Source organism: Notamacropus eugenii, chromosome 4 (assembly GCF_028372415.1).
Source record: "Notamacropus eugenii isolate mMacEug1 chromosome 4, mMacEug1.pri_v2, whole genome shotgun sequence".
Lineage (NCBI taxonomy): Eukaryota > Metazoa > Chordata > Mammalia > Diprotodontia > Macropodidae > Notamacropus > Notamacropus eugenii.
The window spans coordinates 336882705-336954793 of record NC_092875.1 but is presented as its reverse complement, the minus strand read 5'-3'; positions in this window follow the sequence as shown (position 1 = coordinate 336954793).

Here is a 72089-nt window from a genome sequence, read left to right as displayed (position 1 = left end):
CTTTTGGACATGAAGGGTTGACAGGGGATGGATCTTTATTAATTTTAGTTATTCCTGCTGTTTTTCACCTTATTGCTTGTCTCTTCTCTCCTCCTCCATCCCCCTCTTCTCTTGGAAAGCAAAAAAAGAACACCACCCAAAGCAATTTTTCACACTTAAAAGGAAGCCAATGCTATGTCCTGGGCATGTTGTCGAGAAAAATAAACTATGTCTCTTTGAGTAACTGTGAAATTCCTTGGCCCCTAGAGAGGGATGTTTCTTGCATCTTGGCCAAGCCATGGCTCTCTTTCTTTATAAATGCAGCCAGTGTGTGATCTCTGAAGAGATAAATGATGAATAGGGTTGGGGCTATTTATAGCTAGGCTAGAAAAAACAATTTCACTTAACAGGGATGTTGGTTAAAATAATTAATGTAGATCAACTGGACATATGAATAGAGGGGCTGTTGGAAAGAGATTAAATGGAGAGTGTGATCCAGGTGGAAACATACCACACAGTGTTGGGGGAATTGTTTACCAGCAGCACTGAGGAACTTTAGTTGCAGTTTATATGCTCATCATGGATCCCTGCCACCCAGGCCAATGTTGTGCCAATTTCTAGCAAAGTATGAACTTATCCTCCACAAAACAAACAAAGTCATGGAATAGGCTTTTGTGTTGTTCAGATCTGTTGAAACTCTGAGGTTTGTTTCAATTAAGTATGTGGCATTCTGCCCCCAAATAATTAAAATATTGAAAAGTACATTAGGAGTACTCATTTGACAAATATTTATCAAATACTTACTATAAGTTCAACAATTTGCTAGGCACTATGGGCAGGGTTACAGGAGAAGTAGAAAACACCTAGAATTTCTGAACACCTAGTAGTAGTAGTGGTAGTAGTAGTAGTAGTAGTAGTAGTAGTACTGATAGTAGTAGTAGTAGAAGTAGTAGTAGTGGTAGTAGTAGTAGTAGTAGTAGTAGTAGTAGTAGTAGTAGTAGTAGTAGTGATAGTAGTAGTAGTAGTAGTAGTAGTAGTAGTAGTAGTAGTAGTGGTAGTAGTAGTACAAAAGTACAAAGTAGTAGTAGTGCAAAGGAATGTACTAATGTTGAATGAGTGGTGTGGCAAATGATGTCATTGTAGGCTCAAGGGGCTACAAAACTCATGAGGAAATTAGCTACTTTTTGAGCCTGAGAGAACTGACAGGTTTTGATCACAATTTTTACACTTGGGGTCTTAATCACCCCTCTTGGTGATCTGTGGATAGATTTCAAGGAGGCTGTAAATTTGGAAGGGAAACATATACATATATATGTAAACATATGTGTGTGATAGATATGTGTACACACATGTATGCACACACAGAGAGACACACACATATAGAGATAGACAGACATAATCCTCTTTGGAAATTCTATGTATTTTATTGCATGCACTTATAAATATTTTTCTGAGAAGAGGGCCTAGACTTCCCTGGAATGCCAAAAGATCCATGAGGGAGAGCTTTTTTTACATACAAAATATAAAGAAAGCATTTGCAGGAGAGAGTTGACCTTCACTCCCCACACAGAGCATCCAAATCTGAATGTCTGTGCAGGTATTAATTAAAGGGAAGCAGGAATGATGTTGATAGTACCCATCAAAAGGAAGTTAATCTCACAGTGTCATTTATATTACTGGACAGATAGTTGACTTGTCACATGACATCTATAACTGGGCAACATTGGGCAAGCCACTTTACTTCATAGTGTGAAGAATTGGCAACTAAGGAAGTAGATGGTAACATAATATTCCCATTTGGAAAATAAGGTGATCCTCAAGACCTCTTCTGGTTCAGTCCAACATGCTACCTCCTCTATGATCAAGACTATTAGTGGCTACCACATGATAGTAAGACCCAAAACTGGAGTAAGTAGATCTCACTGTCATCAAAGTTGGACATATGATACAGGGTAGAATAAAACTATATTTACAAGGAAGCATAAACCCCTCCTCAAAGATCCAGCTATTGGAACCTCTCCCATTTCTGATCCTACTCATCACTCATTGCCAAGAAAAACAAATTTTTCCCTTTTGATTTTCTCAAACCTTGAGGTTCTCAATTCAGTGTGGAGAAAGGACACAGATTTTTTTCTTCTCCTCTCCAATCTATCCTGAATAGTCTCCAAAGCAGGAACCCCAGAATAAAACAGGAAGCCACATGATAATGTGTACTAACTGAAACTTTCAAAATGAAATTGAAACAGTCAAGCACAGTGCTCAACAGAGGTTCTGTACCTGTATAAGCAAGCGTAGAGAACAACCTACATATACATCACAGAACAGAGGAAACACAAAATGACAATTTCCTCCTGATCTCTCAGAATACTTAGAGATCTTTTGAAATTGTGTTAGGGAAAGGAGGTAGTGACCCTTGTTCTAGCAGTTAGGCAACAGAAGCAATTAAGGTCAATGCAGGTGAAGTTTTTCAGGTCTTCTTGCTGCTTCAGTCAGCTGATAGTCTCTCCAAGTGACCTTACCATCTTATCTCAAGGAAAGGTACAAAATACATGCATGCATGTATGTTATATGTGTATAGACATTTCTCATTTCCCATAAATTTACATTATGCCAACTGGCAGATTCAACTCCCCTGAAGGCAAGTAGGAGGACCTCCCACCAGTCTGGGCTTTAGCTCTGCTCTCAGCAAGGGCAGCAATGGCAACCAGTGGTCCTCTAATCCAGGAATGGGAGCTGCATAGGCTATTGGAATGGCTCACTTACGGAAAGTGAGAATTATTTGTACATACACACATACATGATTATATGTAAATAGATATAAGTAAATGCAAAGGATAGAAAATCAGGCTCAGAGTCAGGAAGACCTGAGTTCAAATATAGCCTCAGTCATTTAGTAACTGTGTGACCCTGGGCAAGTCAGTTTACCTTTGTTTCTGCCAGTTTCCTTGTTTGTAAAATGAGTACAATACCACCTACCTCCGAAGGTTCTTGTGAGAAACAAATGTGATAATAATTATAAAATGCTTAGTACAGTTCCTGGTTCATAATAAGTACTCTATGAATGTTAACTGTTAACTATTATCATTATTAACTATTATTATATTTCTTTTTGGGTGTCACTGTATAGAAAGGATGGGAGGAGACAGAAGGAATGATCTTACTGCTAAAGATGAATGAACTTTGCCTACATTAGAATTCCTCCAGAGCACAATACCAGTTCAGAGAGAAAATGTTTTCATGACTGAGCAAGATATTTTAGACAGAGGAAAGCCTAGAAGATGCAAAATTAGTAGCTAAGCAGGGATCTTGAAGGACAAAGTCTTTTCCATATTAGACATTGTGCTGGTACCAAAATAGCACTGCTCATTTCAACAAAGAAAAACATGACTTTCAAATAAACTTCTGAATGCAGATATAGGTATTTGAAACACATCACCCTATGAAGTTACCTTCCAGAAGCATTTCCACTTTCACCATTTACATCCCTTGTCTCACCACTCTGGTTTTTTATCAAGAATTGTCCTAGGAGGATGGTGGTGAGTCAATGTGTCTAGACTGTGGGAATATTGATCCCCATTTGCATTCATATGATTATGTAGAATAATCTTTCAGTGAAATGGCATAAGTCACTGGGATGGGTTGTAGGACTTTATGCCTTTTTGTATTGTCCAAATGAAGACACGTGGATACAATTCACTCTGGCCACCACTAAAATTTCTCCACAGCTGGAACAGAAAACAACAGCTGCTTACCAGCACCCAGCAACATGGCACAACAGTTTAGGATCATAAATGAAGAAGATAGCCTCTGATAGACACTGCAGGGGGAATTTAAATCGAGAGGAAGTAATTAGATGAACTGGAATAGGGCCAGGAAAGCAATCCTAGACTATCCCCAACTTTGGGAAGGAAAATGCACAACCAGTGTATAAGTCATGTGCCCACTCCAATCTTGTCTTGGCTTAGGTTAAGATGCTAGGAGATTAACAGCACTGATCTGATGGTGCTTCAGGTCTGACTGGGAAGGAGGAGCACCTCCACAGGCTCTCCATAAAACACTGTAATTCCCATGTAATCGCTCTCTCATCCAAGGATGGACTTGGCCCCAACCTGATTTGGCTTATAAGATCTGACAAGATCACAGCTTGTGGGGGAAAGTTTGTAATGCTCCCTGACAGTGGTTGACTTGGCTTTTAATGGAAATGGGCAGGGACGTGGAGACCTCGTACATCTGAACATACAACATCATCTGGGCTTTCATCAATGAGGCTCACAAGCTTTGTGAAGCAGCTGGAGCAGAGACCTATGAGCTGAACTGGAAAATAAGTCCTTTCTTTCAAATGGGAGCCCCCACGTTGTGCTCCTTTAATTATACCATGTCATGTTGTGTTCCTGTGTAAAATGACACAGTGGAACACTTCATGACATGGGATAACGATGATGAATTGCATCCTGAACAAAGGCTCACTTTGAAAGATATCTGATCTAGGGAAAGCAGGTATTTTCAGTACTCCATGGATATTTGGGATTAATGGATAATTCTCAAACTTAATATCATAAATGTTTAATAATAAGATTATGCACATGTCCACAGAGAACTTTTCCCTATTTATTGTGAAATGAACCATTTATTTCTATTTACTGTAGCAAATTAATGACTGCTTTTATGCTTAAGGTATGACAGCAACAATTAAAGAACACATTCAAAGAGATGAACTTGTTATTGTATTTCTTAAATGAAGGAATTAACTGTGTGAAGTGGTAACAGTTACAGCACTGTGTTTCCTGAATGCAAAAATAAGGTAAATAAAATAAAACAAATAACTCAATGAACCATTAGTGTAGCTTGAACTGAAAATTATATGGAAGTTCAAATTAAAACTTACACTGGCTACACTGTGGTAAGAATAGAGATGAGTACTACATAATCAAGTTAGTCATTTGAAGGCTTTATAGATTCAAAATCTGGGTGACATATAGTTACCAACATGTAGATAACTGAATGCATTTTTCATTTATTAAATTCAATACACATGTATGTATACACACTATACCCACATTCAATTTAACACACACATATATACATGTTGATAGATAAATATATTTAATGTTTCCAACAGTAGCTCTTAAGAAATTTTGGGTCAATAAACTATGTTCTGGAGGTACAGCAATGAAGAAAAGAAAACAATAGTCCCTACCCTCAAAGAGTTTGTTTCTTGTCTAATAGGAGGGACATGACATGAACACAGGTAGGTATGATATAAAATAGAATGTGATAAAGTCATAGAAAACATCCATACAAAAAGCTCTAGGAAAACTGAGGAGGGAGTAAAAACTTTTAGGTAGGGAGATTTAGAGAAGAATTCAAGCAGGAAAAATCAGAACTTGGTATCCAAGCAAGAGAGTAATTTTAACAGTTGAAGATGAGCCTGGTATTGTAGGCAATGGTGGGTGGGAGGGTGCTGAAAGCTAGAAGTTTTTGGAGGTAGGAGAATGTAGGATGAGATTGGAAAAAATAATAGTAGTCTGATTTGTACAAAAGTCAAAATCCCTGAAAGTGAATAATGGGAAATAAGACCCCAAGGCTAATTTGTAACAAAAGGGACATGTCATATTATGTAATTTCTTATTTTCAAAGAATCTATGAGTTGGTCAAGACTGTAACAGCAAGCACCTGTGCACCCAGAATAACCTGCTGCTGCAGGTTCTTAGATCTGCTTTTCTAAAAGGAAAGCAACTTTTTTAAGGGGTCAGCAATCTCTTCTATCAAACACGTATATCATTCACATAGTTCAAGGGGAAAGTTAGTACCCTGAACTTCAGGGAAAATACAAACAGAAGTTAAAAACAGAAATTACACACAGAAAGACCAACATGCAGGGCTTCTAACTGTCTGACCATAGGCAATGCATAGATAATTACCAGAGAGAGAAGCCCCAACATCTATGATTTTAAAGCAGAGGGGAGGAGGGTTAAAATGATCAACCAGGTTTTTCTTGAATTGAGGAAGGACTTTTTTTTTTTTGTTTGCATTGATATACTATGTTTTTATTTCATCATTGTTCTAGATATATCCCTCCCCTACCCTGTATTGAGAAGAGTATCCCCATAAACAAACAAACAAAAAAATAATGGAGGAGGGCAGCAGTAACTCCGCAAAATTAACCAATATATCAACCAAGTCTGATAATATATGCAGTATTCTATTCCCATAATATCTCTACTTCTGAAAATAAGGGGAGGAAGATGGCAATTCTAGGAATTCTGGTTCTATGTCCCTTCATAACCTTGTTACAAATTAGCCTAGGGGCCTTATTTTATATTATTCAGCTTTGTGGATTTTGATTTTTATACAAACTAGACTGCTATTTTTCCACCCCAATCTCATCCTGCCTTCATCTACCTCTTTATACTTTTAGCTGCTACTCCTACCCCATGTCTGGAATACGAGGCTCATCTTCAACTGCTACAGTTTTTCCTTTGCTTGGATACCAAGTTCTCATTTCTATCACTTGAATCCTTCTCTAAATCTCCCCAACTAAAAGTTTTTATTCCCTCCTCAATTTTCCTAGAGCCTTTTGTCTATATGTTTCCTATTTCTGACAGACTTTTATTTTCCTTTCAGGGAGTATGAGTTTTATCTTTGATTTTTCCTTTGCATCTGCATCTCTACAATTTTGCCCATGGCTTATAATTCTGATCTCCAAGACCTAATAGAACAAGGATAATTATCCCCATACATACAAGTTGTTCCTTTAAATATTTTATGGCTGTGGCAATCTTCCCATTCTTTTTCTAATATGTCTTCCCATCTATAGAGTGAATTTCCTTCAAGTGTCATTTTTAACATATTCTTTAATCCTGTCATCATGGTTTTTACTATTTTTTTTGCCATGATGTAACTTATTCATGTATGTGAGCATATGCATATATATATATATATAAGTACATGTGTGTGTTTAACCAACCTGCAATTTTATCAATATAGAAATTTCCAAGTAAGAAATTGTTTTTAACCCTGTTGATTGATCTTTGTCTCCAAATTTATAATCTTTGAAATGTGCCTGAGGCAATTTACCCAGGATTCCATGGACAATATGCCATAGAAACAGGACTTGAATTCAGTTCATCCTGAATCTCAAGTCATCTCTCTATCCTGTATTCATGCTGCTTTTATTTTTCATCCACAGTTTTCTTAAAATAAAATAAGAAGAGTATTTCAGATGTGATTTAACTAGAGCACAGAAGAACAACTGCCCCCTATATTCTGGACACTAGATCCTTTAATGTAGCCTAGGATAGTATGAGCTTTATTTGCTCCCATTTCACACTCTTGAATTTACAATTCACTCTGTTATACAGATTTTTTTTCATTTTCATTACACAAATTAGTGCACAGCCTTGCCTCCTCCACCTTGTATTTTGAAATAGATTTTTGGAACTTAAATATAAAGTGCCACTTAATATTTATGTACTTTAAATTTCATCTCAAACAGCTTGCTCCATTTTTCTAGGATGTTGAAAACTTTTTGGATGCAAATTCTGCCTTCCAATATGTCAGCTTCACTCCCAACTGAAAGTCAACTACAGATTTGACAAGCAGGCCATTTATGCTCTTATCCAAATGATTCATTAAAAAAAAAAAAAAAGTTTTGAGCAACATTTGAATTTCTGGGCTTAAAAAAAACCTTATAGGTATTAAGGAGACATGGAAGACTTTTGAGCAGAAGAGTGATATGGTCAGACCTGCAACTTAGAAAAGATATTTTGACAGCTGTGTGAAAGATATATTGGAGAGACAATAGGAGACAGAGATTATCCATTAGTAAAGGTGAGAAGTGATAAAAGTCTTCCTTGGAGTAATAACAGTAATATTAAGAACAGGACAAAGTAAAGATATATTGTTTGGGTAGAATTAATAGGACTTGCCAATAACCTGAATGTAAGAAATGAAAGAGAGGGCATTAGTCAGCAACAGCAAGTTTTATACCTAGATGACAATCTCTTCAACAGAAACAGAAAATGAAGGAAGAAGAGGTTTACATAGGAAGAGATACTAGCTTCATGAATAGAAACATGACAGGGCCATGTTGTTTTGAAGTTTCAATTGGATATCTAGGTATAGAAACAGAACTGAAAGCATAAGGGATAGAGATAATGATTTGGAAATTCTTCCTTTAAAGGTGGCCCCTGAAGTAGGGAAAATGTTGGATATCGCTAGGGGCTACTGTAGACAGGAGAAAGAGAGGAATCCAAGCAACTTCTTTCCCTGGAAAATTTCTGGATGCAAATACAAATTTCTCTCTTTCCTGTCAAATTTCCATTTTCTCAAGCTTTCTCTTATTGCTTTGTTAAAATTATTTCTATTTTATATCAGATTATCATTATTTGTAAGTGGATGTTCCTCCTCTCCCTATCTAAATATCAAGAATGAATGGAGTATTTCTTCCTCATACAAAAGTAAAGACTTGTTTCCTCCAAAATAACAAGTATCACCATTGGTAAAGGATTCCAGAATTGGAATTTAGCTCCTTATGTTTATATCCAAACAAGACAGACACCTACTTTCTGATTTAAAATGTAGCTCTTCTTCAAAGCATGAGAAAAATGCCAGAGAGATAGACTGTGAATTTGACAGCCTCATAATTTTGCAACATTAGAGTGACAATGGCTTCCTCTTTATTCACTTTTCTCCACTATGATTGGGGTCTTGTGGAAGTTACTCTGAATTGCCAAAGGTTATACCACTGCCTCACAAACTCAATAGATCTTTCAAAGATATTAAAGAGCTGAAAGGGCCTATACCATCCAACAAATAGCCTAGCAAAGCTTTTAAATGTTCATCAGAGGGAGAGCCATTAGTTGCTAAATTTTAAAGCAGAGAGAGTTCACCCACTATGTTAATGAAAGGAGAGAGAGCTCATCAACTGTATCAGCGAAAAGAGTCTCCACAAAGACCAATTCACAGATCCTTAAAATATTAAAGTAATCATATTTTACTAAGTGGTTTGTAAGAATCAATCAATGGGAAATAAATATTTTTTTTCAGAGAGCAAATAAAATTCAATTCAGCTCTAAAAACATTTACAAAACTTTTCTGAAGGATAAGGCATCATGCTTTTTCTGTGGGAATATGAAGTCAAAAAGTGAATTTTGCCTTCAAAATCTTCACTTTCTGCAAACAGAAACATATCTAAACCTATTAAAAAAGACAATAATTTTGGAGCTACAGCATTAGACACTGTTCCCTCTTTTTGGAGAACAAACAATATTCATATTGTCAGGAAATTATCAAGGTCTTCCAGGCCTTTTCACCTGCCCTACAATTGCATTGTAAAGTTCTTTGGACCTTAGCATTTGCCCAGATGGGCATTGCCATTTGACCTCTTGATATATCCTAAGGACTGCTGGGCCTTGCCATCCAACTTGTACTTGAGCTTTCTTACATGCAATATATTTTAACCCTAGTTAAAATGTGAGTACCCTGAGAAAAGTTATTGTTGATATTTTTACTTACTTTACTACTTGCATCTCAAGTGTTTAACACATACTAAACATTTAAACAATTTTTCATTCTGGAGCTGATGGAGGCAGGACACTTTGTGAGGTGCATTGTAAAGATGATCTGATATGGAGACAGAAATCTTGGTCTTAAATTCTAGCCCTGATACTAAATACTTATATGGTTTTAAGTAACAATAAATAAAAAATTCTTTGGCTCCCCAAATCATGGAGTTGTTTTGAAGAAAGATCTTTCCAAAGCCTAGAGTCCCATATAAATATGTTATTGTTCATTTGTTGGTACATTTGTTGGTACATTTGCTGTTCAGTGGAACATAGCATGTCTTTACTATCCATGGGGATTTCTTAGAAAAGATACTAAAGTGGTTTGCCATTCCCTTCTCCACTGGATTTAGGCAAACTCTGGTTAATTGACTTGATCAGGGTCACACAGCTAGTAAGTGTTAAACTGGATTTAAGCTCAGGTCTTCCTAACTCCAGACCCAATGCTCTATCAACTGAACCACCTAGCTACCCTATACATATCATATGATTAATATGTGTTTGTTGATTCACTGATTCTTACATGTAATGAAGGGTTGCAATAAATGATCTCTAAATATCCCTTCCCAAAATTCAGTCCAATGTGGTCTAGGAACTAGAACACCATGGCAGTGATGCTAGGAGGTGGGGCAGGTAAGGGTAGGTGTGGTTAGGGTAGATCTCTGAATCCAAGAGTCAAACCATTTCATTCCCCAGAAAGCTAAATGCCAAGGAGAGACTTAGTAATCACAGTAATAGTTTTTCAAGTTGTGAAAGCCTTAAGGATGCAAACAGTAAGAATTCATCATATTGTCTCTGAATTAAAGAGTATTGTTGCACCAAAGGCTGACATAAAGTTTCTGAGCATTGTGTCCTTCTCGTTCCATAAAGAAAAGATGAGGAATTGCAAGACCATAATTGTTGTGAGTTAGGTAGTGACAGAACTATTGTAGAAGCCTGGTGAATCTAATGTAATTCTTTCCCGCTAGATTACCTAAACTCTTTTTTAAGTCAGTAATACAGAGCAAAATATGGACAAATCCTGAAGAAACAGAATACTGAGTCATTATGTGGTAAATAAATGTCAGCTTAACTATGAAATCAGCCCATTTTGGGAGGGAAAAATGAAAAGGTCCAGGCAAGCAAGTGACAGTATTCTCTTCTAGAAACTCCTTCCTGTCAATAATGTAATTTTATTAATGAACTTCTGCCAGCTTTATATATATATATATATGTAAATTCTCAACAATCATGAGAAAGGATGTGACTCACTGTCCCTTTAACATTTCATAATTATAAGCTAGAGAGAAACTGCTGGAATGAGGTGGATGAGGGTGAAGCATTGTGCTATAGCTGGAAAAATCAATACATTCTCCAGATAGGGTACTTGACCAGAAATGATAATGCAAGATACAAAAGGGTAGATATGAAATACTATTCCTCTGAAGTTCATTTCTTGATTTTATTACATCAGCTCAATACAACACAGTACACTGGCAACTCTAGGGCCCCTCACTGTATTGTTGATTTTCCAATATTATGGTCCATTTGAATGGGATCTAAGCAGAAAGTTGATTTCATTTCTTCCTCCCCACCTCCTCCCCAATTAGGCTGTAATCCAAATAAACCATTTTAAAGTGCCATCTAAACTTTATTTTCACTGAGATATATGACAAATGTGAGTGAATCATCATGAACATTTATTTAACACTATTTAAAACTTCTTTGATGGATATTAATTTATTTTATTTACTAATAAATAGTAGCTTTGTAAGTAATTTTGGCTTTTGGGACCTCAGTTTATAGCCCATATATAAAAGAGAAATATTGAACTATGTGACCTTCAAAGTGTATCCCATGCTATAAAAATCTATCATTCCACAAATTTTTTTTGTTAGCTTCAGAATTCATCATTCTCATTTGACAGATGAGGATGGTTAGAAAACTGGATGCCCAAAGTATCGTACACACACACATACACACACAAACAGAAACATACACATACATGCACATGTACTTGCACATGTACATGTACATGCACATGCACATGCACACACAGAGAGTCAGAGGTCAGGAGGACATATTTTCTACGTCTTGTTCCAAGGAAGCTTCTGAGAAACCCCAATTCTGAGATCCCAGAAGACTTTACTTTCATTCTCTTGAATAATACTGTTTATGGGCTTTGGATGTCAAAAAACATGATGCCTTCCCCTTCCCCCAAAAAAACCCACAAAAATTAAGAACATTCAATGGTTCCAAATCCAGGCACAGATTATGGATACATACGCCTCTACATATGCCAAGAAACTGGGAGCAAATGCCTTTTAAACTTTGAAAGAAAAAGTTTTTTGTTTTACTCAGACCCATGGAATCATTAGGTTAGCTGAACTCACTCAGTCTATGACTATTCACCCTGACTCAGCCAAGTGACTGGCTATTAGGCAATCCATTGTGGAATCAATCTATCAGTCAATCAGTCATGTTCCAGGAACTGTGCCAAAGATATAAAGTCAATAAATGAAAAGTTCCTAACCTAAAGGAGCTTATATATTAGGGGGCAGATATTAGGGTATATATGGCATAGGGAACTATCTATAAGAAATGCAGACAAAATAAAAGCAAAGGAGAAAGGTAGAGAGAAAGACACTAACAGCTGGAAGGATCAGGAGTTGCCATGCATAGAAGGTGAATTCTTTAATTGAATTTTGAAGGAAATGTGGGGTTCTGAGAGGCAAATGTGAGGAAGGAATGGATGGCAGTCATGGGAGACACATTTTACAAATTTATGAAGAGAGTAAATGGAGGTTCTTGTGTGAGGAAGAGCTGGGAAATAACTCTTCAGGTCTGATTTAAATTCCCCCCTTTTTTTTGCAATCTAGACCTATGCCATTTTCTTTGAAAAAAGTTAGTTATTAAAGTAAAAATAAAATTAAGCTCTCATATTTCATATCCTGGAGTCATATCTGTTCTGCTGATACATAGCAAAAATCCCTTCCTGATATACAACACTACAGTGAGTTCAACTTAGTTGTGTTTGGCAGAGTAGCCTTGTTATTTCCTCATACACCTTACATCTTCTGGTAAGAGGAATCATTTCTAAATACTTTGATAGATAAATATATTCCTAGGGTGAAGACCTTTAAGTTATGATACTCTGCAATAAATTGTACTTAAATATAACCCCTACACCTTTCCCTCAATCATGGGGATGGGACCTAATTTATTAGCATTAGGCTAAAAGAGGTCCAGATTTCTCTGTGCCATAATTTCTCACCATGTCAGGACTCAAACTTTTCATTTGAGTATATTACATCCTCCAGATTCATGCTATTGGACAGCCGATTCATTGACATATGGTATATTTTAATACATGTCACTTGAAAAAATACTGTTGTTGGGATGATATTCAAATGCTATCTTTCATATACAAAATAACAAAGTGTTAGAACCCAGATGGACTTTAGAAATTTAATCTTCTCACCTTACAGATTAATTAGTTCTAGTCTTAGTTGGGTAAACTTTACTAACCATAAACAATTAGGGGATAGATTGTTCATTGTAGACTGGGATAGTTGAAGAAGGAAGGCTTTAGGAAGGGTTAGAACTTGGGCTGGGCCTTGAATGGGAGTTGGTTGATTTTGTATAGTTGGAAAGGTAGGGTTCAGGATTATTCCTAGACTTTTCAGTTCCATTATATTTTTTGTTTGTTTGTTTGTTTGGTTTGTTTCATTGTTTGTTTCCCCATGAGGCAGATAACTAAATTGAACAACATCCTGGATCACTCCTGGTAGGATCTTTAACGCTAAATGAGGTGTTCCGTGGAAACAAATGTCATTGACAACTCTTTACATGCGTAAAGGTTGTCTGGTGATAGGGATTAAATTTCCAAATACTTGCTAAAAAATTTGAACTACTTTTGCCCAGTCATCCCCTTCCTCCCTTTCTAGAATTCTGGTTACCTTGTAAAAACTCAAGTTTTATTCCACATTTTCCAGTGAAGGGCTAGATTTCTGGACTATCCCTTCTATTTTATCCTGACAGAACAAAAACTCATTCTACCATTTATCTCAATAATGCCTCCAAACTGTGAGTTGTCCTAAGTTGAATATTCACTTTTATCCTCTTTATCTTCATTAATGTATTTACTTGCCCATCTAGGAAAGTAGTAGATCCTAAGGATTTTGCTCATTCATCCTTGAAGGTTAAATTAATTCTGATTTTCAAGGATAGAGGGTAAGAAGAACTGCAGTCAACAGCAGCCAATACAACCCTAATGTTATGCTGCAGTGAAGCAGAGTAGCCTAGATCTATAGATATGTCCTGTTTGCAACAAACTTAATATCCTTGTGTGAACTCCCTACGGTATAAACAGCACCTATGAAACAACTAGACAGGCTATTATGGCAGTACACAAACATATGTTATTTGTTTCACAGGCAAATCTTATCTCCCCATTAGATGCAAACTTCATTAGATTTCAGTGAAATCCACACTGAGACTTCTGTTTTATCTAAAATGCCCAGCACAATGTTGTGCTCACAGTAAGTAATTAATAAATGCTTGAATGACAGCCAGGATTTGTGCTAATTATGAATTATTAGGTAATTCTTTGATTAACAGGACTTGGCAATGAAATCTTTGGTTACCAAAAATGGCAATGTGTGAGATATGTTGCCTGGAGATATGTAATTTTCATTATCAATTCCAGGAAAGTACCGATGTCCAGGTAATGCTTAAACGGGAGGAAAAAGTCCACCCTCTTTTGCCTTCAAGTAGATCACTTCTGATGGCATGGCAAGATTAATAGGCCATATATGTTTCATTACATTCATATTAGTTGCTTTGATTGGATGATGATAAAAAGTATATATCAATGGTCACATCAAGACTTGTATAGGAAGAAGTAAGCTTCTGCATGCATATGTAGAGCTTTTTTAGGCTCTTGAATTAGCCACCAATTTCTATTTTATGCTCTACTCTGATTCTGTACTATCAATCATTTATATATGTATATACCACCATGCTGTTTCTGGCTTTGTTTTGAGCCAAAATATCTGTGAGATCATATGGCTTATTTTCCAACTAACTAATTACCTGTGTCTGATTGTATATAAAAAGTATACTTTTTTAGTAGAATTTTACCTCTTTTTACCACATTTTCCTCTTGTTAACTCAAAGCATCTTAATATAGTGGGAAGAGCACATGATCTAGAGTCAGAAGACTTGGATCATAACCCTGGTTCTGCTACCTGTGTGACTTATTGCATGATACTTAACTTGTCTGAGCATTAGTATCCCAATCTGTTATACATCAATCTGAGTGGGGGTACACTGAATAGCTTCCTATATTCTTTCCAGCTCTAAATCCATAATCCTTTATTCTATTATGTCATTCACATTGGTACCCCCTCAACAGTGTATATCACAACTCAGCAATGTCCTCTCATCCTATATATCTCTTTTCCTGTGTTTCTATAATCTCTCTATGAAGAATCCACTGATCCAATTCAATCAATTACAATATCACTGAATTTTAACATTAGAAGATACTTTGGTGGGAGTCCATGAATGGAAATTCCTTTAACATGTGGATGACAAGCAGTCATCTAGATTCTTCTTGAAGACTCCACTGAAAAGAACTCTACCACCTAATAATTCCACTTTTGGACAGCTCTAATCATTAAAGTATTTTTCCTGCTTTTTTTTTCTCTCCTGACACTCAGGTAAAAACTATTTTGCAGTTTCCATCAATTACTTCTTGTCCTGTACTCTATGGTCAAATGGACAAAATTTAATCCTCTTCTCTGTGATGCAGCAGTCAAGTCCCTAGTGAGTGTTTTTCTTCTCTAAGATAAATATAACAACAAGTTTCTTTAACTGATCTTCATATGACATGTAATTTAGGTCCTTCACCACCCACACTCCAATTTATCAATTTCACTCCCCAGTGAAGAAGTCATTGATGGAAGTGAAAAATATTGATACTTAGAGAAGATTTACAAATCTTATTACTTGAAATACCCTTTTCCCCCCAGAGTCCTTACAATTATGAAGCCCAGTATCACCTGCACAAATTAGTTGATACTCTAGGAAAAAGAAAAATCATTAAGTACTTATTACAGGGTTGGAAATTTTTCTCTTACGTATCAATTTTTCCATCCTCATGGAAGATGATATGGAGTCACAAAAATACAAAATCATAAATTTACAAATGAACATTTGATATGTCTAACTCTCAACCAAATCATAAACTCTGCGTACAACAGCACTTTCACATGGTTATCTAGAAAATTCAGTGACATGAAGCTCACTGCTTCCCTCAAACCACATTCCTTTTCTGAGTTACTTTAATAATTAGGAAGTTTGTTAAGTCCAAACCTACTTATCTATAAGTTTAACTATAAGTCCCCATTCTAACCCCCAGTGCCAAAGAAAAAATGTCTACCATATTTTCTTAAATGATTATTCTTCAAATATTTGAAAAGCACTATTCTATTATCACTGAGTCTTATTTTCTACAGGATTATCCATCACTAGTTTATTCACTAAGTTTTCATATGACATGATTTTAATTCTCCTCAGCTTCCTAATTTTTGTTCTCTGAATATATTCCATTTAGTCAAGTTCATTTCTATAATGTGGTACCAAGGACCAGGACAAAGTATGGTAAGACTATCACCTCCCTGCCTGTGAACTCTATAGCTTTATTACACATTAGCTCTTTTGGTCACTGCCAGCCTAGGACTTCCCATTGAGTTTATTTTCCCTAATACTCCTAGACTTTGTTTTTACATAAAGAGCTTTTAAACCACTTTTCCCCCTCTTTTTGTGCTATCTTTAACCCAAAAGCAGAACTTTTTTTTGCTTTAAGTTAATTTATTTATTTTTAGTTTCCAACATTCATTTCCATAAGTTTTAGATTTTCAAATACAGAGCTTCTTATTCACCTCTATTAACTATTTAAAATATCTAGACTATGCATAGGTAAGATATGGTTCTTAAGTCCTTTGTTTTATAGGTCTGGGTTGGACGTATTAGGGGATTTGGTTGCCTGTAAAGTCAATGCATTTGGCGTCTGATTCTGTTACTCAGAACTGTACTAACACCTCCACACCTAGAAATTCTAGTAGATCTTGATATGGCAAGGTATTCAGCACCTTTGGCCTTTAAATCCCTTCTTCTCTGGCTGATGCTTTTGGCTGTGTCTTTGGCTGCTTGCTAGCCACTTTTCTCTGGTCATTAATCTTGTCCTGGAAGATTGTGCATTGTTCTCTGACTCCTGATGTGTTTCATGTTGGGGCCACTTCTTCTTCATGCAGAACTGTTTCTAGCTTATTTGACATGGCCATAAAGAAATCCATGTGACCTTTAACACCACTGGGGCTGGGAAACAGAGGTCTTCATTTAGGTCCATCCAATCTCTTATCAAGTCACCTCAAGTTGGCAGTAAGTGATATTAAATTATTCCTGGTGCTTTAGTCAATGTGATCAAAAATGTGAGGAGGAAAGAGAATACAATCTCTCTCTTTTCAGCTGAGGCCTCATTTATTCCATCTCTGCTGTTACTAAGGCGAGCTTCTTGCATACTATTCAGCCCAACTATTTCTGAGGTCAGATCTTTTCCAAACTATTCTCCTTCCCTTGGAAAAACTTTAGCTCCACTTTCATCAAGTTCCACCTTTCTGCCCTTTACTAAAACTTTATAAAATCCTCTTAGCCAATCATTTAACAAAGAAATGATATTTACAAAGGCAAGTAAACTACAATTCTTTAACATCTGAAAACAAATTAGAAGTTTGGATGCCTACAGAATGATTGAATGATTAGTAGGTATGAAAGTTAACTTGTCTAGTACCTCATCTGAGAAAAAGGTAAAATTTTTCAGACTCTGTGAAAGAGTATGATCAATAAAGACAAATCATAATCCCTAGAGGATAGATTATTTCTTTAGAACTAAGTTGACACCCATATGAAAAAAATTATGGCTATAACTTGGCAGGGTTGGGGAGAGGAGAAGAAATCACCTGTACAACTCAAATTATTTTCCTGATTTGTCTCTGAATGGCCTTGTGGCTCTCCTTACTATTCCGTCCCCTCAAAAAAAAAATGACATTGGAATGTCATATATTGACATTCAAATATACAAACTGTCAAACCATTTCAATGCCCTCATAAAGGAATATATCTGACCAGGACCTGTAAATTGGTTTAATTTGCTTCAGTTGTTTACATTGAAAATTTTGGAAATAATCCAACACAGGTAACTTATTTCTCCATCCATGTAAATGTTACTGTTGCTCCTTTTTTACCCATTCTTCAAATTGTGCTTAAGGTTTCCATATCTACTTTTTACTATCTAGCTTAAAACTCAACTCCTCCATGATTCTATTCCTGACTATTTTAGTTCACCATTCCCTTTTCCTCTTCCGAATGGTTCAAGACTTTATTGTCTGTAGCAGTCATGTGACATACCTCTTAATACCGTGTATTGTCCTCTAATTATTTTATGAAACTGGGGAGCCCTCTTTCCCCAGATACTCTGAGGTAGCTTCTGTGTGATACAATATATTTATATCTCCTAGTGTATATCATGTACAGAGTGCTGTGCACACTGTGGAGAGCTAATTAAAGCTTATTCATTTATCTGAATACGTGCTGTGGAATCTGGAAACTTAAGAGTGATCCAGGGGGTGGAGCCAAGATGGCAGAGTAGAAAGACGCACATACACATAGCTCCGAACCCACAACCCATAGAACGGCTACAGGGAAGTAACTAACGGCAAATTCTGCACCCAGAGGCCATGGAACATTGGAGCGAGGGAGATTTGTGTTCTGGAGAGACCTGCAAACCTCTCACGGGGGGTCCTTCACACTGCGGACTGGGCGCCGGGACTGGGAGCTGACTGCAGCCCTGCCACGGCCGCGGCACCGAGAGGAAAAGATCCAAGTGGGCTTCAGGGATGGGATCTCCAGTGGCCACATGGGTCCCTCCACCCTCAGAGGGACCTGCAAACCTCTCGCAAAAGGTCCGTCGTGCTGCAGACGCGGAGCCCAGCCCAGACCTGCTGTGGCTGCGGCCATGGCACCGAGAGAAACAGATCCGAGCAGGCTTCAGGGACGGGATCTCCAGCAGCCGCACAAGTCCCTCCACCCACAGGTGACTGGGGTCGGTGAGAGAGTCTCTTTGGCGGGTCGAGAGGGGAGTGGGGTGCCCCCATAATTCAGGCCCCCCTGGGAGGTAGAAGCTGAGAGGCGGCTGCAGACAGGGGCTCCCCAAGTGGGCGGGAGCCTGAATCCATTGTGGAAGGTCTGTGCATAAACCCCCTGAGGGAACAGAGCCTGAGAGGTGGCCCTGCCCCAACCTCAGCACCTGAACATAATCTCATACTGAATAGCAGCCCTGCCCCCGCCAAAAGCCCTAAGGCTGGAAGCAGCATTTGAATCTCAGACCCCAAAGGCTGGCTGGGAGGATCAGGAGGCAAGGTGGGGGTGAGGAGAATATTCAGAGGTCAAGTCACTGGCTGGGAAAATGCCCAGAAAAGAGAAAAGAAATAAGACTATAGAAGGTTACTTTCTTGGTGAACAAGCATTTCCTCCCTTCCTTTCTGATGAGGAAGAACAATGCTTACCATCAGACAAAGACACAGAAATCAAGGCTTCTGTGTCCCAGCCCACCCAATGGGCTCAGGCCATGGAAGAGCTCAAAAAGAATTTTGAAAATCAAGTTAGAGAGGTAGAGGAAAAGCTGGGAAGAGAAATGAGAGTTGAAGTCAAAGCATGAACAGCAGATCAGCTACCTGCTAAAGGAGACCCAAAAAAATGTTGAAGAAAATAACACCTTGAAAACTAGCCTAACTCAATTGGCAAAAGAGGTTCAAAAAGTCAATGAGGAGAAGAATGCTTTCAAAAGCAGAATTAGCCAAATGGAAAAGAAAATTCAAAAACTCACTGAAGAAAATAGTTCTTTCAAAATTAGAATGGAACAGATGGAGGCTAATGACTTTAGGAGAAACCAAGAAATCACAAAACAAAACCAAAAGAATGAAAAAATGGAAGATAATGTGAAATATCTCATTGGAAAAACAACTGACCTGGAAAATAGATCCAAGAGAGACAATTTAAAAATTTTGGGACTACCTGAAAGCCATGATCAAAAGAAGAGCCTAGACATCATCTTTCATGAAATAATCAAGGAAAACTGCCCTGAGATTCTAGAACCAGAGGGCAAAATAAATATTCAAGGAATCCACAGAACACCGCCTGAAAGAGATCCAAAAAGAGAAACTCCTAGGAACATTGTGGCCAAATTCCAGAGTTCCCAGGTCAAGGAGAAAATATTGCAAGCAGCTAGAAAGAAACAATTCCAGTATTGTGGAAATACAATCAGGATAACACAAGATCTAGCAGCCTCTACATTAAGGGATCGAAGGGAATGGAATAGGATATTCCAGAAGTCAAAGGAACTAGGACTAAAACCAAGAATCACCTACCCAGCAAAACTGAGTATAATACTTCAGGAGAAAAAATGGTCTTTCAATGAAATAGAGGATTTTCAAGCATTCTTGATGAAAAGACCAGAGCTGAAAAGAAAATTTGACTTTCAAACACAAGAATGAAGAGAAGCATGAAAAGGTGAACAGCAAAGAGAAGTCATAAGGGACTTACTAAAGTTGAACTGTTTACATTCCTACATGGAAAGACAATATTTGTAACTCTTGAAACATTTCAGTATCTGGTTACTGGGTGGGATTACACACACACACATGCACACACGCACACATACATAGAGACAGAGTGCACAGAGTGAATTGAAGAGGATGGGATCATATCTTAAAAAAAAATGAAATCAAGCAGTGAGAGAGAAATATATTGGGAGGAGAAAGGGAGAAATTGAATGGGGCAAATTATCTCTCATAAAAGAGGCAAGCAAAAGACTCATTAGTGGAGGGATAAAGAGGGGAGGTGAGAGAAAAACATGAAGTCTACTCTCATCACATTCCACTAAAGGAAAGAATAAAATGCACACTCATTTTGGTAGGAAAACCTATCTCACAATACAGGAAAGTGGGGGATAAGGGGACAAGCAGGGTGGGGGGGGATGATAGAAGGGAGGGCATGGGGAGGAGAGTGCAATTTGAGGTCGACACTCATGGGGAGGGATAGGATCAAAAGAGAATAGAAGTAATGGGGAACAGGATAGGATGGAGGGAAATATAGTTAGTCCTATACAACACAACTATTATGGAAGTCATTTGCAAAACTACACAGATTTGGCCTATATTCAATTGCTTGCCTTCCAAAGGGAAGGGGTGGAGAGGGGGGGAGGTAAAGAAGTTGGAACTCAAAGTGTTAGGATCAACTGTCGAGTAATGTTCTTGCCACTAGGAAATAAGAAATACAGGTAAAGGGGTATAGAAAGCCATCTGGCCCTACAGGACAAAAGAGAAGATGGAGACAAGGGCAGAGAGGGATGATAGAAGAGAGAACAGATTGGTCATAGGGGCAATTAGAATGCTTGGTGTTTGGGGGGGGAGGGGATAAAAGGGGAGAAAATTTGTAACCCAAAATTTTGTGAAAATGAATGTTAAAAGTTAAATAAATAAATTTAATTATAAAAAAAAAGAGTGATCCAGAGAGACAGATCTTAGTTACTCAAAAATGTTTAGCATGAATTTAAGTGCTGAGAAGGTGAATGCAACAAATATTTATTACCCTTGCCACCATGCCAAAAGTAAATCCTTGAGAAGTTCACAACACAGGGAGATCTATGTAATCATGATTATATGGAGGGGACTCTAAAAGAGGGATAGTTTGATCTAAACATTAAAGGATGTTTTGTAATTATACATAAGAAAGGAAGAAAATGACTAGCAGTAATAGTATAGAGAGAGTCTAGGAAGGAAACCTGTGTATATAAAAAGCATGAGGAAACTGGTTTAATTAGAATGAAGAGTTTGCATTGGAGAGAAGTGGGCAGTTAAGGAGGAAGAGGACATATTGTCATAGCTCTTTAATAGAAGAACGAAAAGTTTGGACATTATCCAACAGACCAATAAGGAGCATTAGAGGCCATGATACTTCAGAACAATGTGGCTCTGTATAAGATACTATCAATAGGAAGTCTAGTTAGATGACTGCAATAATAATCAGCCAGAGTATGAAGGCTTATTCAAAGAAGATAACCCTGGGGAAGGAATGGAAGACATAGAAGTGAGAAAAATTTTGAAAGGCATAATCTTTGTGAATTGACCCATATCCATCTCATGTGATGATTGGCAGCACCATTTACATTTTTCCCCTAGGTTTCCCATTCAGTGGTTTGAGGGATTTTGCATTCTGACCATCTTTTTGAACCTTGCTCTAACTCTGAAACCTCAGTTTCTAGATCTGACATTAGCCTGGCCATAGCCTGCACCCTTAGGCAAATCACTTATTTTCTCTGTTGATCTCTCCCAACAATTCAGGCTTGTGCCTAGGTAAGCCAGAGAAACAAGGGAAAATATCATAATTATCTGCTACCTATTATGTGAAACCTACCATCTATATCTATCTATTTTTCTGTCTATCTCCTATTGTATCACAAATCCAAAATATTAGTATACAATTCACACACAAAAACATAATAAATAAGAAAACCTTAAACTTGAAGGTTTTTCAGGATTTTGATTTGATTATTTAAAAAAAAATAAAACTGCTGTCGGCTTTGTTTGTGTAGAGGGTTTAGCAGCTCTGTTTACTCTAAAAGTAATCACTTCTTGATTCAAACTGCTTCACCAGTAAATAGAATATCTTAGGACATTAATTATATGGGAGAGAAGTAGGCAAGAAGTAGCTGTTACAATTCATTACTGTACAAGAACTAGCCAGAGATGGGAGAAATGTAAAGATGGAGATAATTGTTATTGCCTTGGCTGCGCATAGGATTGGGATAGATGGATTGGAAATGGGTTATCTTTCTCCTTCATAATAAACTGGAACGTGCAGGGCAGAGAGAGGGAGGTTTAAGTGCTTCACAAAGCACTGCATCAGACCAGCTATAGACTGTTTGCTTGGGACTGCAAAGGAGGAAAAGGTATCTGAAGAATGGGGAAGAATCATCTTACAGTAGCAAAAAATGAATTGTTTTTTTTTTTCTGACCCTCCCCACTTTCTCCAAGTTATCATTGGGAAATCAATGTTAGTCAAAATGTTATAGCACAATGACTAGTGAGAGATTACTGGAAGCCTCTTAGGTCTATGGCCTCATTTTCCCCTTACTAGTGTCTGTGCACCACTATACCTAATTCATCCCTGACAACATGTTGTAGGATCATCAATTTAGAGTGAAAAGGAATATGAGACACTGTCTAATCCAACCCCATCATTTTACAACTTGAGCCATGGTCACAGTGGTAGCAAGTGACACAGACAGGATTTCAGTCCAGGTCAGGTGATATTAAAGTCTTTGTTCCATCCACTGGAATTTTCAAAGGCTGTCTGACCTACAGTACTTATAGAAATTTGATGATAGAGCAAAAGATATTCTGTGTAGGATACAGAAATTTCCCCTGTTTAAAAACTAAAACAAGTAAAAACAAAAAATACCTTAAAACTCCATGATAATTAGGCTAGGTACATAAAAGAAACCAACTAAAAGGAGGTAAAAGTAAATCATATTGAACTGTTATTAAAGAACCAATTATTTTATGCAGTAAAGATAAAATATCCAAATCTTAAATATTCATCTTCTTCTTTACATGAGGATGATGATGATGACATCATCATCCTCATCTCTGGCATTTATGTAGCTTTTTGGGGTTTGCAAAGTGCTTTTCACGCATGAGCTCATATATGCCTTACAACAATTTGATGAGATGGCTATGAGTTTTCTTACATTCCCATTGAACTCATGAGGAAACTGAATCAGAAAGAAGTTAGGTGACTTGTTCATATTTTTTGCCATTCATTTGATGAAAGAGTTTAGAAGGCAGGGGGAGGAAAGTGCCACCCATGTAGTTATATCTCCTACATTTGTGGAAATAGCCGAAGCAGTCTTGAGTCCTACTGTGCATGTAATAGCACTTAGCTATTTATATACATGAAATGTATATGTAGATAAAACCTAATACAATTATTTATATCTACTAGACATTTAATATGTTCATTTATTATGCATACACATACATCTACAAATTTTCTGTTGAGTTCAACTAGATTCCTATAATAATTTGTCAGCCCAACAAGTGTGAAGAAAAGGTTATCCTCTAAACCCGTATTTAGATATTGCTTCCAAATTTCTCTACCCTTTCTCTAGGAATCCTGAATCTTCCTTTCCTGAGGTTCCTTTTGGCCCCTGGTGGGGGCTCAAACTCTACCTGGCTTTTATTCTTTACCTCCTAGCCTGCCTAATATGATGCACCACAGATTTAAAAAAGAGAAGTTTAGACTGCTGTGGAAAGTGCCAATTAATCCTTCATTTTTCACCATAATTGATGGCAGTTTCAGAAAGAAGCATGCTGTGTATGTGTTTTGTAAATGCTGTGTATAGTGACTGAATCTTTCTTTTCTGATACTCACTCATAACCTGTCATATGGTGATCACTCAGGAGAATACCAACCACATTCTCATGCACTATACTCACAGGCTTTCTCACATGACATTGCTTCTGTCACCTCAATTTACCATATACAAAGTATAAGAATTCTGCTATGAAATTACTGCCTTCCAACTTCATCTTTTAAAAAGTTATTTCAATAGGAACACATAAATACACATATACATATAACTATATATGTATGTATACATACACCCACAATAACATACATGTATTTCATATATGTACAGGCATAAATATAAGTATGTCATTGTCTCTATATGATATGTATGTATTACATCTGTAATGATATAATGTACCCAATAGCAATGACTATAATACTGAACAGGAAAATAAAAACTACAAAACAATTTAAAGAATTGTTATAAAAGTATAAGGACTAATAAGCTAGTTCCTTATTGTGAATATGCTCTGGAATTTAGAGAATTACCTTAACATTGCAAAGCAATTCCTTCAAGTTTCCATTATATGAAAATTTAGATATTATATAAAGGTATATAGAAATAGATACTATATCTGTCTTGCTAATGAGACTTCTTAGGCAAAGAGGCCCCATCAATCAATGTAAGTTGGCTCTTTCTGTGTAGCATACAGCCTTAGAGAGTTCTCTAGAGTAATGGCATCAAATTCAAATAGAAAAAGAGGGAATTAAACAATAAGGATTCTTGCAGGTCACATTGACTTAGAAAATCACATGTTAACATTATCCATGTTTTATTGCCTTTTGTTGCTAAATATTTATTTTATAATATTTTAAATTAATTTAAAATAAGCATGTTATTAAATATTAAATATGAAAGGTCCTTTACCCCAACTGCAACAAGTTTGAATTAAATCAGGACTAGAATAATGAAATATTATATGACTTGCCCAAGGTTATATAGCCCATAGATAATAGAAGTGGTACTTGAACTCAAATCCTTTTGGCTTTGTGGCCACTTCTACCATTGTAACATGCTTTCCTCCCCTATCTTAAAATAGACATAGATAAAGACAGATAAAGATGATAGATAAATAGACATAGATAGATAGATATTTAGAGATAGATAAATAGGTGTATCTATCTAGAATCACATAGATCTATCTATCCATCTGTTATCTCTCTTTTATCTTTATGTGTGTAGTGAGGAATTCTAGGTACTCCCCTTTCTTAATAGCATTGCTGTGATTATATCAAATCCTACATCTTTGCAGAGCCCCCTAATTAAACTACATAATTGTAAAACCACAGCTGACACACTGATTGCCCCTTAGGTTTCTAGGATATTCTAGAATTGGAATGCATTTTTTATTTTCTTACTTTCATCAGTTTGATCCCCAGTGGCTGTGTTCTCTCCATTTTTAGAGGCCAGTGACTAGCCTCCAGGGTCCATTGGACCACTTAACATCAATTAACATAGAAAGACATTTACTTCGATGATACAGCAAGAAAGACTGTACAGACATTTCTCTCCCATACCAAAGGGTCACTCAGCTTAGTTCCTACAAAATACTGATTCCACCAAGTTTTTCTCAGATTTATGCGCATATGTATGTATGTAATGTTTGTATGTAAATAGAAGGGGTGAAGGGAGGAAAGAGATCATTCCAGACCTCTACTCAGAGATCTGAATACAGTTTACACTGCTATAAAAACCAGAAACCAAGAATAATGATGTGAACTAGAGAGGGAAATGGGGGAAAGGAAAAAATGAAAGCGTAACATTGAAAGATTCCTAAGGTGCTTATGCAGATTTCTTCCCCTCCACCTTTAGTGCTAATTTGATACAATATGATCTGAGTACTTGACAAAAATGAAAAGAAACAACTACAAAAACATTCTTCCCTTCTCTTCATTTACACACGCACACACACACACACGCACACATCTCCAACTACATTGTCACCTCTTGTATAACCTTTATTTTTTTTTCCTGTATGCATTTCCAAAGGCCCACATGGTTTTGCTCACCTGTATCTCATGGTCCCTAGCGTGACCCTAATAATTTCATCATCACGTGTTAACAGGGCAGGGTAGATAGAAGTAGGGGTGGTGACAGCTGTTTTTGGAGTTTACTTGCTCAGCTGAGCTGTTAACAGAATAAGACTGTTTACTCCTATTAAGGAGAGGACAGAAACGTTGCAGGCAATGCTTTGTGTTAACCAACAATGGGTATTCACATTTTAATGATGAGTGGTTACATAATAGGCTCAAACCAGTGGGGTCAGAATAAAAGAAGCATTCTGTATTGAATTCTACTACAAGTTCCATATTTTAATATATAAGTGACATTCAGTTGTTACTGATTTTCAATCACATCGTGTTTAGCATTCCTTGTCAGAGATAAGACATAAAAATCAGTAATATGATAAAAAATGCATTGTTGTAACATCATATCATATTCCTGTTTTTTTGTAACTGTCTCATCGTATTTCTATTAGTTGTTGAGTAACATGAAAATCTGTATTTGTTAATAACTATTTTTCCAATGTCATTATTGTCTCCTCCCTCAAAACATTTTAGCCTTCTTTCCAGGGCCAGCAGAACCATCAGGGCTGGAGCTTCTTGAAATTATTAATTGTAACAAAAAACTACAGAGAAGCTTTTGACCTACAGTTATTGCGATGGACAAAACTCACCTGAACATTGCTTTCATTCCTATCTGTGATATTCATGAGCCAGTGGGTAGAATGGTTCACTGCCTATCCCAATTGCTTTTAAATAGTTTGATACATCAAGTGCAATCTCAGTTAAAGTTCCTCCTAAGAACATTTTTAGAATTCAGCTCCAGTGCCTCATTGTTAATTTTCAAGTCGGTTATTTGAATAATACAGTGTTAGCAGAGGCTGTGGCGTCTGGAAATTACTCCTGGGGTATCTGAAATTCTTAATAACACATTCTGGGAAGTCCAGTAACTTCTGGGAAGAATATTAAATTAAAGGGAAAGGAAATACATCTTTGTAGGAATGCCCAAATTACATTAGGACCGATTTCTTCTCAAGCAGGGTTTGAAAAGGTATATCATTGTGTGTTTCCCATCTTCTTTCTCAAAATTTTTGTCCTTTCTAAGGAGCGAGAAGCTGATTAGAGGAGGACAAAAACCTCACTTTGTCTGTGAGTGTTAAAAAGTTGATTCCTTCTTCCCTATGCTCTTTCTATCTACCCTAGTGGTCTTATTTAAGATTTCAACTAGGCTGTGACCCATATATCCAAACTCCTGTGAATCTAGACCTGAGTTCAGGGCGAAGTATGGTTTACTAGTCTAACTGCCATGAAGGATTGTTCACATTTTGATCCATGAAAATTTATCTTCATAGAATCACATAATCTCAGATTTGAAAAGGATTTCAGTGATCATCCAATCCCATGTATTCCTAACACAAAATGATTCAATGATTTTTTTTTCTAAATAGAAATTGTCTAGCTTTTTTTTTTTTTTTAAATATCTGTAGTGACAGAAAATTCATTATTCTGTAGGGCAACTCATTCCACTTTGGGACAATTCTAATTGTTAAATAATTTTTCGTTTTATCACAAATCAATTTCCCTTCTTGTAATTTCCACCCATTGCTACTATAGCGCTGTGTTTGGGACCAAGCAATAGAAATACAATCTAATACTTTACTATTTGAAATATTCAAAATTGGGGATAATGATTATGTCCCTTTACAACCTTCCCTTCTCTAAGCTAAATATCCCATAATCTAAATAAATATCCTTTGATGGTGTGGGTTCCCCATCCTCACTCCATATCCTATACTTTACACTGTTCCACTGGAATGATACCAGTCCATCCTTAATGCATGACCTGAACACAAGCATCATTTGTAGTCAAAGCTTCTGTTGTTATTCTTCATTAATATTAGGGATTAGATCCTGTCTTGCTTCTATGTGTAAGGAAAGAGTCTGACTTCTGCAACACCAGTAAATACCATCTGCTCTGGATTATTTAACCTGGCTAAAACTTGGATTTTTACTTCAGCCTATGGCCATCCTTAGAGTCACCAATACCATTCCCATTCTCACTCTTTAATTACTAATGGACCAGGTGATGCTAATTCTCATGAATTTCTGACTTCCTTTTACTCCTGCCTCTGTGAAGGGTACTTGTGTGAAAGGTTTTCTTTAGAGACAGAAAGCTGAGATAGGGCCTAAATTCTCAGATATTCCTAATCCTCTAATAAAGTAGTGATACATTTGATATCCTTATTTCCATGAATGATTCAGAGTACAATACATCCATACCTGCCCCAGATGTGTGACTTTACCATGTTTACCTTTAAGTTCAGGGAAGCCATACTATACATTGGGAACTTTCATAGAAATATCTAAGCATGACAGAGATAGTGATGAAACATCCAGACTGCCTACCTGTTATCCTTTGCTCTCACCTGACCCTCCTTTGTTCTGTCTTTACATATCTCTGATGACATCCTTTATACTGTTTATCTAGTAAAATGAATTATGACTCATACATACCATACCATGCCTTTTTGGTGATATTCAATTTCACCATTTCAGAGACTGTAAAATTCTAAAACTTGTAGCCATACAAGATTAATAGAAGACTATTGGTGTCAAAAGGATAAGCTGTAATTTAAAAAGCAAAGATGGGGGGGTGTCATTAAAAGTAAAACCAAAATTTAATTAATTTACAAAGTTCAATGAAGCTTTCTCCACTCTTTGTGTTCAATTGTGTTACAGTTCCTGTCCAGTGTAGGATTACTGATGGGTAGGCTTTATGGACTTCCTATCTAGCAGCATGTAGGAGTCGGGACAAAGGGCATTTTTCATATTTTTTTTAATTTTTATTGTGGAAATAGTTCAGCCAAATTGTTTTACAATTATATAGTTTAATTAGGGGGCTCTGCAAAGATGAGGATTTGATATAATCACAGCAATGCTATTAAGAAAGGGGAGTACCTAGAATTCCTCACTACACACATAAAGATAAAAGAGAGATAACAGATGGATAGATAGATCTATGTGATTCTAGATAGATACACCTATTTATCTATCTCTAAATATCTATCTATCTATGTCTATTTATCTATCATCTTTATCTGTCTTTATCTATGTCTATTTTAAGATAGGGGAGGAAAGCATGTTACAATGGTAGAAGTGGCCACAAAGCCAAAAGGATTTGAGTTCAAGTACCACTTCTATTATCTATGGGCTATATAACCTTGGGCAAGTCATATAATATTTCATTATTCTAGTCCTGATTTAATTCAAACTTGTTGCAGTTGGGGTAAAGGACCTTTCATATTTAATATTTAATAACATGCTTATTTTAAATTAATTTAAAATATTATAAAATAAATATTTAGCAACAAAAGGCAATAAAACATGGATAATGTTAACATGTGATTTTCTAAGTCAATGTGACCTGCAAGAATCCTTATTGTTTAATTCCCTCTTTTTCTATTTGAATTTGATGCCATTACTCTAGAGAACTCTCTAAGGCTGTATGCTACACAGAAAGAGCCAACTTACATTGATTGATGGGGCCTCTTTGCCTAAGAATTCTCATTAGCAAGACAGATATAGTATCTATTTCTATATATCTTTATATAATATCTAAATTTTCATATGATGGAAACTTGAAGGAATTGCTTTGCAATGTTAAGGTAATTCTCTAAAGTGATTATACTGGAATTCACCCATGGTGGTTTGGTTCTGGCAAGTATGGAGTTTCAGAATTACATTAAGAGTTTGGTCTAATAGTTACTGTTATTCTAAACCTGGAGACTTCCCTGGATATGAAGTGAAATAGTGGATAGAGAAGTGGACTTGGAGTCAGGAAAACAAGAATTCAAATCCTGGCTCAGGCACTTAATCGCAATGTGCCCTTGAGCAAGTCACTAAACCAATTTGTGTCTCAGTTTGTTTTTCTATGAGATGAAATTTGGATCCTATTGCCTCTATGGTGTCTTCCAACTCCAAGACTATGAGTCTATGGGTCTATCTGTCCTGGCTAGAATACAATTACATTTTGAAATGTCATTATCTCTCTTAACCTAATTCAGGTCAAATCAGCAAATGCACAATTTCTGGAACCCCCCAAAAAAGACAGAAAAAAAGAAAGAGAAAAGTAGGGTGAAAAAACATTCAGTAAAATGGGAGATAAAATTTTGGTTCTTCCTATTCTATGTATAGGACTAACACCACACTGGACACATAGAGCATAGTAAACAATAGTTAAACAATGTACTTATCCCAATTGAAATGTTTTAGGAATCACTGGTGCCAAGTCTACACAATCCCCAAATGGCTAGTTGATTTTTTCAAAATAATTCAAAGCAGTTATTTGATGCCATATAGGCTAAATACAAGATGGAATACAGGAAATACATGATGACTTCTTTTCTGTTCTTTTCTATGTTCCTTCGTTATAAAAATTCAGTAACACCCCTTACTATAGACATGGTAGCCGCAATTGTCCCATCAAATCCTTTCTAGCTGATCAGATTGCCGAATGGGTAGACAACAGAAAGTGTGACATAACCACATTTTACCAAATTTCTGGTCTCTGTTGTGTGACTGTGTTCCTTGAGCCCTAGCACAAATTTCAAGTCAGACAGCCTCCAACTGGTGCCACACTGGAGTTCCTAAGCAACTGTCTTCTATTCTTGTGACTTCCACCTGTTAGTCTGTGTGCCAGCTTTCCCACCCCTGTGTAGATTTGCCCAATTAATAGTGCCCCATCCTTTGGCCAGTCATCCAACTCCTATATCATGTCTGCTCTCAACAGACGGTGCTCTGTGGTAGCAGTCCCTCCCACCTCCTGGGCTGAAGGTCTAACAAGTAAAGCCCAGCCCAGAGGAACAGGTCTGAGCTTTGCACAGCTGGAGGCTGCCCTTTGCAGGTCTTACGGAGCCACAGCTGTGTTCACAATATAAACAGCTTTGCTTTCCCTCTTCCCATGTGGAGGATGGGATTTGTAATCTACACAGAAAGTGCCTTATTTTTCAAATCAGGGTGCATCAATGTTTGCTGCTTAAGTTATTTTCAGATATTATTAACTTATCAGGAATGGAAGAGATCTCATCTCACTCTGTATTTGGGGCATTTTCTTCTGGAGAAATGGGATTTTTGTAGTTTTGTCTTGCTCTTTCCTTATTCAAGGTATACAACTAAATTTTCTCAAGCATCCCTAAATGAGACCCTCTCTGGGTTATTTAGGTAATTTTGGGGAAGCCTTATGACCTCTGTGGAACTGTTTCTTCTTACATAAAACTGTGCATAAAATACTTATTCTGCTTGCCATTGTTGCTCAGTTGTATCTGACTCTCTGTGACCCCATTTGAGGCTTTCTTGACAAAAATACTAAAGTGGTTTGACATTTTCTTCTCCAACTCATTTGACAGAGGAGGAAACTGGGGCAAAGAGAGTTAAATGAATTGCCCAGGGTCACACAGCTAGTAAGCCTCTAAGACTGGATTATGAACTTGGGTCTTTCTGACTCCAGGCCTGACATTCTCTCCACTGTGCCATCTAGTAATCCTTACAAAACTATTATTCATATGAAATAAAATAAAGTACCTAAACATATTTTAGAGAACACAAATTACCTGTTAATCACTATGCCTTTTGAAATACTATAGTGAGCAAGGAACATAGTTGGCATGTAATAAGTGCTTGGTTAATTGAAGAGAAATATAGAAGATTATGAAGACCTTGATTGAGCCAAAAGTAGAGACTTTTAAAATGAACTTAATAAAGAAGGTATAAATTTGTAAATGCAAACAGTTTGGAAAGTTTTAGTGGATTTTATGGGAATATTTTAGGATTTTAAAATAAAATTGTTTCACTTGACCTGGAAAATCCCATTAAATTTTTGAAACACTCTTGGAGCAAATTGCTTTTTCCTTGGAATACAAGGCCTTACTTATCTGCATAATTATCTAAACTCTCTTTTTCATAATTAAATTCATTTCAAGAAAGCTTTTATTGAACACCCACTTTGATCCACAAGATGTAGCAGGCTTGAGAAATGCAAAAGCAAATAACAAAGAGTCTTTGTTCCGCAGGGAACTTACATTCTATTAACGGAAAGCAAGTATATGTACCATTATATACCAAATGCAGGACATAAATACAAAGTAATTCCAGGATGAGGAGAGAACATTAAAAACTGAGAAAATCAGAAAAGAATTCGTTTAGATGGCAGATGAGCTCTGAAAAAAAGCAAAGATTTCCAGGGGTTGGGGGTAAGGAGGAAAAAGATCCTAGGCAGTGGTCAGAATGTGCAAATGCATGGAGGTAGAAGACAGAACGTCATGTGTGGGGAATAATAAGTAACTTGAGTTTGAGTGGATCATACAGTGCCTGACAGAAAGTAAGATGTGATTAGCCTGGAAAGATAGGTTGGAGCCAAAGTGAACATGGCTTTAATTTCCAGACAAAAGAGTTTATATTTCAACTTAAAGGGAAAAGAGAACCACTGAAACTTCTAGAGAAGGTGAGGAAAATGGGTTTTTCAGTTAGGTGGCACAGTGAATACAGTACCGAGCCTGGAGTCTGGAAGACTAGAGTTCAAATCCAGACTCAGACACTTCCTAGCTTTGTGATCCTGGGCAAGTCACTTAACTCTGGCTGCCTTTGTTTCTTCATCTGTAAAATGAGCTGAAGAAGGAAATGACAAGCCATTTCAGTCTGTTTTCCAAGAAAAGCTCAAATGGGGTTACAAAGAGTCAGACATGACTGAACAACAATAAGAGCTTTATAAATATCAGTTTGGGAAGGTATTTACCTACCAGACTCCTTTAATGAGCCATTTTCCTTATACTTCCTAATAAAAGATTTGTTCATTGCTCCCGACCCTCTCATTATAATCTTAACTTGTGTTACCAGCACAGTAGAGCATACCATCTGAGGCTTCCTTTTTACCACTCAGTGTCTATTACATTTACATCCTTCTCAGCATGCCTCAGGTAGCACTTCCTCCAAGTAACCACTGATTGATTGATCAATATCTAGCTTTGCATCCCCTCTGACTTTTTGAACAATTAATTTCATGGTACCCCATACTGGATATTTCCTGCATGCAGTAAGTCTTAACTGACAGTATAGACCTCAAATTGCATAAGGGAAGAAATTGACTCTACAAAATATTTCAAATTATTCATAATTATGAGAAGTACTGGGCTATGTCAACAGTGGGCACTCAATATCTCCTGCTCACAGGTTAGCTTTTTTGGGAAGAGCCTAGTAGACAGCCTCAAAGATGAGATTCTCAGCAAAGTTGAATTCATGGAATTTCAGTTATTTCGTTTCATTAATGTATTTTATTGCAGCTTGTAGATAGCAGGAAGTTCCTGGTAGTGCCTTTCCTTATGTGAAAATGCTTAACGGTTTAACTCCCCTTACTCCTCCCTTCTCATGCACACCAGGATGGAATGGAATTAGGTTTAGAAGTAGTGTATTTTTGTAGGCAAAATAAATTACAAGCATGTCTTGCCCATAGTCACTAGGTAAATTGATTTCTGTGTACAAAATGTCCTTTCCTCGATTTGTTGATAAAATTTTAATGTTATACATGTTAGAACTATTAAACATATCCTCAGTGCATGGAACGTTTATTGGTGTTACCATTCCTTCTTTTATCACTAGCTCTGTTAAGACTTTAGCATTATGTTAAAAATTGGGCAGATCGTGGTGCTGGGAAATAAGGTGTTAGCTGCAACCAAAGGGACCTCATTGAAACATGTTTACTTGATGCTCTGAGCATTAGGCCTGAGGATGGAAAATAACCAGGCTGTCCTCAACATATTTTGAGGGAAATCAATGAATAGAACTTCAGAACCTATTATGCTTTGGATTTAATTCCCAAGGAGGGCAATCTCAGGAATCTGGAGGCAGACCAAAAAATAGAGGCAAAGAAGGCTGCTTCAGCAGATGGGCTAAAATTTTTATTAAAATCCAAGTGGTAGAGAAGCAAGTCTTGGCTTTGCTATCTGTCAGCATTGACATATTTGGACTATTGACTGGCAAATCACGTTTGACAAGGGTAGGGGCAGGTCTAAATTGCAACAAAAATTAACCAAAGTAAGTATGTGTTGTTTTTGTTTTCCATTTCTTTTTTAAATTAAGCATTTATTCAGATTCCTTTACCCATCTTTTCTGGTCCTGAGTTGCAATCAGGTTATTTGTGGTTGACTTGCTGTCCTTTAAACAAGCAGTGGGTTCATGTCATTCCCCCCTTCTAAAATACCCTTTCTCAACCCTTCTATGCCTCTTAATTTTACCTAGCCTTTAAGGCCTAGATAAATATGTTACTAAACATATCAATAAAACCATATCGATATGTTACTAAGCAAGTAATTTCTGAATGACAGTTATGTGTTGCATACTTTGTTTAGGTTTTCTGGCACGTAGAAAAAAGCAATATAACAATAGCTTCTTTACCTCAATTGCTTTCAGTCCAGTCAGGACAACAAGAGAAATTCAATAATAACCATTGCAATAATAATAATTAGCATTTAAATAGCACTTTAAGGTTTGCAAAACACTGTCCATACTGTTTCATTTGATTCTTAAAACAGCCATGTGAGGTAGGTGCACTGTCCCCACTATATAGATGATTAAACTGAGGAAGAATGAAGTTAAAGACTTGCCCAGTTTTACACAGCTAGAAAATTGTTGAGGCATGATTAGAACTTGGGTCTTTATGCATACAAGTTTAATAATCTTTCCACTGTGAAGAACTAGTTGTCAAACCGTGAAGATTTGTAGTAATGGTGAACATTAGGAAAAAAAAGTACATAGCTCAATACTAAATCATGTGGAAAAGATTATAAGAGTTACAAGGAATCAGAAGTGGGAGAGAACATTTGGAGCTGTAGTCAACATCTAAGCCTTCCTGAAAAAAGAGAGATCTAATCTGGGCCTTGAATAAGGAATAGGATTTGTATAAGTTAAAAAAAAAAAAAAAAAAAGAGAGAGAGAGAGAAATTTTACGTGAAGAAAATCAAGTGACTAAAAGGCATGGAAATGCCAAAGAATATCCTGTTGTCCAGAAGCATCACACTCTTTCCATCTACATTTTTCTTTGTCCTTTGAAATTTTACAGGACTAGTATCTGTAACACTCATTTGGACTTGTATTATATATTTTCATGCATGGCAGTCTTATTTCTCATACTAGCTTCTAAGTTCCTTAAAGGCAAGGGTCATATTTTATATGCATTATCTTATTTGAATTTCAAAATAGACCTATGATTTGTGTAATAGAGAAATTAATATACTGGTTTTTATAAATTAGGAAAATAATTCCTGGAAAGTTCAAATGAATTAACCAAATCAAAGTTAGCAGACCCAAAACTACATTTCATATGAATAAAAGAGCTAGCACATATGATTTTTGAATTGTTGTCATTACTCTTTGAAAGATATCAGAGAAAAATGATTTAGTAAAAACAGAAAAGGGGGGACAGAGCTAAGATGACTGAGTAAAAGTAGGGAGTTGCTAGAGTTCTCCCCCCAAACCCAGCCAAATACCTGTAAAAAATGACTCTGAATAAATTATGGAGCTGCAGAACCCACAGAAGGATGGAGTGAAGCAAATCTCCAGCCTAAGAGAGCCTGGTAGGTCAACAGGAAGCATCTATCATACCAGGCTGGGAACAAAGTGCAGACCAGCATAGATGGGACCTGAGCAGGCCTTGGGGGCAGGGGGAAGGAGACAAGGAACCGAATCAATGGTACTTGTGGTGGTTTTCAGTCTTCACAACCCCAAAACACTGAGGACAACTTGGAAGGTCAGTGGAAAAAAAAAAAAAACCTATAGGACTTGTGTGAGAGAGTAAAAGTGGTCTGGGGCCAGCCCCAAGGTCATGGAGGGGACAGAGAAGACTGTGGCAGCCACAGCAACTTCTGTTTCTGAAACTCTAGAACACAGATTGTGGTGGGATAGGGTGGCTGATAGTTCACCTCCCCCCCCCACACACACCAACACTGGAAGCAGAGAGCTACCTTGACAAAGAGCTCAACAATACTACAAGAAATAAGTAAACAAAATTATCCTGAAGCATGAAAACAAGAGGAGAAAGTAGAAATAGAAAAAATCCACCAATCAGCTCTTGAAAGGGGTCTTACAAGGAAAACCTATAGAAATATCATAATCAATTTCTGAACCCCCCAGCTCAAGGTAAAAAATATTATGAGCAACAAGAAAAAATCAATTCACATATGTCAGAGCCACAATTATAATTAAGCAAGACCTAGCAGTGATAACCCTAAAAGACCAAAAGAACTGGAGTTAAGGCCAAAAATACCTAACAAAGTCATGGAAATGAGAAAAATACAGGAAAAAAGTCAGATTATAGAATCTTACTTTGGTTACAAGGAAGATTAAAACATAAGACCAGAAGGAGACAACAAATCAAAGCTCCTACATCCAAAGCATTCAAGAAAAATATGAATTGGTCTCAGGTCATGGAAGAGTTCAAGAAGGATTTTGAAAATCAAGCAAGAGAAGTAGAGGAAAAATTGGGGAGATAAATGAGGGTGATGCAAGAAAAATCATGAAAATCAAGTCAACAGTTTGCCAAAGGAGACCTAAAAATTGCTGAAGAAGGTAACACCTTAAAAAATAGAATAACCCAAATGACAAAAGAGTTCCAAAAAGTCAATGAGGAGAAGAGTGCCTTAAAAAACAGAATGGGCTAAATGAAAAAGGAGGCCCAAAAGCTCACTGAAGAAAAGAATTCCTTAAAAATTAGAATGGAGCAAATAGAAGGTAATGACTTTATGAAAAATCAAGAAATTATAAAAGAAAACCAAAAGAATGAAAAAATAGAAGAAAATATGGAGTATCTCATTGGAAAAACAACTGACCTGGAAAATAGATCAAGGAGAGACAATTTTAAAATTATTAGACTACCTGAAAGCCATGATAAAAAAAGAGAGCCTAGATATCATATTTCAAGAAATTATCTAGGAAAACTGTTCTGATATTCTAGAATCAGAGTGTAAAATAGATATTGAAAGAATCCACTCATCACTTCCTGAAAGAAATTCCAAAAGGAAAACTCCTAGGAACACTGTAGCCAAATTGCAGAGCTCCCAGTTCAAGGAGAAAATATTGCTGGTAGTCAACAATTCAAGTACTGTGGAAATGCAATCAAGGTAACAGAAGATCTAGCAGCTCCCACATTAAGTGATAGAAGGGCTTGAAATATGATATTCCAGAGGTCAAAGGAGCTAGGACTAAAACCAAGAGTTCCCTACCCACCAAAATTGAGTATAATACTTCGGGGCAAAAAAAAAGGAATTTCAATGAAATAGAGGACTTTTAAGTATTCTTGTTGAAAATACAAAAGCCAAATAGAAAATTTGAATACAAGAATCAAGGGAAGCATGAAAAGGTAAACAGGAAAGAGAAATTGTAAGGGACTTACTAAAGTTGAACTGTTTTCATACCTACATGGAAAGATAGTATTTGTAACTCTTGAGACTTTTCTCAGTATGAGGGTAGTTGGAGACATTTGAAAGATAGATAGATAGATAGATAGATAGATAGATAGATAGATAGATAGATAGATAGACAGACAGATAGACAGACAGACAGATAGCTAGCTAGCTAGATGGCACAGGTTGAGTTAAATATGAAGGGATGATATTTAAAAATAAAATTAAGTGGTGAGAGAGTAACATATTGGCATAAGGAGAAAGGGAGAAATAGAATAGGGTAAATTATCTCTCAGATATCTTTCACATAAAAGAAAAAGCTTTTCCAATGAAGGGGAAGAGGGAGAGCTGAGAGGAAATCTTATTCTCATTGGATTTGGCTTAAGGAGGAAATAACATGCCTACTTAATTTGGTATGAAAATCTTATCTTACACTACAGGAAAATAGGGAGGAAGGGGATAAGCAGGAGGTGGGGGGATGATACAAAGGAGGGCAAATGGGAGGAGGGTGTAATTAGAAGCAAACACTTTTGAAGAGGGACAGGGTCAAAAGAGAGAATAGAATAAATGGGAGGCAGGATAGAATAGAGGGAAATATAGTTAGTCTTTCACAATATAACTGTTATGGAAGTGTTTTACCTGATGTAATGGTAATTTGAATTTGAAAATCTTTCCTATTTAATAATAGACCCATTAAATAACCTGGAAGCCTAAGTCACATGTGGTGGGAGGAGATTGCTGGACAGGTAGAACAGGAAGGATGGAGCAGAAACTGGAGGAAGTGAGTGAGCATGGTTTGAGCAGAGGGGAAAGGATGGAAGCAGACAGGCAGACAGGTACTCACAGCAAGGTTCAGGCTTGTGAGTGTTTGCTTGTGAGAAAGCCCTGGCTGAAGTGGGTGAGGCTTGGGAATGACTTTGCCCCCTGCAGTGATCATATTTATTTACTTCTTGGTCACCAAGATGGATTTTGCTTTCTGGTTCTGGGAGTTGGTATCTAAATAAATGTTTTTCTTCTGCCTTCTATATGGAGATTCTTTTATATTTTGCAATTGAGAACTATGCTGGCATATTCATAGTCACCACCAGTGCTGCGAATATTGCCTTGGTGATACACCTGAGTACACATGCATAACCTGTATTGAATTGCTTGCCTTCTAAATGGGGTTGAGTGAGGAGGGAGGAAAGGAGAGAAGTTGGAACTCAAAGTTTTAAAAACGATTGTTAAAAATTGTTTCTATCTGCAACTGGGAAGTAAGACATATATGCAATGGGGTATAGAAATCTATCTTGCACTACAAGAAAATAGAGGGGAAAGGGATAAGAGAAGGGAAGGGTGTGATAGAAGGGAAGGTATATTGGGGTAAGGGTAATTGGAAAGCAAGCTGTCATGGAGTGGGAGGAAGGGAGAGATGGGGAGAAAATTTGGAACTCAAAAATCTTGTGGAAATGGATGTTGAAAAGTAAAAATAAATTTAAAAAATAAATATTGATTGGTTGATTGATTGAAAAGGTTTCTGACATCCCTCATATATATAAAGTATATCTCTGAAAATGTGTCACCAGGTTTTATGATGAGTAAAACTGGAAAAAAAGAATATGTTATACATACAGTGGTTACTATGGTGCGTATAATAGCAAAAATATAAAGCAATTAAATGGTTCCATTATGATGTAAAAACAATAGAGAAGAGCAAATGTATCAACATTCAAAAAAGAGAAAGAGAAAGTAGCTGGCAAGGAAAAGCTTAGTGAGCTTGACCTCACTTAATTAGTAAACATTTATTAAACACTTAGTATGTGTAGGGCACTATGGTAAGCCATTTACAATTATCTCATTTGATTCTCACAAAACCCATGATAGTTGTCTTATCATTATCATTATCATCATTTTACATTTGAAGAAACTGAGGCAAACTGCAGGTAAATGACTTGCCTAGGGTTACACAGCTAGGAAATTCTGAAGTCAAATTTGAATTCAGATCTTCTTATTCGCAGCCTGGTACTTCATCCATTGTGCCATCTAACTGCTCCTGGGGGAAAAATAACATTGAAAAACCCATAAAATCCTTTAGGAATGATTTCTGAGATTGGAAGAATGCATGTAGTGATCACTAAAAGACAACATGGAATCATCAAAAATGTTTAAAGGCAAATTAACGTCATTTCCATTTTTTTAACAGGTGACTAGAAAGAGATCAAAGAAATGCTATGGACAGAGGGTACTTGAATTTCATTTGACAAAGTATTTTCTGTGAAGCTTGTATATACAGGAGAGGGTTATGGGCTAGATTGTGGTACAGTTAGGTAGATTCTGAATTAACTGAATTACTAGAGACAAATTATTTAATGTCACCTTAGAAGAAAGTCACCATCAGACCTACTGAGGCATACATCCATGGCTGCGTGTTCAACATTTAGTCAACATTTTTATGAAAGGCTTATGTTGAGGTTTAAACCCAGGGACACCAAAAACTCTTGAGGTTTCATGATGTATTATGGTAGAACCTTGTCAAAGAGTCAGACCACCTCTAATCCAAGTATAGGCATTTATCGAAATTGATACCTGTCATGAAGCAGGCTAAGTTCCAAGAGGATCCAGCAACCTCAGAGACAGCATTTTTTAGGGTAAAGATGCAATTACAAAACAAAAATTTACATAGAATATAGAAATATGATTAAGATTAAAATGGTAGGAGGACCTTGTTAAAAGATTAGGTAATGGAGGAGGGGTCCCATCTGTGGCTTAGTGGTTCAACATTCTGCTCATGCTGCCCTCCAATTGGCTAGCTAGTGTGGTCTTGTCTGGTCAAGATATATAGTTAGGTATTGTGATCCTTTCTTGGGCTAGATGGATGATGTGATTGTGAGTGACTATAAGAATACACCTGTTTCTGGGCAATGGGTCTGGGGGTCATGGCTGGATAGAAGCAGTGGCTAGGTTCCCATGCCTGCTGTTTCTGTGAGAACTATGAGTTTCAGGGACAACACCTGTTGTTCTAGTGAGCAGTGAAGCATATATGTTGAAGTTGTGACATTGGTGGGAATGGGGGGACTGAGGTACAGTAAGTAGGCCTCTAATGAGGTTAGATTATTGGAACTGTGGGCAGCTCTATTAGGACTCCATCACTTAGACAATGTTACAGATGCCATATTTGCCAAATGCTGCAGATGACAACGAGCTGGGAGGAATATGGAATGACAGAATTTACATCCAAGAAAAATCTTGACTGATTTTGAATGAGCCAAATCTAATGATATATATTAAATAGGTATAACTCTAATGCTCAATATCTGGGTTACAGAAAACAACTTCAGAAATATAGAATAGGGAAAGGATGACTAGAATGCAATTGTTATGAAAAAGACCTATGGGTCTTAGCTTATTACAAGTTCTATGAGTCAACAGTATTATGTTAACAGTCACAAAAAATAATTCTATCATGGACTTCCTTAAGAGAAACATGGTGCTCAGAATGGGGGAGGGGGGTAGTTGTTTTATACTTTCACCTAGTCAAGCAACAAATATAATAAAATCTTCATTTATGAGCACATTTGCAAAAGAAATAGATAAATGTAAGAAAACTTAGAAAAGTTTGATCAGCATGACATAGGGCTTAAAAATATGACACAGATTTGTGGAAGGAACTAGGGATGTTAGGCTAAAGAAAAGAATATGAGGGGGAGTTGTACATGGTTGTGGTTTTCAAATATTTGAAGGGCAACAAGATGGGTTAGAATGATTTTATTTGACTCTTAGGGAAGAACTAGAGGAACAAATTTTTGAGATTTCTGCTTCATAGGAGCAAAATATGTCTGTCAACTCAAGCTATTCCAAAGTGGAATGAGCTGCCTTTGGAGTAATCACATCTTTCATTATTTAGATATTCAAATAGAGGCTAGGATTAAGATAGGCATAGGATTCCACTTAATATATCTTCTCATTCTATCTAAAGGCATAAAAGGAGATTGGTCATAATGCCGGGAAAAAAAATGTCCATGTAGTTGTACAGAAGATACATTGAGATCCTTGGCTTCCTTTAAGTCTCAGCTAAAATTTCACCTTCTGCAAGAAGCCTTCTATGGCTTGCCTTGAGGTTGGCAGCTTTCCTCTGAGATTATTTCCAATTTACACAATATATCTTCTTTTCATTTAGTTGTTTATATATTTTCTCCAAGTTCCATGAGGATAGAGGCTATATTTTATGTTGTAATCCTCCTCCTTTTTACCTCCCACTTAGTATGGATGCCTGGTACACAGTAAGCAGTTAATAAATCCTCATTGACTGACTGACTTGGCACATTTCCATGATATGAGAATCCAGCAGAAGTGTGGCACAAGGGGAAAAAGAAAGTGTGGGCACTCTTTTTCTTTTTGGTACAGTGTTGTAGGGAGAAGCACAGGATCTCTACGTCTACTGATAAGCCAGCAGAGGGTTGTGTATTCTGGGTATCAAATGAAATGGTCACATAAGAAGTGATTGGATTTAGATACAACCATCTGAAAGAACATTGTCAGAGGTATATGGAAAAGACCATGGGCATTGGATTAAGTAGTAAAAAGAAAGAAAAAGAAAAGAATTACAGGAAATTCCATAGAGAGGATCAATAATTAGAAACAAGACAGAAGAGATGATCTTTCCATCTGCTGGAATCTACAAAGAACTATAGAGAGAGGGGGGTTATGTTTGGCAGACCGCCCGATGAGGAAGAGCTTTATGAAAGAAGTGATAATGATCTGTTCAGAGTTAGTGATATATGGGAGAGACATATAAAAAAAGTACAACTGGGATCACATCCAGTGCTAGTTTTAGCACAGGGGTTGGCATATAGAAAGTGCTTAATAACTGCTAGTTGACTAATTATTGACTGACAGTCTATAAATGACTGAGGCTATATATCTCTGAGGTCAGAGTTTGTTTTAGTTTTAGTTTTTAATTTCCTATTTGCTCTCAAGAGAGTTATAGTTGCTATTTTTCATCTATAAATGAACATTTTCTTCTTCAAAGTTTGTGATGCATGTATTTGAGAAAGGTATTGGTGCTAAGTCAGCAATGATTCATTAAACACGTCCAATGTGCCAATTACTGTGCTAAGTCCTGAAGATATGAAGAAAAGCAAAAGCAGTCCTCGCACTCAAGAGGCTCACATTCTAATACCCTGGGGGATACAAATAATAAAGTTCCCACTTTATCTGGGTGTAGGTGATGAGCCAGGGAAGTATGGAATTCCCTGAAGTACAATTGGTCCTTCCCTGCATGTCATGTGCATTCCTCTGAGAAAAGGTTATATTTATAATTATATATTTATCACTGTGCACCTCATGAGGCATAGAAGAAGGAAAAAAAAAATTCAGCTTAATGACTAGTGAGTATCTGTAATATTTATTAACGTAAGGTTGTTGTTTTTTGTTTGTTTGCAAGTTTTTTGGAAAAGGCAAGAATCAATGGATGTTTTCCATGCCAATACCTTTGCAGTCTTAGTAATTTTTGAAAATTAACGTGTGGCTATCCTCATTTTAACTCTGTCTGTTGCATACTTCCAGATCTATGAGAGACTCTGCACATAACAGTCCAATACTGTAATGTAATCTGATTATATAACCTGCTAGCATTATGGGATTCTGAATTCTGCTCTATTTTATGGAATACAATAAGGCCTACACAGACAGTCTGAACTCTAATTCAAAAAGGCTTTCAGAGAACAGTGAGAAATTTGGGAGGAAAGAGGGATAAAAGAAAAGCAAATCTGTTCTAGCCTTTGCTTCCTATCTTGGCTCCCATCCCTAAAGCAACTATATGCCTGAAGTGAGACAGCCCATTTCTATTGCTCCTCTGTTGAAGTCAGATAAGATCCTCCCTCTGTACATATTCTGCCTTTATCTCCAAATTCTAAGTCTTCAGGTTCTTCTTCTGGCTTAATGACTTTATTTTTCCCTTTGTTTTGTTTCCCAGTATCTCTTTGGGTTATGATATCTTTGCTGATTTCAGGAGTTAGTACTTTTTTTTTTTTCCATGAGTCTCTTTGTTCTTTTTAACTGGTTGGTTTAAAGGAGGAAGAGAAGACTATCCAAAGAATATGGAAATTTTCTTTTACGTGTTCTTTTTGTTTTGTCCAGGTTCCATTATTGGTGCTATTTTCTTTTAGAAACCAATACCAATAAAAAATTATTACCATGGCTTAATTCTGAGCATTTAGTAATTTTATCCCATTCTACCACTGATCACTTTCTCAGATATTTTTTCAACAAAGATAAAAACTGATGAGGCTTTTTTGTTGTTGTTGTTGAAGAAAATGAATGAATACTTTACAGTATGACCCACCTACAGTCTGTAGAAGATTAAGTTGGTTTCCTTGCCAGTAGAGAGATATCCCTAATCCTTGTCTTACAGTACAGGGATTGCAATTTCTCAGGAAGAAATTTTGCACTGAAAGGAAGCCAATAGGTAGAAATGCAGTGTAGTTGGTACCTTTTTGAACATTAAGATCTATCTGGTCACTGTACTTTAGCTTCATTACTAATGACAGTCTCTCCAAAGAACTGTTCAACAGGAGTGGAAGTGAAAACGTGAATTGGAACTCTAAGCAATGCTTCTTGAAAGACTCATCATCCAAAAGAGACACAATGGCTCAGTATGAAATATCCATGGGATAGGAGAAGGAAAATATAATGGTAGGATCTGGATGAGGATTTAAGGGAATGAATATTCAGAAAGCTATCAGTAATTAGTTCAGTTCATATCAACCCACCACTTAGTAAGTATACCTAACTCTGTGAAAGGAGTAACAGGGTATAAAAGAGTATATACCATGATCTCTTCCTGCAGAGATTTTAATATAGTTTTGGATATGAGATTTAACCTATTTGTTAGCTCATTCACCTCCAGCACTAATTTCTATGTTCCAAGGACCAATTATATGACTATATGTGCATGTATATATATATATGTATATATATATATATGCATGTATATGTGTGTGTATGTGTGTATATGATAGAACAGAATGAAAACCCTAAATGTATAATAGGGACCAGCGAATACAAGATATAGTGACACAAGAGAGTAATTAGTAGTCACAAGGGAGAAAGATTTATGCAAGAAAGGGGGCTTGAAAGATTACTAGATTTTAACAAATCAAATTAAAATAAATCTTCACTTAAAAAAAAATTAGTGGATTTGGGCTCTCTTTCCCATTTAGCCTAAAACCAAAAACATAAATAAGGTGACATAGTTATTCATTACGTGATTTAAAAAAAAAAAACAGTGAATATAGATTACTGATTGTTTTTGTCTCATCATTTGTCTCAAATGAATATTTGTTGATTACAAATTTTTGATCCAGATTCAGGTATGAGAAGGTGGTATAAATACTGGCATGGCCAATAAAAACAATTGCTAATATTCATATAACATAAGTATTACTATTTGATTTTATAGAAAAAGACATTGTGATCCAAAAAGGGCTAGTGGTTTTCCCCACTCACAAAGAGTAATTGGGAAGAACGAATATGTAAGTCCTTTGACTACAAGTCAAAGTCTTTCTGCTCCAGATGTGTAGTGCCATGGATAAACCACTGGGAGTAGAATAAGTACAATTTGAGGTCAAACTCAGTCTTTCCTTCTGCAAATATTTACTGAATGGCTACTGAGAACAATGCCTAGACACTTGCTATATTTGTGACCCTGGGAAAGTGATTTAATCTCTTTTGCCTCAGTTTCCTCAACCATAAAATGAAGATGATATTTGCATCAACTTTCTAGGATTATTGTGAGTATCAGATAAGATATTTGGAAAGTGCTTGGCACAGTGCCTAGCATATAGTAGGTGCTTTATGAATGTTTGTTTCCTTTCTTTCCATCTATCTCATTGACCATAGTTATACCCTACCTGAGAGAACAGAATTTTAAAATAAACCAGTAAATGTAGATGGCTACTGAAAAACCTGAAATAGAGTTAAAGTATAATAAAAGAATTACATTTTGTTGCAGATTGTGGGAAATAAAAACTCTGCTCTAACCAGCTAACCAGCACTACTCAAGCCACATCTGAGGTAAATATACAGTTTTGATTGTATATTTTGCAAGGAATATGACAAGCATGAGCATCTTCAAAAACAGACCAACAGAGTGATGATGGATCCACAAACTATGCCATCTACGAAATCTAGGAAGTAAGGCAGTTTACCATAGATAAAATAAAACTAAGGGGAACATGTTAGTGATCTTTAAATATTCTTTGCATTGTAGTATATAAGAAAAGGAATAGTTTTGTGTTTTGTCGCTCCAAAAAGAAATAAAATTAGGGAGAAATGGAAGTTATAAAGATGTAGGTTTCATCTTAACATAAGAAGAGTTCTAGTCAACAGAGACATTTGATGATGCAAAGGATGATCTTTTGAATCTGAATGCCTATCATTTAGAGTCAGCTCAGAAAAATCGGAAGTTGTACTATATGTCCTATGAGATCCTTCCTAATTTGAAAATATTAAGCTATACATTCATGTCTGTATATTACCTTCAAAATTGTCCCCAGTGGGCATTTACTAGAAATTTGTTGGATGAATACAGATGTAAATGAATGAATTTTATTTACATTTATAATACTGGATAATTTTTCTAGCCAATTTCAATAATTTATAATAAACTACAATTATTAGTAACGAGTCATGGGTTGAACATTCCTTATGACAATTTACAACTGTTTTCAACCCCATGAGCAAATTTCTAATGATGTTGGGAATATCTTCCAGAGAAATCCTCTCATCTTGTTTAGGTTTTAGAAAAGTAATCACTTCAAAACACTGCTCACCCTGACCATCCTGCCCAATAATAATAGCAGCATCCATTTGTACCTTGATTAACACCCAAAGTGCTTTAAATACTTCACATAAACACATTGGTGTATTTCTTTCCTAATTCCTTGGCCACTTTGTTGGTGGGAGCCAAAGCAGAGGAATCCAAGATCTATTGATTTTTTTCTTCATGACTATTTAATCGGTTAAAGTGTGCACCACTTGCAAGTGCCAGCGATGCTGGTTACATTTTAATAAATGTACTCGTTGGTCGATCAATAATGCCCAGAAAAAAAAAGGAAAAAAGAAAGAAAAAAGTGCTGTTCCATCATATATTAATGGGTAGAAAATCTTTTTACTATCGTCAGTCATCATGACAAACAAGAATATGAAAAGTGTTAATGAAATGACCAACTGTCTATAAAATGAAAGACGTGCAAGACAGTCTCCTTTCTTCTCTTAATTTGATGAAACAAAATGGAAAATTACACTAGTGCCCATCTAGCGTGAAATGATGTTAACAAGCAGAAAACAAATGCTATAATGAAGGGCTTCTAGGATGTACTATGTATAGCCTTATTTGTAAAGGGGGAATTACCGGGCAGAGCTTTAGCCGTAAGCAACATCCCACCCCCTATGGTGGCGAATCACAGCTATCATCATGTCCCCTGGGAAGTATGGCCATTTGGCACAATACGACAAATTGGTGTTCTCAGCATAACAATTATCTATGTGCTGCAAACAATAGGCCATACAATTGCCATGGTACCCAGGCTCCTATCTATATGGACAAAATAAAATGACAAAATGGAACAATTATCAGATAACTGAAGCAAAAGGGAAAAAAAACACAGCATGTAATTGGAGGGAGCAAGGAGAGTAAAAAGGAATATAGGTATGATACAGTAACATTTCATGATTTTGGCATGACAAGAAAGACAAGAATGCAATTATACTTCAAAATTATTTTTGTTAATGTAAATAGTAATGTTTCTCAAATGCTTGATATTCTCTTACTTTTGAAACAGAATATTCTGGACATTTTATGAACTTCTTTGTGACTCAAGGTCAGAATTTTGATTTTCACTTATTAACATATTGTAACTCACATATGCCAACCCAATGTTGTTCACAATAAAGTTTTAGTACTATAATGTATAATGAAATGAGCAAAAGTTTTTGTAAAAATCCCTAAAACTACTACAATCCTTTGGCTGATCTTAAATTTGTTTCATTACTCCTGTGGAACTAGTTGCTTCTCATAATATTAACTGGTTATGATCATGATTCTCAAGTTATAAAAAAATATGCTGATGCCCTTGATCAGGCTATCAACATTTATTTCTTAGTATTTTAGCATGCTTTTATTTAGCTATTCTTCTGTGACAACATTTGGTAAGTATATTTCAGAGAAGGAGATCACCATAGCATTTAGCTAGGATTACTCAAAATTTATACCAATAGCCATTCAACACCTCACTCAGTATTGAGCATATAGCTAATGATATAATTTCATGAAGAGGACATTAATTCAGTTTTAGGAGAGGCATAATATCATAAAGGACTGTCCTTTTCTTAAAGGTGACTTGCTTTGTGAAGTTGGAAAAGTCATTTTAGAGAACAGAAATGATGAAAAGATAAAAAGAATCTGTGCACCACAAATCTGTCCCACAGACTACTCAAAAAAAAAAGTGATGATTAGAAAATCTAAGGAGAAATAGTAGTGAGTCATTTTTTCTAGTCAGTAAAGGAGAAACCCAGAATCTCATATGCATTGAGAAGGGTGTCCACTTAAGAAGTCCTGCGTGGAGTCTATCATGAGAAGACAAGACTAGGACTTTCTGTTGTCAAAGCAGAGAGAACAGAAAGTAGAGGAGGGTGGAAGTTATTAAAAAAAAAAAAAACTTACCTGGAAAATAGATCAAGGAAGGATAACTTAAGAATGACTGGACTATCTGAAGGACATGATAAAAAAAGAAAGAAAGAGAAAAGGAACTTACTTTAGTTCAAGAAATAAAGAAAGAAAACTGCTCAAAGAGGGATAAGAAAAAAATGGAGAAAATCCACCTCTTTAAAGAAACTTCAAAATTGAAACTATCAAGAATATCATAAAGAATTTCAGGAATTCCAAGTCAAAGAAAAGAATACAGCAATTATCAAGAAATAAAAAACAGAGTCTAGCTACCAGGAAATTACTGTCAGAATCCCATAACATTAATCAATTGTGTGTGTTCGTCCTTCGTTGCCAAAGAAGACCATGCCATTAGAGAAATAATGAGATGACTGGCATCTGACTTTGTTTTGAGTGAGGAAGGGCTGTGCAGGTCACCAGCCTCACTTCTCCTCCAGAACCATCTGAATCCAGTGACCAGATATTCATCAGGATGATTGGAGATGACCCAGGATGAGGCAATTGGGGTTAAGTGACTTGCCCAAGGTCACACAGCTAGGGAGTGTCAAGTGTCTGAGGTGACATTTGAACTCAGGTCCTCCTGACTCCTTCATTGGTGTTCTATCCACTGAACCACTAGCTGCCCCTAACATTAATCAACTACCATATAAAACAATGCAAAGCTTAGAATATGATATTCAATAGGTTAAAAAATCTAAACCTTCAGCCCATGATAACTAACCAATAAATTGGATTACAATTATACAAAAGGATAAACGAATCTCAGTGAAACAGACCTTGATACACTAGTTGGAACAAAAAAATCAGAAATTGATAGGAACATTGAAATTCCATAAGGAGAGAAGATAAACAGAAAAAGTAAATACATTTGAACAATTACAAGTTGGTTGGTTGTTGTGCTTCATTTTCGAAGAGGACCAAAATGACATCATCATGATAATTTGAAGTTTCATTGTATCCAACTGTGGCTGATCAGACCAATATGAGCTCAGAATGCCCTACCACAGTTTGGGCAGAGATAGTCCATATGAATTTTTTGGATGGATCCTCCAAATTTGTGCATCCTATATTTATTTTGTGCTGTCTCAGTTTTGCTTTGCCCATAGAGCACTTCACCTTTTCTGATGTGGGCACACTGTGCTGAGTGGTCCTGTGCCAGTGTCTCCCATGTTGCACAGTGAAATCCAAAGTTCTTGAGAGAGACCTTGAGAGTATCTTTGTATCATTTCTTTTCCCCACAGTGTGATTGCCTGCCCCATGTGAGTTCTCCATAAAATAGTCTTTTGGCAAGCATACATTTTACATTCAAGCAATGTGGACAGCCCATTGGAGTTGTGCTCTCTGAAGCATAGTTTGAATGCTTGACAGTTCAGATTAAGCAAGGACTTCAGTGTCTGGTACCTTATCCTGCCAGGTGATCCTCAGAATCTTCCTAAGACAGTTCAAATGGAAGCGATTCAGTTTCCTGGCATGGCACTAGTAGACTGTCCATGTTTCACAGGCATAAAAAAGTGAGATCAACACAACGGCTCTCTAGACCTTTAGTTTGGTAGTCAGTCTAATACCTCTTCTCTCCCATACTTTTCTTTGGAGACTCCCAAACACTGAGATAGCTCTGGCAATGCATGCATCAACCTCATTCTCAAGGTGTACATCCCTGGAAAGTACACTACCAAGATAAGTGAACTTATGTACAGCATTCAAAACTTCTCCATTTGTTGTAATAGATAGTTCCACATACAGAGGGTGTGGTGTGGCTGATGGAGCACCTGTGTTTTCTTGGTGTTAATTATTAGGCTGAAATTATCACAGGCAGCAGAGAATTGATCCATACTTTGTTGCATCTCAGTTTCAGAGTCTGCATTGAGTGCACAATCATCTGCAAACAGAAAATCATGCACCAACCCTTCCTTCACTTTGGTCTTGGCTTGTAGCCTTTTCAAATTGAAGAACTTGCCAAGAGTACAGTAGTTGACCTTGATGCCGTGTTCATCCTCATTGAAAACATTTGTCAACGTGGCTGAAAACATCATGCTAAAAAGCACAGGAGCAAGCACACAACCTTGTTTCACTCCATTAGTGACTGGGAAGGCACAAAAGAACTATCCACTATCCAAAACTTGGGCAAACATGCCATCATGAAATTGACATACAATACTGATGAACTTCTCTGGGCATTCAAATTTTGACATAATTTTCCATAAACCCTCATGACTAACAATGTCAAAGGCCTTGATCAGATCTACAAACTTTGTGTACAGACCTCTGTTCTGCTTCTGGCATTTCTCCTGGAGTTGTTGGGCAGCAAACACCATATCAACTGTTCCTCGGTCCTTTCTGAAGCCATATTGGCTCTCAAGTATATGGCTATCTTCCAGGTGAAGGATCAGCCTATTAAGGAGGACTCTAGCAAGGATTTTGCCAGCAATGACTAAGAGAGAGACCCCCCCCCCCCCTGTGATTGTCGCAGAACAATCTATTCCCTTTCCCTTTATAGAGATGGACAATGGAGGCATTCTTGAACTCCTGGGGGATAACTTCCTCTTGCCATGTAACCTGGAAAATTTCAGCCAGCTTTTGTATGAGCAATGGTCCCCCTACCTTGTAAATCTCAGCTGGAATAGAATCAGCACCACATGCTTTGCCACATGAAAGGAGTCTAATGGCCCTAAAAACTTTTTCTTCAGTTGGAAGTTGAGCTAAGGAGGGATGGACTTCAACGTGAGGTAAAAGGTAAATGGCCTCAGCATTGATTGATGATAGTCTGTTGAGAACACTATGGAAGAATTCAGCCCATCTCTCTAGGATCGTGTCCTTATCACTAATAAATGTGGCTCCATCTGCACTGAGTACTTGTGATGTGCCATAGGTGCATAAATAGCTTTCAGGAAATCATAAAAGCACTTTCAATTGTTACTATCATCATAAAACTAAATTTCATTTGTCTTCTTACTGATACAGGAATCGTCCATCTCTCCAAGCTTTGCTTGTGCTTTGCTTTTGATGGAATTAAATGCTGCCTTCTTAGAAGTGGATGAACTATCCTGCTGGTATATCCTGTGGAATTCTCATTTTTCTTTTAGCAGCTTCTGAACTTTGCCATCATTTTCATCAAGCCAGTCTTGGTGTTTGCGAGTGGTAAGAAACAATTTACTGGGGTATGGCCACTGTGCATGCTGCAACTTCTTGGAGCCACATTTGAGAGCTGAGTGGAACAAGTGAATTCCAAAGGTGGGAAGAGCTCCAAAAAGGCTCAGCAGCCATCACACCAAGGTAAGGGTCCTCTCTGAACACACTCTACACCTCACAATTATAAGTAATTATGTGATAAAGAAATGTTTACATTCTAATACAGAGAGACAGAACAAGTGTTCAGAACCTTAATATCATCAGGTTTCTAGAGAAAGTTATTTAAGATATAGAGTCTGAAAGTCATTTTAGGGTTTTTTTTGATGATCTTAAAAGAAAAAAAAAAGAAGGGAAATGATTTACACTAAGGAGAAGGGAGGGAGGAACAATAAGGGAACAATTTAATGTCTCACAAGGAAATGTATAAGTAGAAAACTATAAAAAGAAGGAAATGAGGAAGGTGGAAGTGCCTGCCACTTGCAGCTCACTTTCATCTGAAACCGTCAATTAAGGATAAAACATACACAGAGAGACACAAACACATACAGTCTGATGGAGAAACACCTGCAATTCAACAAGAAAAAAACAAGAAGGAATAGGAGAGAGGGAGTAGAAAGGGGAATAAGAACTATGTTAGATCCAGGGAAGAAATAGCATGAGTAAAACAAAATTATCTTGTTTGATGGATCATAAGGAAGGTTTTAAAAGCAAAGAAAGGCTAAGGTTTGGGGACCACTAGATGAGAGAGTGAATGAACAGGGCCATGAAATCTGATGGAATCATGCTCAAAGCTCTGGTGATGACCAAACTCCTCATCTGTAACAACAACAACAACAACAACAACAACAACAACAACAACAACAACAACAACAACAACAACAACAACATTAGAGAATCAAGAGAATAAAGTTAAGTGAACAGGATTGATGGAAATTATAGCAAATTGTCATAGTTCTGAATGAGAAGGGAAATGGGAAGAACTCATTATTAAAACAGAAGAAAACACAATAAATTTGAAAAGAGAAAACAAAAATATGCCTTTTAAAAGAAAGACATTTGCACTATAAAGATTCATGTAGAGTTTATAGAAGGAGATGGAGCAAAATCTGTTTTATCTCATCTCTGGAAAGCAGATGTAGAAATCATGATATCAGAGAAGGTGTAAAGAAGTAAACTTGGATAATAATAACAGCTATGCATGTGTATACACATATGCATTTGCACATATACCTATATGTATAAATATGCATGTACATGCACATGCATATACACATGCACACTAAATATATGCACATACATGTACATGTGCATATATATAGTGTGTATGTATGTGTGTGTACATATACATATATATATATATAATCCTTTGTTGACTTTCATGGAGTAAAATTATGCTCAAAAATAGTTGTAGAAAAAAATTAAATGAGGATTACTAAATATCTCAATCTTCAAATTTAATGGGTTAGAGTTCACCACAGAGAACAAAGCAGAGAAATAATAGTCAATTTCATCAAATATAATAACCTAGACACAAAAACAAACTATCAAGATAGAGCAATCGTTTAAAGAAAAAAAATTAAACCTTTCCATCAATAAAAGTGAGGGGAAAAATAAGCAGAAAAACTAGAAAACAGATCAAATTTTTAAACTCTTGTTCAATATCAAAATCGAAATTCTGAGAATCAAAGATAATGAATAAAATTGGAAGGAAAATATAAATGAATTGAATTAATGAATAAAGCTAAAAGCTGGTTATTTAGGAAAAAACAATAAAATGTGCAAGACTTTAGGTAATCAGATCTAAATAAAGATGAAAACCGAAATACAGTTATCAAAAATGAAAAAAGAGAATGCACAAAAATATAAAATGAGAAGAACTATTATAAATAATTTCAGTCAATTATATCTTAATGAAATTGATAAATATTTATAAAAATGTAAAACTATCCAATTAACCAAAAAGGAAATACAGAATTTAAATAACTATTTCAGGAAAAAATTGAAAAATACATACATAAATGATCTTTCAAAGGTTTTGTGGGTGAGGAAACCAGGTCCTCTGAATAAATTTACCAAGGTAATTATATAAAATATTTAAATGTTAAAATAACATAGTCATTTAAAATAAAAAAAAAACAGAAAGAAAATACAGTAAACCCATTTATGATACAAATTTAGTTTTTATGCTTAAACCAGGGTCTAAAAACAGACAAATAAAACTGAAGATGACTAACTCTAATCAAATTCAACAGCATTAATTAAAAGTCAATATTAGAAAAGAGACTCCAGTAAGGTAACAAAAATATTAAATTATGTAGTAAGATCAGGTTAGATTTATGTCAAAAATGCACAATTGGTTTTAAACATTAGAAATAATTTAAAGATAAAAGGTCATAGTAACAATAAGAATAATAAAAGTACATGATTATAGCAATAAATATGGAAAAACTTTTGGTAAAATACAACACTGCAGAATAAAATTAAAAATGGAAACCATGGGAATAACTGGATTTTATCTTGATATGGTAAGTAGTATTTTATCAAAAAACCTAGAGCCAGAAACATATTTAATGATGATTAACTAGTGACCTTTCCACTCAGATCTGTAGTAAAGCAAGAATCTCCACTGCCACTAACACTATTTTTTAAAAATATATAGTAATGTCATATTTGATAAAATGTACTAGAAGTTACAGGTACCAGCATGAGGCAGGAAAAATAAAGTGATGAAAAAAGCATTGGCAAAGAGGAAACAATTTTTCTTTTTGCACACTACATGATAACTTTATTTCTATAGGCTGTTAGGAAACAAAAAAAAAAGTGAGCAAATTGGCAATATATAAAATGAGTTCATATTAATCATTAAGATTTCTTTGTACTACTAACAAAACTAAATAGGAAGAAAGAGAACTATAATTTATTTTTTAAAATCCATAAAGAATGTATAAAACACTGGGAAGTCTACCTTCTAAGATAGCAAGGGAACTATATGAATACATGTATAAAAACACTTTTCAAGGAAATATCTAAATAAGTGAAGAACAATTAATTCTGCTTGGGGAGATGAAGCCAATGTATTACAGGTATCAATAAAACCTAAAAATAATTTAGTTATTTCATATTTTCTCATAAAGCCACTACTAATGTATTCCTTTATAGAACTAGAATAAAATTATGAAATTTTGTGAAGAATAAAAGCATCTGAAAGAAATATAATTTTTAAAAAAATCTAGAGGAAAGGGACTTAGTAATAACCAATCTCAAAGTGTACAATAAAGCAGACATCATCAAAATAATTTGGGACTGGTTTAAAAAATGGAAAATTAGGTCAGTGGAATAGTTTAGACAGTCAACACACAGAAGCAAACAAATCAATGTCTTATTCAATAAACCCAAAGACCATAGCTACTAGGGTAAAGATTCTCTACCCAGTTAAAAATTCCTTTAAAAATCATAGCAGTTTGGCAGAAATTAGGTGTATACCAGCATTTCACAACATACACCAAGATATAATTCAAATGGATCTATGACTTAGAAATTCAAGATCATAAAATAAACGATTCAGTTATTGGAAATAAATTAAATCCTTATGTGTCTTGGAGCTTTCATGCTTTCATTCATTTATTTCACATTTTCATTTATTTGTCTGATGATTTCTTTGTTTTCCCCTACTGGAGACCAGTGGTTTCCTTCAATTAACACTTTGATTTCTTCATTTAAAAGTTCTGGGCAGTTATCTTGCATCTGTTTTTTTTTTTTTTTTAATTATAACACTTAGCATCTTTGACTTGTAATATTTTTCTGGGCTACCTAGTATCCTTAAGTTTTTCTTTTATAGACCATATGTTCTCTTTAAATGTCTTTTTTTATGAAGAAAATTTATTTTTTTCATTTAATTTCTTAGAGATTGTCCTTTATTCCTATGTATTTACATTCTAAAATATCTTTTTTTCCTTTTGTGAGATTTGTCACGGAAAAGTTATGGATTTTTTATTTTTATATCCTACTGAATATTGTGTTGTAATTGCCAAAAATTGTCCTTTTACACTTATTTCTCTTTTGACTCATTCAAAAAGATTCTGTCGTTGTTTTATAATTTCTTGGGACTCAATATTACCTAATACAATATTCCTTCCATTTTTTTGCAATATTTATTCATATTTGTGCAGATTCATTGAGATAATCTAGAGACCATATTTCTTTATGTTAGTAATATCTTTCTTGTTCATGTGTTTGCTTATGTTCAAGATCTTTAACTGAGTTTTCTTCCTCCTGAATTTTGGTAATTTTAGTAATTTTCTTATGTTCCCCTATTTCTCACTTTGTAACTACTTTTCCTTTGGATAATATTTCCTACCTCTCCAACCAGGGGTTAGACTTAAAAGTTCTCTCAACCTCCTTCCTTGCTGAAAAATTTATTTTTCATCAACCTCCTTTTCTTTCCCAGTAAACTTCTGGGACACATAATTGATCTCAGCTCAATACCAGTCCACTCTGCTTCACGACAGGTGAAGACCCACATAGAGTAATTCCCTGACAATATTCTGTATGTTCCTCAGTTCTAAGGTTAAACAGAATTTCCACATTATTATTCCAGGAAAATCAAGCTTATGACTTTTGTTGTTCCAGAAGTACAGAAATAAAAGTGTTGAGATGTGTTGTTATCATAGGGTCAGCTTGTTCAATCCTGTGAAATTGTGATGGCTCATAGAAGAAAAGCTGATGAATATGAGACAGATTAATGATTAGACTTTTCTCTTTTTAGTTTATTGGACTTACTTCTTTAGGATTATTGGTATCACAACATGGATATAACTGAAACTGATTTATCACTTGTACATAATTCTTATTTTGGAGAGATTTCAGAGCTCCTGAAAAATCAGCAAAAATTTTAGCCCCTTATACTGTTGGTCCCATATCCTAGATGTTGGAACTCATCCAAATTTATAAGAAAAAGATCTATTCACCAATTTATATATGGTCAAATTTTATGAAGAGGCAGTTTTCAAAATAAGAAATTCAAATTATTAATAGGAATATGAAAAAAATGTTCCATAATTAGAGAAATGCATATTAAAGCAGTCTAGGGCTGCACTATGCATTTATTAGATTAGAAAATATGATTAAAATGACAAATGAAGAAGAAGATGAGGGAAAATAGGCATATCAACGTATTGTTGGTGGATCTATGGATTTTTCCATCCATTCTGGAAAGAAATTTGTTGCTTTCACCTAACATTCAATAATCTGTATATTCACTTTGAGTCATGAATGCCAAAAATGCCACAAAGTACTACACCACAAATACAGCAAAGTAAGTGGAATAAGTACAATATGAACAAAATATCTAAGGTAACTTACTAGTTTCAAATAGTTAAAAACAAAGGGAGTCCTAATAAATGATGGAATTGCTCAAATTATGACATAGGAATATAAGGAAATATTATTGTGCTATAAAGTAATGAAAGGGATGGTTTCTGAAAAAATTTGAGAAGACTTTATGAAGCAAGAAAAAAATGAAGCACAGAAAGAAAAGAATAATTTAAACACTATTATAGTTTGATAAATAACAATAAAGTACAAAAATTAGAAAAAAATATTTCCCTATTCAGGGAGAAATATGTAAAATTATGAGGCTGGATTATATAATCTTTAAGATTTTTTAAGACCTAAATCCCATTATACTGAACACTTGTGGTCATAAAATTCATGCATTTTGAAGAGAAGAGGGGAAAAAAAGGTACAGCAATAACAAAGGTTCCTAAAAATGTCCAAAACACTGACATTTTTGGGTAAAAGGAGCTTGTTTTGTGATACTAAATATTCCTTGTATTTTTCCTTATAGAAAAGTAACACTGATAAGAGGCAGTATAGAATAGGGGATGTATCAGAGGGCTAACTTCAGGGTCAAGGAGACCTACGCACAAGACCCAACTCTGACAAATTCTGAATATGCAACTCTTATCATGCCAGTTAAAATTTTAGTGGGCACCAAGTGGCTCTGTAATATAGTAAATTGGAAAAAAAGGTGATCTGCATTGGTAAAGGGAATTTCCTCAAGATATATGTTGATTTTTACCCTCATGTTCTCTAACCACTCAGTTCCTCAACATATTCACTCTAATGAGCTACTTCTCCATTCCACTTCAGGCACACACAAAGATGATCAGACCTTTGATCTTTCCATCACCCAACAAATGCACCACCTCTATATATAAGAATTCTGAAATCCCCTTATCTTACTTTTCACTTCTCCCTCAATCTCTGCACCATAATCTCTAATCTCTTGACCCTTCAATTCTCTTGCAGGCCATCCTCCTCTGAACTAACAACTACTCTCTCCTCTTCTCTCCATTTTGAACCTTTGGTGAGCCATTTTTAACTCTACACTACCCTCTGCTTTTGAATCCCTAGCCCTTTTATTGTGTCATTGACCTCATCTAGCCAACCTTCAGCCTTGGCTCCCTCCCACCATTGGTAGACTTCCTTCCCACATATGTGAGGCTGAATGAAGAAAGAAAAAATCATGTAATCATTCTAATTCCAATCCAAATTTATATTACCTAACCTCAACTAGGTCCTCACTGATGTTAGGCTATCCTACTGTACCTCTCTTATCAACTCAGTATACCATTCTTCACAAGAGCTTTTCCAAACCTTTTCATTCCTCCTCAAATCCCCCATGGCTCTCCTTCTCCCCACTCTCTCAGATAAGAATTTATATGCCTCCTATTTTAGAGAATATTATGCAAAACCATTTGTGGTGAAATACCTCTCCATTCTTCCTCATCTTTTATCACTCATATGCCTTCTACCACTTTCTCTTCCTTAACCCCTGTGACACATGATGAAATGGCTTTATTCTTTACCAAGGCTAACCCCTCCGTATCTTCAAGCAATTTGATTCAATCCCCTCTCCTTCAATAAAATACCCCCATGAAATTTCTATTCTTTTACTTATTTCCTTTTGAAATATTTATATCTACTTTAAAAATTGTTTAAGTTCCAATTCCTTTCTGTCCAGCCCCTCATCTATTGATTGAAAAGGGAGGTAACATGATATACAATATATATATATGCAAGGTCAGTCAAAACATATTTCTATTTTAGCCATTCCCTGTCCCCACAACTTAAAATCAAGGAAAATCAAAACAATATGCTTCAATCTACATTCAGAATTCATCAGTCCTTTCTCCGAATGGGGATAACATTTTCTTTCACCATGAGTCCTTCAGAATTGCCTTGGATCTTTGGACCAGAATAGATAAGTCTTTCACAGTTGATCATTACAATGATATTGTTCTCCTGGTTTTGCTCTCTTCATTTTGCATTGGTTCAGATATTTTCCCCAGGTTTTTCTGAAACCCCTCCTCCCCACAGTTCCTTTCCTGAAATTATCCCCTTTGTCATTAACAATAGTATTGCATCACAATAATATGACATAACTTGCTCAGTCATTCACCAATAGATGGGCATCCTCTCAGTTTCCAATTCTTTGCCACCACAAAAAGAGCTACTATAAATATGTTTTTACTTATGGTTCCTTTTCCTTTTTTCTTAGATCTTTTTGGAATAGACCTAACAATGGTATATCTGGGTCAAAATGTTCAGAGTTGTATAGTCCTTTGGATATGGTTGCAAATTGTTTTTTTTTTTTCTTCTAGAGTGTTTGGACAAGTTCACAATTCCACCAACAGTGCATTGATGTGCTTATTTTTCCTCATACACTTCAACATTTGTCATTTTTCTTTTCTATCGTGTTAGCCAATCTTATAGCTGCAAGTTTGTGCCTCAGAGATGTTTTAATGATTATTAGGGATTTATCTTTCAATTATTTTCAGTCTCTCCCTCTCTACTGATTCAATTCCTTCTGCCTACAAACAGGATGATGTTTCCTCTATTCTGAAAAACAAAAAACAGAAAACAACTCTCTTTATCCTTCTTGTCCCAATTAACTGTTCCTAGCTGTCTTTTGACTTTGTAGCTAAACTCTTCAAAAAGTCTATTTATAATGGGTACCTCCACTTTCTCCCCTCTCACTCTGTTCTTGCCTCTTACAATGTGGCTTTCATTCATATCATCCCACTGAAATTCCTCCCTCCAAAGTTACTAATGATGTCTTAGTTGCCAAATTCTGTGGCCTTTTCTCAACTCTTGTGCTCCTTGAACTCTCTGCAGCCTTTGACATTGCCAATCATTCTCTTCCCCTTGATATTCTACTCTCTGTGGATTTATGGCTTATCAGTCTCCCTTGTTCTCCTACTTGTCTGACTGCTCCTTCTCTGTTTCTTTTGATATATCCTCTTTCAGCTCATTCCCACTAACATTGTTGCCCCTTAGGGCTCTGTCCTGGGCTCATTTCTTCCTTTATAGTAATTCACTTGATTATCTTATCAGTTCCCATAGATTTAATTGCCATCTCTGTGTTGGTGATTCTCAGATCTACATATCCTTTCATAATCTCTCTGTTGATCTCGAATCATACCTTTACAAATATCTTTTGAACATCTCAAAATGAAAGTCTATTAGACACCTTAAACTCAATATTGCCCAAATAAAACGCATTATCTTTCCCCCTAAACTTTCCCTATATTTTGTATTACAAGAGAAGGCAACACCATCTTCCCTGTCCCTCAGGCTGGAAACAAAGGAGTTCTCCTGGATCCTTCACTATCTCTCCCTTCCTCCCATATCTAATCCTTCGCTAAAGTCAGTCCATTTCACCTTTGCAACATATCTTATATATTTCCCATTCTGTCATTTGACAATGCCAGGACTCTGTTTCAGGCCCTCATCCACTAATACCTGGATCACTGCAATAGATTGCAGGTAAATCTGCCTGTCTCAAGTTTTGGTCCATTCTCTGCCCATAAACCATTCTCTGTTCAGTCACTGAAGTGATTTTCCTAAAGCACAGATCCAATCATGTCATCCCCTTAACTCTAGTGGCTTTCTTTTGCTGGTATAATCAGATAGAAACTTCCTCTTTTAGGAATTCCAAACCCTTCAAAACCTAGCTCCATTCTACTTTTTTAATCTTTCACCTTTCTTAACAACACACTTTTGATCCAGTGATGTTGGCCTTGTGGTAGTCCCCTGAACAAGATACTTCATCTCTTGGCTCAGGTATTTTCTCTGATTGTCTTCCATGCCTAGAACTCAATCCCTTCTCTCTTCCAACTACTGACATTTCTGTCTTCCTTTAAATCCCAATTAAAATAACACCTTCTACAGGAAGTCTTCCCCAAAACCCTTAATTCCAGTGTCTTCTCTATATTAATTATTTCCTATTTATCCTGTATATATTTTTAATATTTATGTTGTCTCTCTATTTAAGTTGCAAGATTCTTAAGGGTAGGAATGATTTTTTGTTTCTTTCTGTATCTTCAGGACTTAGCACAATGCCTGGCACAGAGTAGGTGCTTAAGGAATGCTTATAGATTGATTCAAAGTTCAGGTCTGGTTAAATAAAGAAAAAGCAATCATGATTTAAGTCACTGTAACATCAAGGACCCTGGCATACACAGGAGAGTCTGCTGTACAGGTTCTTAGATGTGCTTTTCAAAAAAGGAAAGCAACTTCTGAAGGGTCAATGATTTACTTTTAATCAAGCACATATATCATTCACTTAGTTCAGGGGAAAGTCAGCACCCAGAACTTCAGAAAAATACAAACAGAGAAATAAAGACCAAAAGACAGGGCTTCCAACTGTCTGACCATAAGCAGTACATACATCACAGATCATCAGATAGATCCACCTGTCTGACTATGTCATGCATACATAGTTACCAGAGAAAGAAGCACCAACATCTGAGCTTTCAAATCCTGGCAGTTCCTTAGAAGCTACCCAGAGTCTCCTCTGGCCAAACAATTCCAATGAGTAAGCCCCAAAACAGAACCTCACCTGAGAGTACATATACACTTTTCAGAGCCAGAGGGCATAACAAGCCTTGAGAACCAGTGCCTCATTAGAAATTAACAAAAGGTGTGGGTCTTCCTACATAACAAATCTCTCCTAATCAAACTTCTCTTAATGGACAAGCCCATTAATGGGTGAGGAAGATCTTCAATTCTAATAAACATAATTAACATTACAATCACATAGAAATTCAAAATTTTAGTGCTATATTTTTTAATGTGGTAGTCTTATTAGAATGAAGGATACTTAAAGTGATGGAAGGAAATAGGAGGGGAGATAGTGAAATGCTAATCAAGAATGGCAGGTAGAAATGATCAGATTGAGAAAGTGGAAAAGAAGAAAAGAGTAATATTAGGAACTTATAGAGAAGTTTAGGAGTCAAGTAATAGGAAAGCAATGAGCAGGAAAGGAAGGTGGACAAAGGTTGTCACACTCTCAGTATAAAAATGCTGTGCCTCACTCTCTATCACATCCACATGAATCTTCATGACTTAGAAAGTGCATTCCTCACAATGTCTGCATAAAATAGGTCAACAGGTATAACTAGTTCTATTTTACAGATAAGGAAACTGAGACTCAGAGAGGTAAAATAATCTTTCCCGGGTCACACATGTAGTAAGATTTATAGTTACAACTCAACTAGATCCTTTAACCCTGGCTCAGTGCTCTTTCTATTATGCTGTAGTGATTATTGTTATGATAGCTGTTCTATGTAAATGCTAACTCCTGCGCTTCAAGAAAGCCATACATATGTAGATATTTGTGTCATCCTATCTACCTAATAAGATCTTGTAATGACACCTACAAACTCCTTGTCATGCACATTTGCAAAGTAATACATTGAAGGTTGCCTTGGAAACTTTCACTCTGAATTTTCTGAATTTTCTATAATGGAAAATCTTAGATTACCATATCATTTACACAATCTCACCCATTTTTTTGTGTTTCACTTGGAATATATAATGAGATCTGAACAATGATCAATGTCATCTTTGAGGTAATAATTATTGTATTCATGTGTTACTCTCTTCATAAACCTATATTTGACAGTCAAATTTCTGGAGGACAATTATCTAATAAAAATATATATTTTTAACGAGTGCTACTGTAAGCTATAGTCTAAATGACCTCCATAAAGCAACTCTTTACTATTCAACTAAGTGTGTTCATTTAATCTTTTTAAATTGTTTTCCCCAAATCAAACAATTTTATTATGTTTATATTTCATGCTTAGAAACTGAGGCCTAAAATGATTAAATGTCTTGTCTGGACTACTGTGAAATCTTTAGCTTCAAAGTCATGGTTACTGAATGTCCCCAGGTCATCTTAAACTCTAAGTAGACATTATAGTATTTTCATTAGTTATTGTGATTATTAAGTATCAGTTTTTGCCAGATTCTCTTAGCATTCTTACTGCATCCTCTGCAGACAGCAGGGGCCAAATAAAGGCTTGTTATATTGAATTTCCTAAGAATAACTCCATATAATACAAAGTGAAATGAAAATTTGACAATTATCCTATTCATTTGATCTATGTTTATATGTAGACAGGTAAACCTTATAATTCAGCACAAATATTCCACACAAGGGACTAATATGGATCAACTATCCACATAGATCAAATTAAAAGTCAATAATTCTTGAAGCTCCATTTTCATTTGTTTTTAGTAGTCACATCCAGGGTTAGGTTTATGTGTTATGGCCTGTCTGTGGAAACCAGCCCATTAGCAGAAGGGTGCACTGAAACATCTCTGAAAATAATAAGAACAAAGTTCTCAAGACTCTGCATTCCTCACTAGACCCTTCTTATGGAATTCTTCTTCTGTTGATTTTGCCCAACCGAAGACAGAGACAATTTTTTCAGATGTTTCCATTAGCCTAATTCCCAAATGTTTACATGTAGACAATTAAATACAAATATGGCTTTAAACAATACTTATCCAAATATTAACCTAAACACATATGTAGAGGTGATTGGTTAGGTTTCTTTTTGTACGATGTATCAAATATCCATGATTAAATCAGGAGATGACTGATTTGGCCATTTTTCTCGTTTGAATTATAGGTATGTTTTACATGAAACATGAAGAAAATAAAGACGAAAACTTAATCTAGTTTGATACTTGGTGAATGATTTTGGTTATTTTTAGTTGTGTTTTAATTTTTGGTTATGCACTTACTATGTACAGAGCACCATGCTTGCTAAAAGATACAAACATACATTTGTCACTGTCCTAAAAGAGTTTATAGTCTAACAGTAAGGAAACCAATAAATTCTAAGTTTAAGACTTCATAGAATCTCAGAATTTTAGTGATAGAAAGATTTTTAGAGATCATCTAATTCAAAGCTTTCCAGAGCAGGGGATAATAAACCTATGGGAGTCACTGCATGACCCTAAGGTACATGTGATCAACCTGATTGAAAAGTGGGAATATGAGTTGCATCAAATGTTCACTGCAGTAACCTGTGATTAGATCTGTCTGTCACACAACCACACTTGCCCTCTACTCATGATTGCCTAATACTCCCCTGCTGTGAATGCTCCCAACTTCCTCACATTTTGTGCTTTGCATCATTTCTTCAGGATAATTTATAATCTCACTGAGACCAGGGTACTCACGGTATCAGCTATTTAGATGGCAGTGTGAAAATGCCCACTCTTTCCATCATATGCAAACCCAACTGCCCCCCTCCCCCCCCACAATCTCTTTTCCTGGATCACCAGCTGGGGTAGCCAGAATTTCTGTGAGGAGATCCAAGTTAGTGAATAATGAGGAGTAAAAGTTCTTCCTTCCATATTTGCTTTGGGTGGAACAAAGCAAGTCACACAGCATGTACAGGTATAGAATTGTCATGATCATCATCTCAGATATCATAGGATCTTTTTAACTGTAACATCTTCTCCAACCCTACCTCTCTCTATTGAGCACAAAGAATCTTTCTACTCATCCAGGTTTTCAACCTCAGCATCATCAATACCTCGTGGCTCACTATCTCATCCCACACTTCCAATGAATTGCTAAACTTTTTTCTACCTTCACAACACCTCTCTTCTGTCTCATTTCTCCAATCACATATCAACTTGCCTAATTCTTTCCCTTATCAACTTTCACCTGGGCTATTGTAATATTGCAATTGTCTCCCTGTCTCAAGTATGTCCCTATCCTTCATATACTGATCAAAATCATTCTCTTAAAACTCAGGTCTGATTATCTGTTATTCCCACTAGCAATATCACCAGGCACTCTTTTGAGTTAGCATCAAAAATAAACTTTCTGTCACTTGAAATATCTTAGTACCTTACTACAAATCTTACTACATATGTGACATGAGAAAGGTCATTTTACCTCTCTGGGTTTCCTTATCTGCAAAATAGAGATATTTGTACCTGTTGACCTATTTTATCCAGGTATTGTGAGGACAGCACTTTATAAGTCATAAAGATTCATGTGGATGTGATGAAGTGTTAGTCATGGCATTTATAAGACAAAGCTTTCATCCACCTTACTTGCTTTCCCATTACTTGACTCCTATACTTCTCTGTCAGTTCCTAATATTGCATATATTATATACAATTGTACATAATATACAATAATATAATTATAATAGTATATAATGTATATTATTTTATAATTGTATGTAATATAAAACATATTGTATATAGTACCAAGTAATATACAAAAGTAATCCTTTTCAGCCATATTGCATATTATTCCCCTTCCTAGAGCCAAATCAGCATTATTCTTCCTCACTCATATACATCTGAAAATACAATTGAAATATGCAATCATGAATAGCTATGATCTCATACATTTATATTTTAGGGAGAGATATAAAAGAAGAGGATGAGTGTATATACATACCTGCATATTGTATGTATGTATATACACACACTTTCTGTTGAGTTCAACATTTAATTTTTGCTTGATGTTTTGGCAATTTTTTTATCATGAAGGAAGGAAACATAATTAATTAACACTTGCTATGTGCCAATCACTGGGAGAAATGTTGAGGATAAATATATAAGAAAAAGAAAGACAGTTCCTGTCCTTAATGAACTTTCATTCTAAGATAACACACAAGGGAGCTGAAAAACAAAGATGGGAAGAAGGGGCTGTTTCACAAAATAGAGTCTCCCGAAGGCAATAACCAATGGGAGAAGTGGGAATGGATATTGTAGAAGAATATTCCAGTGGTGGTTTGCTGTTTGAGAGCAAGGAGAGCCCTGGCATTCAGGGAAGTTCTAGGATGAGTCATCAGAAAGAAAGCAAGTTAATTCCAAAAGTCAAAGACAGGGAAAGGAGAATAACTGTAAATATTTACACATTGAAAAACGATTCATTTTAAAATCTATTATGCTCACTGATTATTATAATCTATGTTTAATTATCATATTATACATCTTCAATTAATATGTAGCTAAAAAAGAAATTAACATAGATGGTTAGTTACTTTGATCAAATTCCATTGATGGTGATTAAAATTCCATGATTCTATAAAGTACTAAAATGTATAAGAACCCACAAATGATTATTATTTATGGGTTTGCCCTATTCCTTAGGATATATGAAGAGGTATTTTGAAAATAATAAGGCATATTCGTTCATATTTCCCTTACTAAATATTAACATTATTTTTAAATATTAACAATGTTTTACGGAGTCAAAACATATTTTATCACATAAATACAATTTTAAAATGTGTTTCATATTTTCTTTAGGTACGATTTTGATATTTTAAAATACAATTTGTTTTATCATTATCTCATCTTTTTCCATTTGTACTTTGTGGACATTTTATACTGTATACAATATACGTGTATATTATAGATAATAGTATTAAAGTACAAATACATATATAGAAATGGTCTATTCTTTTTTTCTTTCTGTATTGATATTGGTACATGACCAAAAACCTACTGATTTAATTCAAACTTAATCATTTGCTATATGAAGAAACTAAGGCCCACAGAAGTAAAAGAACCTGCCCAGTCACACAGATAATAAGTAGAAAAATCAAGACTTGAACCCAAATAATCTGACTCAAAAGCATTGCTCATCTTACTACATCATTCTCTTAATCACATCCTTTATGCTACCAGGATACCACTTAGGATCTTGAAAATATAGTGCTTAAAGTAATGTAGAGAAAGAATGAAAGAATTTGGATATACCCAGTGTACCAGTCTTGCTTCAGTTTCTTGGAAAAACAATGAGAATGTGTTGTCTGAATGTACTCCACGTAAAATTCCTGTTTTTAAAGAAGTTTTTGCATTTCTCAAGCAGTACTTCCCAAATGACGTTTAATTTTGTGACACTTTTGACTTTGATCTAAAATGTACAAAATATCCTTTGCTTTTTGTAGCAGCTACATTCCTTCCGAAGCTTCTGGTAGTAGCTAGACTTGTAATTTGAAGCCATTTCAAAGGGAACAGAATTTAAAGAAACATGCTAGCAAGTTCTATATTTTCAAGAATGCTTTAGTAAAGTAAAAAACTGGCTTTCAATTGCTCTGTTTTCTAAACTTTAGATATTGCAAGCAATAGTGCTCTATGGTTATAAACCAATTTAGATATATGACTTCATTTAATCTTCACACATGTAGGTTGTAGGAATATCACTATCCTCATTTTATAGATGAAGAAGCTGAAGTTTTCTGAAAAAGAATTTATAGTTTAATAGAGGTTAATGCCTCAGTCTAAAGAATTAAAGTACTAATGATGGATTTCTGGTATTAGTATGTCCAGTGGGAAGTGAGAAAAATAAGAAATCTGGGTAAAGAAGCCTTCCTGCTGCTGGTTCCATTCAAGTGACCAGCTACTTCACCTAAATGTTGTCAGAATATCCTGACTACTGACATAGTCAACTCCAAGTGTATAGGGGAGGATTTAGAAGGAGTTGTGTCTAACCTTGTGAACCCATAGTCATTTTTTCCTAAACCCACTTATACTTAAGAACTTAGTCACCTTTAGAGCACCCTAGGCCTTTGTTTCATCAACTTGTTGAGTTTTCTAGTTTCATATTTCTAGTATAAGAAAAAGTACTGTGTTCTGGTTCTTTCTGCTTTTGTCTTTGTTTGACAGCAGCCTCAGCATGGGCAAGAGGCTGATGCCCTCATTTGGGCCACTGTCAGTTACTTCTGACTTCCTGTTCTCAAGGCTCAAATGCTCTTGCATTGCTAACATGAGTAAGGGCTTACAATCCAATCATCTGAGGCTAGGAGGTGGGTAAGATAACCTTGTAGAATCAATTGCTATGCCATTTGGAACCAACTTGCTCCAATCTCAGTACACCTAGCCCCGTTGTGGCACTTGGAAAATTAGGCGTGTCCAGTGTCACTCCAGTGGACCCCAATCTCAGAAAAATTCTAGTTGTTATGAAAAACTGTCAGGGCTTCACACTTACATGCTAAAAGATGTTATCAGCCCTGCCAAAAATCTGAAGCAGGTAGGCCTTTCTCAGAGAAGGCAAACTCTGACAGCTCCTGAAATGTGCCCGGGGTTTTGCAACTGGAAAAGACATAGATCAGAGTGGTGAGTCAAGAAAATCCTGTCCCACATGGTTTCTGATAAATATGCAAGCACCAAAAGATTAAGCCACCTGTGTCAGCAATCTTAGATTCTACTTTTCTTTTTTCCTTTCCTGCTAAATTCTTTTATTAGCCACAATGATAATGATGCTAATAATAATCTACTTATTCCAGACTCTCAAATACTTCTCAATAATTTATGATCCCAGATTTTGTCAGGATCTCAGCACTATTCAGTTTTCAAAATAAAAAAAGGAAAAGAAAGAAAAAGAAATAGAAAAAAAAGGGGGGGGATATAGACGATGGAAGTTACACATAGAAAATGAATTATGCACCAAATTGTAAATATTCCATTTCTTTTGCTGATCTGAAACTCCCCAAAGAAATATGAACACTTGATTTGAAATTCAGCTGCAATGACATTTCCTAGTTGGAAGGAATATTTTTCTCAAATTCACATGTATTTGCAAAAAGATAGCATTTTTTGTTGGGTGCTAGTATATCCAAATATTTTTTTAATCCAATCTCCCTATGCATTCCAAATAAAATGCTGGTTAGCAGAGAGCTTTCTCTGAGAATAAAACTTTGCAACATTTGTTCCAACTTAAATTTCAGCAAGAAGGACTTAGGGCAGATGAAAGGAAAACTACCTGCTTGTAAGAATCATGAGCCGTTGGAGAAAAAGTTGTGATAGAAACCTCTCTGGAGCGTTTCAAAATAGTTGAGCTGAGTTAGTCAGAGTAATAATAACTGTGTTATCTGTCCAACAGTCTGCTCTGCTATACAAACCTTTGGTTTGTGGCACGGCAAAATTCTATGAACCAGCTAATGCTCAACTATAGAATAAGCCTTCTCTCTGTATTTCAACATTTATTCTTAAACTAATAATCTATTTATTGAATTGGTTATCATTTTCATGGGCAGGAGTAGTCTACTATGTATGCCAAAGTGGCATTAGTTGGGGTTGGTAAAATAATACAATGAGTATGCCTATGTTTACTCTTTTGTTTCCAAGGTTAATAATGTGTTTGTTTGGTTTTTTTTTTTTTAAACATTGTTTGCAGTCATAACAGCTGTGTCTTACAGCCTTGGGCTGCTTTTATTTTATATTTAATGATTTATTTTCTGATATACAAAATACACCAACTGTCCCTATAGTTTAGACATATGGGGAAATGAGCAAATGGCATTTAGCCAGAATTCTTCTTCATACCATCTTATCATCTACCTATATAAATGCATTAATGCTTACATATGAATATATGTGTGTGTTCTAGACATCAAGAAAGTATTAATTTAATTATTTTTCAAGATTTATTAAAAAACTCATAAAATTGTCCCTAAATGTTAGAAGGCAGAAGTCAAAAGTCAGATAAGTTTATCTAGAGAGGTCAAGCATAAATACCAATGAGCACTGGTAATAGACAGAGTTTCCTGAGCAGAAGATCTTAATACCAAAGAAATCACAGGTCTGACACATTAAAATATTTTTCTTAGCTAGAAATGTTTAATACATACATTTATATGTGTGTTTTTATACACATCATTCAGTGTACCTCTGAATGTATTTTCACATATGCCCAAATGAATAAATGTACTTCTTTTTGTGAACATTCTTTTTCAAATAGAATTATGATTTCATTGATATGGGAATCTGTTACAAGTCAGGAAACTCTCTCTGCCAAAATAATTTGAAACCTATTCTTTAACTTAAGAGTCTTAAAGAACTCTTAAAGGTATTGAGTGGTTGAGATATTTGCCTAAGGCCACAATCAGTCTGTTTCAAAGTTTCTCCCTGAAGGTAGGTCTTCTCAACTCTGAGGGTAGCTTGCCATTCACAGCATGACATTGCCTCTCAGGTACATATGCATCCTTATGTAATAAAGTGTATGTGCACATGTGCATGTATTTGAACGTACATATAACTGCCATCCATAAATTCTTAAACACTAGTCCAAATAAGCCAACCTAAAATTCCAAAAGTGAGTGCATTTTCTTCAGTAATATTATTTTTGTATTATTAATTCATGTTTTGATAGCAATACCGTATAGAGTAGAACCTCGATTTACAATTAACTTGATTTATGCATGCTTCACTGGACAAGGAAAAAGTTTTCACAAAATTTGTCTTGCAGTAAGAAAAAATCTTTTTTTTCAGTATGAACATCATGTTTGGGCTTGAATGACCCGCGAAGGGATGACTAGCGTAATACGTCACATTTCCGTGACATTCTGAAAAAACATCCAAGACAGGTGTCATTAGATTCTAGTCAGAAGTGAATGTAAAGAAAAAAAATCAGTGAGTCAAAACATGAAAGTGATTCTAAACAATGAAAAATAAGTGAAAGCAGTAATGTTAGTCTTATTTTTAGTGAAAGTAGCATGAGAGAACCCTCCCAAAATTGAAATCCCCAGTGTTCTCATAAAAGGAGATTCTCCTTCCAAGCAATAACCCTTCCTCCTTCCCCTCCTCTTCCTCCTCCTCCTCCCTCTTGTCTCCCTCATGCCAGCCACAATTCTTTTCTAAGGTAAAGTGTAGGTTAATTTATTTTATTTGTATATTAATAATTTAATTGTGTACTAATCATTGCTACTGTATTTCAGGCAAATTAGGGACAAAAACTTACTTAAAATGATAAATAATTATGTTTAAACGAATATTTTGGGGGATGTGGTAGCGATCATCCAACTTTACATTATTTCCCATGAGAAAATTCACTTTGCAATACGAACAAATCACATGATAAACAGAATTTTGGAATGAATTAAATTCGTAAACTGAAGTTGTACTGTATTTTAATAATGGTTTATACTTTTAAAAAATATTGTCACATACATTAAGTTACTTTCTTTTCAGAATAAATCTTTCATGTGTACAGGGGCAATTAATAACTTGATGGAGAAAAGAATTAACTGAGATAAGAAAGGTTCAAGGTTAATAGACAGAGTTATAACCAAAACATAGAATTCCTGAGTATTAACTTAGTGACCTTTGCACTCTACAATGATGTCTGAAAGGAGTTAAATCTTTTAAAGGATGCAGGTATTTTTGTGCTAGATAGATAGAGATCGAGAGAGATGGAGATACATTTCTCCTCTTTTGGGAATTGTTTCTCATATATATATTATATATTCATATATTTATATATACATATACTGACAAAATATCATCCTTTGTCTTAGGGTGTGATCAAAAGAATACTAGTATAGTAGCCAAGGAGATTCAAGTTGTAGTCTCAGGTCTGACACTAATTAGTTTTCAGATCATTTTGAAGTCATTCACCTCCTTGGAACATAGTTTTCCTATCTGGAAAATGAGGGAAATAAACCAGATGATTTTTTTTCTTGCCTCCTTCCTGTTCTAATACCTCAGACATTATGTTTGGGCATATGACATCCCATCCATCCCAGACAAGGGCTTCAGAGATAGACAATAGAAAGATGTGCAGGGAATACCGGAAAAGGGGAAAGGAGCAGGAAGGCAAAACTTTTGACCAGAAAGTTTGTGGTTAGAAGAAATATGAATAGTCTCATTGAATCGTCGTGGTATATGAAGAAGGAAAAAAGACCATTAGATTGTGAGAGGGAGGGAAGAAGAAACATTCATTACCTCACCTTGCTAGCTACTCTCACCCTATAATAAAAACTCTAGGTAAGTTAAACAAAAGACTCAGGATTCAACAGTGGGTGGTCCTTCCAATTACAGCGGTCCAAAATAACACAGCAAAATTATGAAGTCTCTGAAATTTTGTCTTTGGCACTCCCCTCCTCCTCCCTTCTTTCTCCAGATCCTCCTGACTCTTGCACTGGAGCTATATCCATTGTACTGTCTATCTTACCTCAGACACTTGACACTCACTAGCTGTGTGACCTTGGGCAAGTCACTTAACCCCAATTGCCTCATCCTGGGTCATTCCAGATATCCTGATGAATATCTGGTCATTGGATATAGATGGCTGTGGAGGAGAAGTGAGGCTGGTGACCTGCACAGCCCTCCCTCACTCAAAACAAAGTCAAGTACAAGTCATGTCATTATTTCTCTGATGTCATGGTCTTCAGCAATGAAGGACAAACACACATTAGGCTTCTTTCCCCTTAATCCCCTCCCACATTTTTGGTTCTTGTGGCTTCTCTCCTCCCACTCTTGAAGTACCTAAAGAGTTTTAGTAAACCCACAAAACACAGATGATTTGGCTATTCTAATTTTTAATCTCGTGACAGTGAGTAAAGGAGATATTTTTAAACTACAGCCCAGTCTTACACTTCCAAAATCACACCATCCTGTATAAAGCTGGCTTTG